Source organism: Mastigoproctus giganteus, chromosome 2 (genome assembly GCF_048544385.1).
Source record: "Mastigoproctus giganteus isolate SK-2022 chromosome 2, ASM4854438v1, whole genome shotgun sequence".
Taxonomy (NCBI): Eukaryota; Metazoa; Arthropoda; class Arachnida; order Uropygi; family Thelyphonidae; genus Mastigoproctus; species Mastigoproctus giganteus.
The window spans coordinates 264,623,490-264,695,578 of NC_143576.1; positions in this window are offsets into that span (position 1 = coordinate 264,623,490).

Genomic DNA, 72,089 nt, shown 5'->3' on the forward strand with positions numbered 1-72,089 from the left:
TTTATTTTTATTTTGTTATCGTTTGGTAGTTCCTTTAACCCTCTTTTGGTGATATTTCACGTCTTTTGGAACTGGTACCTTTCGGGGGGGGGGGGGGGGGGGTACCGCTAAATTATTATATAATTGGCATTATCCTAAAATTTGTATAGTTTTTATTAATCGGATTTAAAACTCGAAATTATACAAGGGTTATCGGGCTAATATTATGTCTATTCTCTTTTTTTTCGTTCGTTTGTTTATTTGGGTTATTTTTATGTTAATTTTCGCTCTACAGTTTTTGCCATACTACTGTCATGTTTTATTTAATTTAAAATATTGGATGTAATTCAGCTTCATATGGAGGAATTGCATGTCGCTGCCTCTAATGAAAGCTTAATTATTTATTTATTTATTCACCTTATTATAATTTAATTAATGTGAATATTTAATAAAATTCAATGATAGTGTATGTATAAAAAATAAATTAGAGAAAAGCTGATGGGCAAACTTTTAAAAGGATTTATTTATTTTTTTTTATATCCGTTCGGGGCAGGCCTACTCGTATCTCTCACGTGCACTACCGGAAGTTTTTGGGACTGCGGGCACTCGTAGGTTTTGTCTCTTGTGCTTCTATGATTGCGGGATTGCTTTCGTCCTGTGTTATTGGTAGGATACTACGTGTACATAGTTGTGCTCCACCTCGACGTGGCGTGGACGGGTACTAGGAAGCAGCCACCTGGTGAGCGCTGCTTCCCTTTAGCAAAGTGGTTAGATTTATAAAGTTCTGTATCATCAGTGTACCACGACAGATTTGAAGTAATATTTAATGAACGCCCTTCATAAAATAGAGCGCATGTATAAGTCTAGCCATTCTGGAGCAGAAAGAGATTGAAGGTGTAATAATACTTCAGTAGTAAAATCCTGCTTTGCAGCTTCACATCGAATCCATTTATGTTATTGATTATCTTTTTAAATGTATTGATGCAGAAGAGAACATTAGGTGGAATGTTAGGATAGGTCACTATTGTACTCCTCGATGACAGTGCTAAAAGCAAATGGTTGATGAGTCGAGTTAATATTATGAGACTATGTGCAACAAACTAGAAGAAATCTTCTGAAAAGTCTTGGTCGACTTTCAGAAGTCAGTTCCGTCGTAGCCGAGTAGTCAGGTACGCAGGTGCATAAGTACACGGGCCTTGTGAGCGGAGTTCAAGCCCGTGGCTGCTGAATACGGTGCTGTTTCTTGTATTGTGTCTATCTTCGTGGACTAATGTTATTAGTGGAATCCCACAGGGTTCGGTGTTGGGTCCACTGTTGTTTTGTATATTCATCAATGATATTGATGAATATTCTTCAATGATATTGATGAAGGTATATCAGGCTTAATGTCGAAGTTTGCAGATGATAAAAGGTTGGCATGGTTGTTAATGGCAGTGTGCTACTGCAACAGGATCTAGAAAATTTGGGCAGATGAGCTGAGAAGCGGAAACTGAAGTTTAGCATTGACAAATGCAAAGTACCGCATATGGGTAGAAGTAAATCCAGAGAAATGTACCAACTGTGTGGTACTACACTTGAGGTGGTAGAAAATGAAAAATACTTGGGAATAATTGTGCAGTCAGATATGAAGTTTTCTGAGCAATGCAGACAGGCTGCCAGGACAGGTAATGGGGTTTTGTCAATGATATATAGGAATTTTGCTAGCAGGGAAAAGGAGGTGATTGTCCCTCTGTATAAGGCAATGGTCAGGCCACGCCTTGAGTACTGCGTACAGGTCTGGAGGCCTCATTTTAGGAAGGATGTAGATTTTCTTGAGCGTGTACAGAGAAGAGCAACAAGATTGGTGAGGGGAATGAAGGGATCCTCTTACCAAGAGAGGCTTAAGTTCTGCAAATTGTAGTGGCTGGAGACTAGACACTTGCGCGGTGATGTGATTGAGGTGTATATGGCCTTGAATGGGTTGAGCAAGCTGAATTCTGATGGGATCCTTCCACTTGTTCAGATTACGAACCTAATGGGGCATAAATTCAAATTAAAGGACAGATGTAGAATAGATGTGCGGAAATTTGCCTTTAGCCAGCGGGTGGTTAATTGCTGGAACAAACTTCCATCTGTCGTTGTGGAAGTTGATAGGTTAAATAAATTTAAGGAGGAACTGGACAGGCATTTGGAGGGAATGGTGTGATTTTTTTTTTTTTTTTTTTTTGGCTGATGCTGCGTAAGCTCCAAATGCCTCCAAAAAAAAAATCACACCATTCCCTCCAAATGCCTGTCCAGGAACTGGACAGGCATTTGGAGAGAATGGTGTGATTTTTTTTTTTTTTTTTTTTTTTGGCTGATGCTGCATAAGCTCGTACACTTGCTTTCTTCCATCACATGCCACTACTGCTCTGACCGTTTGGTCGTCCCTGCGTATGAACAGAAAATTTATTTATTTAAAGGAGAAATGGAATTTTGCATTTCTGTCAGTAGAAATAATGTCAGACGGACTTACAATCGGAATCACGGTTTAGACAAGAAAACTTAAAAGAAAATTTCATACAGCGCCTTCTGTACCTTGAAGCTGTCATCACCTTCCGCACAAATCAATAATCGCTGATGAAATGAACTGCCCAGGGGTCGCTTTAGTCAAATAACTAGTCGCAGAAGTAACAACGGACAAAATAACCGAAGCAATTGCTGACAGCCAGCAATCAAATACAGTGGAATATGCAGCAGTGGGCATGCTGCAGGGAGGAAGCTGTTTCCTTCAGAAGAATACAATGCATTGGACGTAGAAAGGTACCGCAACGGCAAACAAGGAGTTAAATCTAGAGTATTTTGGGAGGAATAAAGTGACTACGTTTCTCTACCAAAATTCTCGACGCGTCGAAATAAATTTCTCACCCTCGAAGAAACTGTACGAGAGATGCTACTGATTGCCAAGGCAACAAGAAGTAATTTTCCTTACAGGAACAACACGCAGGTATAAACATCCTGAGAAACAGCGTTGAATAGGACACGCGGAGGGCAACACTAATTTGAACTTTTAAAGTAATTTTTTGTTAAAATTTAAAGTTTAAGACGGTGCAATAGCATGCTTCTGTAAGAACGAACTCACATAAATCCTCTGCCGCATAGTCCTTGACCAATTCCTCCATTAGTGAGCCCCTGGATAATCTCAGAAAAGCCAATTTGTGCGTAAATAACGTACGTCATGCATCGAAAGAAATATTCGTTTTGTCAGAGAATAAAAATTATAAAAATATTTTTTTTCTTTGATCGGCTAATGCAGCTGTACGATGACTGTCTTTTACCAACCTGTGGAAAACACCCGCGTTCGAGTCCGGTCTGAGCGGAAGGCACTTCTCTGAGGTTTTTCACACCTTAGTGGAATTAATCGCAAGCCAACCGTAGGATGCGCGGAATTCACAAAATACAGCGATGTTTCGTGGCCATGGATTCCTTAGTTCGAAATCAATAAACTGTTGTGGAGTCCCTCAAGGATGCGTCCTAAGTTCTACTCTTTCTAACTTGTATGAAATTCGGCTCTCGGGTTATTGCACATTTTAAAATGTCCATTCGCCATTTTATATTTCTATTCTTTCCTTGCAGCACCAGAGTACGTCTTGCTTTGTCCCAAATCTGAGAAATCATCGAAGTTGCCTAAGTCATTAACTTCCCTTTTATCATGCGATTATTGGCACTGTATTTACTATAATTAGTCTTTGCTCTACTGCCGCCCAGGAACTTGCAATTCCTTGAAAGAACGGTAAATTACACACGTTCCGCTAAAAGGAATTTGTCGTCCCCAAATCAATTCGTGGAGTTAATTGATTTGTGGCTGTAAGTCCACCATGCTTATCTCTCTATCTGTCTCTCTCTCTGAGAGAGGAAGTTATTTACATTTACTGAACAAAGTTCTATAGCTGGAATTTCTTAAGATATCTTAACTTCTGGCTTCATTGCAAGTGGTTATCATACTGTAAATTTTAGGCATAAATTATGATTATCTTTTTAATTCAAAGACTTAACTCTTCAATTGAGAGGAATAGAACACATTGGAGAAGAGGAAATGCTTTGAAACATTTTGAAGGGATTTAAAATAGAATTTAAACTTTTAGGTACAACATGAAATGTGAAACAGAAACTCTGAAATGTCGTAAGTCCCCAAACACCGACTTACGCCGTAATAATAATCACTACCTCTGATAACATCGGTCAGAAAAAGCAACGAAACGTAGGGTTTTAGGATTTAGGCCAATGATACGTTAATTATACCTTAAATTAACTTGAAAAAGCTTTTGGTATACGCAAGGTACAAAAGGCGTGAAGTAACTGATGGGCTTATTGGGTGAATCTGTGTGTTCTGAATTGCGCACTGTCATGCCATTTTGAGGACTTAAGATAATGTACACTCTTCTTGCTCCCTCCTCCCCGAAGGCATGGTTATCATGCCCTCTCCTACATATCTGGGGACAAAATGACTTCGACATAAAGAATTTTGAAAATAAAGGTGTACCACTCTCTAAATTCGGGAACACACTGAAATAACAATATGAATAATTAAAAAATGAATGATTTCATTTTTGAATAATTAAACAAATAAAATTATCATTATATTACAACAGTCCTAACTCCATATAACGTAATATTATTAAATTACACGGTTATGCTTTTTTTTTTTTTTCGGCCAGTATAGGATTTAAACTGCCTGGACAATGGAATGGTCGCAGTAGAACAGACTTTCATTTCAAAACGAGCTGCTACTTTTGAAAAAATATGTCGCAAAAAGCAGGGCCAATCGAACAGTTTGGCCCAAGACGTTGGTGCACCCTCCAAACGTCAAAAACTGTCTTAATTTTTTATATACGGAGAGAGAGCGGACGATCGTAGATTACGTTCCTTCGGCGAGCACAGACAGGTCAGAATAACAGGCCAGAGATATGCCGAAGCAGTAAACAAGAAGGGGAATTATGGTGAAAGAGCCGCTTCGCTGAGATGCAAGAGGATGAACGTAAATCTCCATTACGGTCGAGCAGATCCCTCTTCGAGAAGCCCGTTTAATCACGGGGATGCCGCAGAAGTCAGAGAAAGAAGATGCGATTATTGTTCTGTCCCCGTGTATGCGAGGATGTTTCTAATAACGAAATATTCATTCGGATATTGTACCGGTGCACGAGCAGCTCGGATTAATGCGAAGGGATCGGGTTACGGGAGCGAGCTCCACTTCATCCTTCTCCACACACACACACAAAAGACCACCTTCAGCGAAGAATGCGAAGACGTCTCACTCAACATTACAGCCCGCACGTTGGAGATGGAAACGGTTTTTGAAGGAAAAGTATTGAATTTACTGCGGCTGTTTCACGTTCACTGAAAAGTTCCGCCGCGTTGAATGCAAGTACGTGGTTATCTATGAATTATGAACCCTCAAAATCTCTTCGTAATTCAAGTGAATACCATCGTGTGACCTTCTCTGAGGAGACTTTTTGAAATAGAAACACCGCCCTGGGTTTAAGATCGTCGTGATTCACGATTACTTAATGTCTTCCAGTGACCGTGACCAATTTGCTAACTTCATTCCGAGGATGCCTCTGCGAATGCTTCGTTTTCAATCACGTCTAAAGACTTATGATGCGAGGATCACCCCTAAATCACTTTCTCGGAACTGTTTGCGTGCGACTGTTGTGTTGTGCGGTGGTAGACCCTTTAATCCGCTTTCCCGTTGGCAACCCCGCTCCGCTAATTGCTTTTACCGAGACGCACATCTGTTTCAATGAACTCGCAATGAGGCGCATTTGCGGGAGGCTAATTGGCTTTGGGATCATCATTAGCGGGGCGGGTCCTCCACTATACATGCAAACGGATACACGAGATTACTCCTCATAATATCGGCTGTTGTAAATCAGCTGCTCTAATCCTGATGGTTCATTAATTCTCGTCCTTCCTTAGCGGGCTCAATGGCTCGTAAATGCAAGGTCAAGCACGCGCACACACACACACACACGCAGATGTCCATCGAAGAGATGTACAGTACTCTTCGATGGACACCAGCAAACTTGCGTACTCGAATATGACAACCAAAATGGAAGGGTCACTACAGTTTGTTCGATGACTTTTTAAATACTCTTTGAATGGAAATTAGTTCAGTTTTTCAGCAACAGACGGCGCTACAGATGATATTTCTCTTTCTATCCGACTGTTGACTTACTGGAAATTGTTTATTTTGCAGAACGATTTCGGAAACGTTTATACAGCAGATTAATATTTTTCTAAAGAATGGAAATAAAATTTGAATTTCGTTGAAAAGATTTACAGAAATTTGTTGTTTACCATCTTGAATAACCGCTTCAAATAGCCAACCCCTTTTTGACTCTTCCTTTCAGATATTGAGGGACAATGAATTATTCTAATCTTGTTTATGTTCGACATTTCGGAAAAATCGGTCTTCGGGCATCCAGATGGGATGAACATTTGCATTCCTAACGTTCTATTGAAAGGTCCAAACGCAACGCCAAGTGGTAGTTCCACAAAACAACTCCTCTGACTGTTTGGTCGTCCCGGAGTATAAACAGAAAATTTATTTATTTTATTTATTAATAGGCAACAGTTAGCAGTGCCTCTGTTAGAAACAGATTTTTATCCATTTTAATATTCATTTTCAATAAATATTCTAAGGCCAGTGTTAGCATTATTTGCTTTGTTGATGTTTCTGAGAGCTAACATAAAATAGGTGTACAAGCCTTTGTTGAAAAATAAGAGCGCACGGAAACAGGGTACCTCTCAGAAGCAGTGCGTGTACAGACTGCAGAAATTAAGTAAACAGACTACTGTAATGTGGCACGCTTTCTCCAGAGACGGGTGGAACTTAAGGGCGTGACAATCCGTGAAGCAGGAAGAGCACAAAAGACCGCAAATTATTTAAACGGTTACCGTACAAACCGAATTCGAAATTATGCAAAGTATCTCCTCCTTCCTGTAGGAATATCGTCCGAATTGCGAGAGGATTCAAAAATTAAGTAATGAGGCATTTCTTTGGCGTTTAAGGGAATTTCTGAGTGGCGATTCTGCTAATGAAGCTTGTTTAAGGCAGTTCGCGATCATTGTTTTCAATGAAGAAAGAAAGCTCCACATGCGGAGCTATGGCGTCATCCAGCAATGTTTTTCTCTTTATTTCCGAAGAAGAAAGATGAAAGAAGTCCGCTAATCTCTTCCATCTTTTTTCCTGCTTGAACTCGAGGGTAATTTACAGCCTCTTCCAGGTAATTACAGCCGTGTTTCTTCTGCTTGCATTGTGTTCCGAGAAGGTACCCATTCTTTTGCTCTAAGAAAACATCGATCCCCACAGACATTATTGTCCACACTGCCCCAATTACTCAAACTAAATAGAAAAAAAATATAATAATAAAAGAAAAGAAAAATTAACACTGCGCAACATTTACGCCTGCTGATATTGCTTTTAAGGAGCAACTTTGAGGTTAAACTGCAACAAATATGAATTCAAGAAATTCTGAGAGTGCACAATGGAAGGGGCCGTCGTTTGTCACTTGCATCAACCAAGAGAGGGTTTTAAGCAGACTCGCTGTCAACCGGAGCCAGAGATTCGGATTTCAGGTGGCTCATTAAAGTTCCTTCTTTCCCTGTAACAAGAATGCGAGCGTGACCACTACGAATCTTCCCACAGTGAGACTGAATGCATTGCGATCAAATCCCGAGAGATGCACCAAGTTAATCCCACCTATTTAAGCTGGACGCCGCAATATTTACGTGTTCTTGTCTGTTGCTCGACTGGCACGGTCTCTTCTTACGAACATGTTTACAACTCGTAAGAAGACACTCGGTGTCAGTGTACACTCTTTGACACCTATCGATCTGTCTGGCGACCATGCACGCATAGATCAGACACCGTAAGAAGAATGTTCGTTCAGCCAACTGCGACGTCCTCGTCGTACTTTGACATTCGTAAACAGTAACGAATCTTGTGTGAAATGTTCTCGATTATCGACGGTGGCACAGGGAAAGATGTAGCTTTTCTGTCAGCCTAACAAGAAAAAGAAGCTGAGAAGCAACAGAAATTCAGCTGCCAAATACATCGACTGGAGTTAACGGCTCCAATAAGGCTAGGTGGCGCGTGTGATCGGTTAAAAAAAAATCTTTATTTTTATGGATTATGGTTAGCAATAGACAATTGTCGCCATACGTGGCTAGACAGCCAAGGATTATCGGCCTAATTGGGTCATCGGACATCCCTTTACTATGCGAGATCGTCATGAAGAGGACAAATGCATCTGATATGTATGCCATCGACCAAGGTTTCCTTGGGGGGGGGGGGGAAGATGACTAACTGATGGATACCTCTGCGTACTAATGCAAATCATACAGCCGGTTTGATCAGGCAATTTCCTTCTAAAGCCTTCCAGATACGCAATGGTGAACACAAAATCTACCAAATTTTTAACCATCATAATCAGTTGTGAAGCCAGTCTCCTTGGAAAAAGCAGACCATGTTTCACAGAGACAAGATTAACTTCTAGCAACACAAATCTCCTCCGCCGATTTCTGGTAACTTTACAACCCCACAGATATATTTACTTCCCAATTACTGATCTCATTGGCCACGATGAAATCCACGCAACCGAAAGGATAGGACGAAAATCAGTAACCCTGATTTTTGTCTCATGTTGAGATTTCCCTCATAAAAACCAAAACGAGGTAAATGGATCTGTGGGATTTTGTGGGCTTAACGTGGATTGACGGTACAGATTTTGTTGATGGAAGTTAAGCTTGACTGTGAAACATGGTTGCCTTGCATTTGGGAAGTCAAACAAAATCAATATGTTGACCTGCAGGTTGGGTACGTATCGGGAACAAATGATTTAATTACAAAAGTGATTATATGGTTAAATAATAACAATATATAACATGTATAATCGTTATAGTATTGTAAATGCAGACAATAATTAATGCAATAATCCAATTTACAAAAGTGTAATGCCAGGTGCAATGCTGGAGCTTATTACACAGGTGCAGCATAGAAATAAATAGCCTATACATCTACTGTACATCTACATACATATTATCAGATCCTATAGGTTGGCTTGACGGTAGACGTCTTTTGAGTATTTGTCGCCTGCAATCCTGCCATTGATAAATTTATTCCAAGGCTGTTGAAGCATTGTAGGTATTTCCTGGGCACATATTCTTTAGACTTGTCAGTGTGATACTGAGAGGGAGGTGCCAATTTGATTGTTCAGTCACTCTGGTTTTTCTTCCAGAAATAATTCAGTTAACAGAAGATGTCATTATATCGTCCACACAGCAGTTTCGCAACTCGGGGGGGGGGGGGGGGACATATACTTGGTGAGAACATTGCACCTCCAGGACGTATTTTTGTGAGTTTGTGTTTAAGATGCATCGGAAACCGGTGAGTAGATTACCTGCTCTGCGGTTCATATATCTTAAGATCAAGTAATCCATGGCTAGGAAGCGGTTCTGGTAGCAAATCGATGCTGAGGACTAAAAGGCATACAGTGGTATGCGTGTAAGGCATCTCTCCGTATAGTAGCTTATTAGGGTCAAGTTATGGCAGCCAGTTAGTTCTTGGTGGATTGCCCAGAAGGCAGCATAAATTTTCTTCTCAGTGTACAGCAAGTGCTCCTGAAAGATAAGGTTATCATCCCAGATAAAGCCCAGTTCAGAGTGGGACGAGACTCTTGTATTCGTTTCCCTTTTAGGATGACTTGGATATCATTCCTCGTTCGCCGCTTTGTTATTGCCAGGTGACTTGGAGTGATTATTTTCTAATCCTATCATCTCTAGATAGTCAGCTAGACTATCTAAGAGGGGTAGATGATGATACCCTACAAAAGTCATTACATTTTTATTTCCCATGGAATCTACCAGTTGGCTGATAGATTCCATGGGAAATATAAAGCAGAATCAATTGGTTCAAGTCTGTAGACTAAGGAGTCAGGTACTTTGAAGTAGAACCACAGTATTCCTTCTGTTCTAGTATAATATATTCCAATCTATAGCTGATAACTGCATCAGATGTAGCAATTAATGCTTATAAAACTAATAAAATAACTATAATTAATAATCATTTTGGCGAAGGACTCAACAGCGAATTTTAAACCTGCTATCCGCGTTCATTCTGTCCAATTTTCGATGTGACTAACTCCAATTAAAATATTCTCAGAAGGCAACCCGTGGCGTGATGGCACGGTTTAATGAAGAAATAAGAAATGTCGTCATTTTAATTTAGAAATTGTGCTGGCTGGATTTAAATTTCAAAAAAGTGTTACGGTGACTCTCTAAGAAATTTAATTTAAAATTTTTCAATTGAAAAAAGGTATTGTTTTTAAAAGTAAACGTTAAATCTGTTTGTTCTTCAAATGATTCGTAACAGAAAAACAGATTACACGCAAAATATATGCAATATAAACGCACGTGATTAATGTTGATTAAAACATATCGACATGGGCAACCAACTTCAGGGCTCGCCAATTTATTTGGCGTTTAAATTTGTGATAATATTTAGATAATGCGCAGTAAATTAATTGGAATAGGGGAAAAGTATTACGTTTAATAAGTGCATTTGGAGTGATCATTTAGTTACGCAAGATTAGACTGGTTTTGCTCCCATAAATCTGTGCATTTGCACTGAGAATTAACGTCATAGCATCTCACATGTGTATTAAAATGTCTCCAATTCACAGTTACGATTTTGGATTGGCAACGACCATAATGGGGGTGTGCAATTATTGTAAAAAGTTGCAAATACAGGTGATTCAGGATTCCTGCAACCCAAAATTTTGAACTACTGATATTTGGGTTTCTCAAAGTTTGACTCGGCCTCTGTTATAAATAATACCGAGTACCTTATACGAGTGTATTGTCGGGGGGGTATTTTCAAGACTTAACGTTGCGCAACAAGCAGGCATATTGAAAGCTTAAATATTTCTGTCGATTTTTCTTTATGAAATCCTGCTACCTTTCCATTTCCTTCCAAATTGTTTCAAGGACTGAAGGAGGGAACCGAAAACTTTCTTTCCTACTAAGTAACTGAAACTGTTTCTTTTGTTTGCGTCTTCACTTGAACAGAGACGAAATTGAAACATTTGAAGAAAATTATTATGAAAGCGATCTAAACTCAAAGAAAGCGAAGTCGAACCATTTACGCGGAGTGGAACATTCACTTCGATCCGGGGAAACTGCTCGGGAAATATTTCCAGCGAAAATGCGAGTAAAAAAGTTTTCTGTATAAATAGTTGCCTTGGTGACAAGGGAAATAAAAGTTGCTACGTCAGTGTGTTCGTGTCTGTGTGTGGATATTGCAACGCGAATGATTGATGATGTTCAAACATCGCTTTGGGAATACTGCGCTGTTCAACCCTTCTTCACAACAGGCTATCTCTGCGAGGAAATTTATACTTTAAGTAGCCATGACGGGTGCGAATTACACTCGACGCTTCCCACCGTGCTGCTCGATAGCCGCAGGAGAAATGAACGTTGCTATATAACGCCGAAAAAATTATCCTTCGCCTACCGGCTTCTGTCCATCTGGAACACATTACGCCATTTTAATAGGGGGGAGAACCGGTAACCTCATTCCAGGAAGAAATTGTGAACAACCCGATGATCCATCATTAGGTATTTATCGCAATTCATCGGAACAAAAGACGACTGACTCTCGATGCACCCAGAATTCGACACTTTTGGTACTGTGTGTAATCGACCTACTCGGCATCACATGATGTGACCAAGAATGTAGCACTTCTGTTTGCGAGCAGGAATGCAAGAACCTAATTGGGACTCCTTCCCTCACAAAGAAATACATCACACGTTCGCAAGAATTCCATTTTGTCTCGAGCATGACATCCACATCAGGTTCTTCCTCTGTTAGCGGAACTTGAGCATTTTTTTCCATACGAATCGATGTGCTCCATTTCTTATTATCCCCGTACGTCTCACTTGTCTCTTTCTTCCCGTTGCTTTCAGCATATTCTCATCCATCTTCCTCTTGTGTAGATCCTCGGACCTTCGATGGTTTAGAATTGCATCGAGGCAATTAAGGTCATGAGATATCACTATCCGTGTGTGTAAATTTTGCAATTTCATAGTTCATTTCTGTATTGTGGGACGAAACACCAAAATTACTAAAATTAAAAAAAAAAAAAAAAAAAAAAAAAACATATCGCCAGAGACCGGCTAACTGGGCCACAGAGCCCTAGAAACCAAAAGAATCAAATTTTTGGAGTGCAGCATTTCAGAACATATTTCGTAAAATATCCAAAAAAATAATAATGTATTTCCTGAAAATACAAGCTTAATCTATAAAATATACTGCGATTTTCTTTACCGCATTTTAAATTAAAAATAATTAAATTATAATTAAAAATAAATTATCCTTCCATCATCTTCGATCCGAGGAAAAGACTACCCCCAAATATCACAGTTAAAATTCAAAAGCAAATTATTGAGCATTAAGGGTAATAATGATGTCCCCTTATAAAATTTTGACACAAGTATGGATTTGTGCAGTAGCCCGCAGTGAAGATCCTTGATCTGTGAAGATCCTTACAGAACTCGAAATTTAACAACAGAAAGAATAGAAAAGCGAGTTTAACAATATTGATAGAAAGAGAGAAGTCCAAAATTTCTGTAATATTTCAAACTTGAGCGCAAAAATTCTTAAAAGTGATGAAGCCAGCCAAGTTTGGTTAATGTTATCTACAAATGAAGATGTATTTAATAAGGTTGCGAATCCAGGCTTACAGAAAAGACGAAGCGTTGAATGAATAAATTCCCAGAAAAAAGGGCGATCAGTCTTTAGATTTATCTTAAATTTCATTTCACGTGAATGTAATTAAAAATAATTTCCGCCCTGCAGAAAGAATAATTAATTAGGATTAGGACAAAAAGGCTAAAGAGCTGGCTTACCACGCTAATTAAATGCCGGCAGTGTAAAGATCCATCTGGATGGACATTAGAAAGTGAATCTTCTGAAACCTATTCATTGGTGATAACTTCATCAGCCTTTTTTGGACTCATTTCATTTAAACTTCGCTGTCTGAGAAATAAAATGCTAGTAACATATTTCTTTATTAGGAGGATGCGACTGGTATAAATGAGCAATGCAAATTAGAAATTCGCGAAAATTGGGCACTTTGTTTCCATTCAGTCTTTTGATAATCGGTGGCAAAAGAAATTGCTTCAATATTCCAATTACTGTAAAAGTCGTGAAGTGATTAGAGCTGCATTGATAAGAAAACTGCTGCACCCGTCTTAAAAATGCTAGAATTGTCTCTGATAATCATTCTGATAACCTTGTAAGAGTTTATAAGGTCATTTAAATATTTTAGAAACAAACAAAACAGAAACAAGCCGCTCTTTTTCTCGTGAGAAATGCAAGTTTAGCGTCGCAGTAATAAATGCTGTACTACCCCTCAAATACGATGCTGCTGCTGTCACAGTGAAACTACTTTCTGCGCATCTTGGGGTGAACGCTGCTGTCCAATCGATTCACGACAAATGGATAACCCTGTAATTTCGTTCAGGCAGTTTTGCTTATAAATCAACAAAATTAAATTTAAATCCATTTTATGGCTTAACTCTGTATCTAATGCTAGATCGGCTACTTGCCTAATAGCTTTCAGACTTGTATGTAATATGCAGAGCTCTTTGTTATAATTTAAGAAAAGGGAGGCAGTTATGAGGGTAACAAATGACACAATGGATGACATTTGGAAAGCAAAGAAAGTGGTAAAATTCTAGTAACATATTTCTTTATCAGGGGGATAATGTGACTGGTAAAAATGAGCAATGCAAATTAGAAATTCGCGAAATACTTGCTAAGTGGAAAGAAAGGTGGAATGAGAATGCGACAGATGAAGTGATTACACTTCATATTGGATGTGACTTGTACTTTTAACAAGAGGAAGAGTATGTGGTTTTCCCTTACATGGAAGCTTCTTATTTAATAACAGGATATGGTTCTTTTAGGGAGAAATTTATACCAATTAGGGTTGAAAGCAAATTATCACACTTATTATTCCGCAAGTGAGTCATGGAGTCGTGTCTTATAAGGCTGTCCAATTTATGAAGAATATAGAACAGAATTAAAGAATGAGGTTCCAACAGTGTGCAGATAACACTTGTAGAACTTTCCATTTGCTGCAAGGGTTCTCAAGGGATTCTATTTTGCTCGGGCTCAGGCAACCTGGGCATGGGATTGCTCACATGCACCGGTATAGTAGTTCCGGTGGGTGCGGGATTATTTGTGTTCAGACATAAGTAGAGAAACTGCCCGCCCGCCTCCTCGTCGTTAAGGATGAGCACCAGACAGCAATTTCCCAGGTGTTGGCCGCTCCGTGGTGAAAAAGAGGCCTGAAACAACACACGCACATTGCATTACACAACACGCATTTCAGGCAATTTACATAGTTCCGGCTAGGGATTCTCACATGGGACATCCACATGAACTATGTGCCAGGCATTAGCTAGTATAGTCTCTGAAATCGACGAATGTCACGGGTACCCATGCTCACTGCGCCTTGTATGGGCACGTCAGCGCCAACACTGGACCACGGACACCTGGAAATCTGTCACCTGGTCTGATGAATCCTGTTTCCAAATCTGGTAGGCTTATCCGCATTTGGAAAAAGCAAAATGGGGACGTGGCATATGAATGCACTGTTGGTGTTCGGTAGGCTGGAGTAGCTGCTATTTTTCTGGCATACCCTGGGACCTCTGATCACCATTAATCAAGAGCTACCTTTCTATCATTGCCGACCAAATCTGTTCTTTCATGATGACAGTGTATCCAGAAATTTTTTGCGTCCATCAAGAAGCCCGCGACTGCTAAATATGATTAAAATTTGCATTGACGATTTATTGTAAACACCAGTGACCTGGTGGTGCCGGAATATAAACAAGAACATTTAATACAACGTGCCATGCAGCAAGACCAGACAGGTTGCTACCTGGTTTCAGGAACGTGACAATGAATTTTCCGTCCTCCCATGGGAATTCAACTGATCCAATCCAATTGAGTGTGTTTAGGACGTATTGTAAAAAGATATTCGGTGCTATGGTCATTCACCTTACAATGTGCGGGCATTACTGGACACATTGTGCATCGCATGGATAGCACTATCACAGGGCACCCACCAGCACTTTGTGGAGCCCAAGCCAAGGTGTGAACTGGCAAGTTGGCCCCACGATTATATACAGACAAGTGTGAACTGAGGGTGTAGTCATATTTTCCACTATAAACTGAATTGCATTTTTTTGAATCCTAACCTAAAAAGGAGATTCCTCTTTGAAAATAATACAAAAGTTAAAGCAGTATACATTTATTTCATTCTTTATATCTTCTATGAAAGGTGACAGTGCCATCTTTGAGAAGAAAAAATTGACCATTTGCATTTCTGTTTTTATTGCTGTGATGGTAGCAGCGGGGAATCAGATCGACCGGGATCGCAAAATCAATAATTTCAGAAATGGGGAAAAGAAAATGTTTATCAAATGAAAAGCTAATTCCAAAATGTTTATTGTGGTTGTCTGCGCTGGTACAGTGGTATCGTCACCGTCCTCCCCACACCGAGTGGAAACGGCCCGGATTCGAATCCCGTCGATGACACGAGAAACTTTAATGGGCTTTTTTCACTCCGTGGCTGAGTTAGTCGGTCTCAGGCGTAGACAGAAAGGTTTCCCTCAGAATCTACACGCGCTTCTTGATTAGACCGGGGTTCGAGCCCGTGACCACTAAATACGGAGGATGCGGAAATGTCAGGGAATGACCACCGCATATCACCGGAGCAATATGGCCTTAGTTGCTAATGCTCCTAACAACCAAATAACAACAACAACTCAGAATCTGAGGTTTTTCGTCCAGCAAAACAGACAAATCGACCAAAGAACACACGCAATTAACAGACATAATACACAGCACTGCAGATGAATTTAATTATTTGTGGCCTAAATATAAATGTAATAGTTTGGTGTGTTTTTTTTGTTTATTGTGCTTCGTTCTGTCGAGTTGTCATTAGCGTAATTATATCCAATTAATTGTCCATTATCGTCATACGTCAGTACATCTTAAGAACTTACTAACCTCATTAAAATTCCATAAATTACAAATACTCTTACCCGGCTATGCAGAAGGAAACAAAATTTGTCGTCAATCTTTACTTCTTAAAATTCTTTAACATTCTTCTTTCGCATAGCATCGTGGGGCTGTTCTTAAGAAAGCTTCGACGTCGAAGATACTTTATCGACTGATCGATTGCGGATTGAAGTGAGCTCCCTTGGACAAAATGCGCGGCTCATATGGATGGTCGGAAGATCTCGGTGATATCTAGTCAAGTGACTTTGCAACAGGCAAAAGAGAGAGAGAGAGAGAAAGAAGATGAATTGATTATACTGACTGGGAACAGAGGCTTCAGTTTCGCAGTTATACATTTATTTAATTTAAACACGCACAAATGAATATAACCGATTTATACGCCTTTCACGTTGTGTAGTCAAATATAAAAACGCATAAAACAAATCTGAAAAGGAATGACACGTACAGGTTCCGATTAAAAGCATATCCGCTGGAAAGAATGTAAAATCAATCCTTTTACCTTATCAGAATTCTCCATTTGTGCTAATAACTGCTTTTCCTTTTAAAAGAAGACACGTTTATCAAAATTTAATTAATAAGTTGTCCAACGTACTACTTGGAAGCAGAAACCGTAGTAAAATTCTGTCTGCTTAGTGTAAAGAATCTTTTTTCTCTTAATTTGCTTTTCAATTTATTCATCCAAACAGTTTTCAACCCTTCTACAGCAGTTTGCTAGTAGATTGGGGATGCGTATTCTGAATTGGGTAAAACGCGAAATGTGGGCTAAATTTTGAACGTTGGTGAGTTCTGGAAATTTGGTCACATCTGTAATTTTTCAGTTAATAATGTTCAGCCCCTCCTCTCGTTTATCACGAATAACTTCATGAATTCTCGCTGGTAGGGATCCTACTAGATCCCCTTCTGGAACATCAGCAAATTAAACCACTCCTTTAGCGGTGTGTCCTTTAGACATGCCAAATGCTATCACTCCTTTCTGCCACTTATAAACATCTTTTCTGTGCCCATTTTCGTGGTGAAAATCCTTGCTTCTTAAGCCGTAGCTGGTATACCTGTGAAGAGAAAAAAAGGGTTACCTTTTTTTTCAGTTTTAGTGCTGTAAGCAAATGCAGAAGATGCGTGTCTTCAAGCTGATTTACACCCAAAATACCACAAGCGACTTATTTTTTGTATGGTGGCTGTATTGTGCTGTATATATTATGCTGTTGTGTGTGTATTATGTGTTGGGTTGTTCTGACAACTTGACTATCCAGAGCCGCAATCAATGGAAAGCTGCTTCTGAGTACTGTACTCATCCGCACTACGGGAAGTTGGACCATTCTAGTAGATGCTTGTATCTCATCTCAATATAGAGACTGTCTCACCGTATATATTCCCTGGGGGGGTCCATTCCAAACAAAAAAAAATCCTGACATTTTACACAAAGACATTATTTGTGTTAATAAATAATCGTACTTTGTAAACCAATCATTTGCAATAGAAAAAAAAAATATATATATATATATCGAACTCTTTTTAAAAGAAAAGAGAAAACTGCTCCCATATACGTTCACTCCAGCGAACAAATAACTCAAATAGCAATATGGATAAAATTCAAGGAAATAGTCTATCTTCCAGTATTATGCAGTGTATCCACCAGAAGCGCCGATCTTGGAATAGACATTAGCGTTCGCTAGAATCTTAGGATTACCTACTCAGCATCACGGGTAACCAGCTCTATTCTTAATCCATATTGCTCTAAATCCACTCAAAAGAAGTGACGCACGAATTTCACAAAAGTTGTTTTTTCTTCATGTAACACTGAGCTCGTGTGTGTGTGCCAACTACAGTAATCATAACTCCTAAGAATGGAACCCGAGAGAAAAATTGAAATAATTGATTGGCATGATATATCTGGTAAATCTTTTTTTATTAGGTTTTTCTAAGATATTTCTGAACAACATCCGAAAACACAGATCAACACTGAAAGAACATAATTAGTGGGGTTCCTAGGCAACACAACGCTGTTACCCCTCACTAGCAGACGAACCCACCGCTTGTCAGGTATATAGGTAGATTGCATCACTGCATTCACGTAGATGGTAATTCGATGTCAGTATGGATAAACATCGTGAGTTAACCGACTTGAAAAAGAGATGATAATGGGTGCCCGACGTATGGGTCAGTCTATTGCGGAGGCGGTACAGAAATGCACTGTCCCCGTTCGACGGTATCAAGAAAGTATTGGGAATTCGCCATTTCCAGAATAACATCTCATTTTGGGCAGAGAGAGGTGGCTGATGAGCGTGACCGTCGACGTCTGTCTCGCATTGTTTCAGCCAACCAGATAGCGACAGTGGCACAAATCACCGTCGACTTCAAAAAGGAGATGCCAGAGACATCTCCAACAAGATCAACAGGCGATCATTAGCCGCAATAGGTTATGGGAGCCGCTGACCCACCCGAGTCCCATTGCTAATACCACGAATCACGACTGGACGCCTCAACTGGGCCAAAGAACATCGACACTGGACCTTGGATGTTTGAAGACTGGTCTTCTGGTCCGATGAGTCCCGTATCTAACAGAAACCGCACGAAGCAAGAAACTATTCAGGCAGGTGGACGGTTGGTAATGGTCAGGAACGTGTTGAACTGGCACACGTTCGGACTTCTGGCACGTCTAGACGTATCTCTGAACGGTCTACGTTACGTGTCCATCCTTGCACACCAACTGTTTGATCATCGTGCACCCACAGGGCAATGGACTCTTCCAACAGGACAATGCGCCTCCCCACAGAGCCGTGTTAACTAGAACATGGTTCGAAGAGCATTCCGCAGATTTTACCAACATGGAATTGCTTCCCCATTCACCGGACATGAACCCCGTGGAGCATTTTTGGGATGCTGTGGAAAGGTCCGTTGGTGCTTTACATCCTCCACCTAGAATGCAACGGAATTATGGAGAGCCGTGCAGCAAGCATCTGGTCCTTGAGGATGTCAAGGACATTCTCTCAAATATGCCAGACAAGCTGCACTAGCTACCTGGGAGTCTAAAACGCTGATGGAACTGATATTCGGGTAACATTCAAGTCAAGTAGACACAATTTCGGTGACGTCCGGACGGTCTGTGACAGCCAAATCCTCTGCTTGCACCTTCACGATGGTGGGACTGTTAGTAATCCTGGGTATAACCTCCATGCACAAGCACACTGTGGGTGACCACCCAGGTGTGAACCAACGTAAGCAGGGAGCGAAGTATGGATCACACCACATAGAGGAATGCCGCCCCTCTGTGTTACCAGGCGATACTAGGTGGCAGATGACTCTCATCAACCGGTGCAATACCACCACTTCGCTTATTGGAAGCTTGAAGTGGTGGAACCCATGTTTAGTCTCCAGAGATAAGTTCCGATCAACTCTTCCATCATGCAGTACGACTGATGACTTTTGAGGTAAAGATGAACATCATGGCGAGATCCAATATTCCTTTCATTTCGAGGGTACAGCTCTAAAACGGTGTTCGCAGGTCGGCCGCTAGTTAGTAAACCGGACCGAACCTATTGTTAATTCTCTAGGAGGCTTCCGGATCAGCTAGTGTATAATCTTGCTACCTCTACTCTGTTAGATAGTGACTGGTGGGAGTCAAAGTAGAGTATATGCGCGGGAGGGGGGGCATTGTCGAGGCTACGTTATGTGAAGGATCTGGGTATATTCTTACCATGTGTACGCCATATCCAAAAATTTCATTACTTCATACAGCATGTCCCACCTACTTTTTCTTACTATTGAATACACCATGAATTGTCAAAATAATAGAGCAAGCTTATGTGCGAAAAGATCTAAATCTCCCAGACACTTCCTAGTTCATTTCACAAATATACGTGGTCTCAATTCTAATTTCAACGATGTCCATTTCCACTTGGAGTCTGCCAAACCCCATGTATTATGATTATTATTAATATCATTTTATTTCCACATCAGTGGACATCCTTGGAACAGCCTGGTTCGGCTAGAAGGGTGAACATTATGCAAAGTTTGAAGGACTCTGCAAGGCTTTAGGGAGAAAATTTCTATCAGCATGGCCCACACTTGAAGGTAGAAGGAATTTGTTTTGTAGAGACGGGATACACTTAAACAAAGGTGGTGCAAAAGTTTTGCCAGTATTATTGAGGATACCTTAAAGGTTCAGGGAAACTGCTAGTTAGGGGGATGTGGGTAATATTAACACGCGTTTATCCGATAATATTGGTCAAAGTAACTTTTGCACATACCTTAAGAGTTCTTATCTGTTACCCCAACTGGACGTATTATCTAGATGTTCTGGGGGCAGAAACGTTTCACGTGAGCGGGTAGCTAATATCAGGGAAGAGAGCCTAAAAAACTTCAAGGGTTGTGTTAGGGTTGTTAAATATACAAGAACAGTAAATCTTAATTGTTTATACAGTAACGTTAGAAGTGTCGTCAATAAAATAAGCGAATTCGAACTGCTGGTTAAAACAAGTAACGCGGACATAATAGGGCTTACAGAGACGTGGTGCCACCTGGAAATTGGGGATGATGAGTTTCAGTACGGCTTGTATAATGTATTTAGGAAGGATAGGTTAGATAGAAGGGGTGGTGGGGTAATGCTTCTAATCAGAAGCAGCCTGAGTGCGACGATAGCTTTCCCGGATTCAGACATTTCACATGCTAGTATAGAGTCTGTATGGTGTGAGATAGTTGGAAACAAAGGTACAATGCGAGTAGGAGTAATCTACAGACCAGGTAATTGTGAAGATTATGACGAAGGTCTCTACATGCAAATGGAATGGGCAAGTAAGCGTCAATGCCTTATTATGGGTGATTTCAATTTGCCTCTAATTGATTGGAGTAAATGGGAAGGAAACTCGACAAGGGGAACAAAATTTTTAAATCAACTAGATGACTGTTATTTGTATCAACATGTCAGGGAAAGTACTAGAGAAAAGAATATCCTAGACCTCATCATCACACATGAATCAGATGACATAACAGGGCTGACAGTAGAGGAACCAGTAGCAGGAAGTGATCACGGAGTGCTACGCTCGATGATGAAGAGAAAGAGGGGTAGCAGAAGTAAAAGGAAAAGGAATGGGTTTTAATTTCAGAAAAGGAAATTACGATGCCTTAAGGTACTACGTGTCCTCTATTAACTGGGTAGATATCGCGCAGAGAATGAATACAATTGAACTGTGGTACGCTTTTAAAACATTAATCACAGATGTCTTGAATGCGGATATACCATTAAAAAAATACTCCACGAGAAGGGTTCCAAGTTGGATGAATAGTGAAGTTGCCACATTACTTGAGCAGAAAAAGGTGGCATGGAAAGGTTACAGAACAACAAAAAGTACTGAAGCCTATAACAGCTACAAGGTGATGTGTAATAGAGCCACAGAAAAGGTTCGACAGGCAAAGGCAGTTTATGAGAAATCACTAGCAAACAGAGCAAAGAGGGGGGATAAAGAATTCTTCACATATATAAATGCCAAGAAGAGCAGGACAAACCAGATCGGACCTTTATGTAAGGGAAAGGGGATAGTAATAAATACACCAGCTGCCGTTGCAGATGAACTCAACAGTTATTTTGCATCGATATTTACAAATGAAAAGCCTTTTTTGGCAATGGGAAATTGTGGGAGCGAAGTTGAAAAATATGTAATTAATGATATTGAAATTTCGCAAGATTATTTAATGAAAAAACTTTCGAGCCTACAGACAAGTAAGGCTCCTGGAGTTGATGGAATATACCCTATAATCTTAAAGGAGGCGGCAAGTGAGTGCATTGAACCATTGAGGCTAATTATGCGAGCATCACTAGACTCTGGGGAGATTCCCTTGGATTGGAAAAGTGCAAATGTATCTCCCATACATAAGGGTGGCTCTAAGAGTGAAGTTGGAAATTATCGACCTGTCAGTCTGACTTCAGTAGTAGGGAAAATCATGGAGGCAATGATCAAGGGGGGGAATTCAGGATCATTTGGATCGAATTGAAATTCTCAAGGATATTCAGCATGGTTTTGTAAAGGGAAAATCATGTTTAACAAATCTGGTTCGCTATTTTGAAAGGGTCACTCCCGAGCTTGATTTAGGGAACAATTTCGACATTGTTTATTTAGATTTTAGCAAAGCCTTTGACTCAGTTCCACATGAGTGGTTGCTTTATAAGCTGAAACAGGTTGAAATCAATAGGAAAATCCTTCGATGGATAGCAGGATGGGTTCAGGGCAGGAGGCAGAGGGTTGTGATAAATCACCCGAATTTCTGGGGATAACCACAAACACATCATCCACGTAGCGACACCAAAAGGTAATGGGATCTGGTACATTCGTAAATGCACGACCCTCTAATTCCTCCATCGCGATGTTTGCCGGACTGAACTAATCGGGGAACCCATGGCTGTGCCGTGTACCTAATGGTAAATGGAGTCGTTAAACATAATTGCACCACCTGTTAAGCACAGTCTGAGGGCGGTGGAGATATCGTCTAGTGTTAGTTCGGTTCTGCTGCCAAGGGTTTGGTCGTTATCCAAGAGTTGCTTTGCACATGTGATGGCAAGCTCTACTGGGATGGAGGTGAAAAGTGACACTACCTCAAATGATGCCATGATTTGATCTTGCGAGATGGTTAGGGTTTGGATCCGTTCTATAAATTCATTACTGTTGGAGATGGTGTTGATGGTCTTGCATACTAGGAGAGAAAGGAGCCCCAAAACAAACTTCGCTAATTCATAACTCGGTGAGCCACAACAGGAGACAATGGGTCTTAACGGTATACCTTTTTTTTTGAACCTTCGGTAGTCCGTAGAGTTGTGGAATCTCGCAGCTGGAAGCACGGAGGCGATTGTGTGTGGATTCTGTTATTTTCTTCTGTTTAAACCAACTGTTGATGAGGATGTTCACTTTCGATTTTCATCGTTCCAAGGCTTTGATGGGAGGAACGGTTAAGGGTTGGTAAACAGAAGTTTTCTGCAAGAGCAGCAAGGCTTTTGTCTCGTAATCTGTGCGATTAATTACGACTGTAAGACGTCCTTTATCTGCCGGTAGGATGTCTTGTTTCAATGTCTTAAGGGCAGAAATTTGTTTGCGGTTGAGATTGGAAGAAGCAGAGCGAGCATGGTGCAAAATTACTGCAGTTTTTAGGCGAATTGTGTTTGCCACTTCTTCAGAGAAACGTGTTAGACACGCCTAAGGTAATATCAGTGATTGGTGGGTTTCTTGGGAGAACAGTGTGGATGGAAAACCTGTGAACGCTTTCTTGAACTAGTGGACTCGATACCTCGCTGCGTCACTGCCCTTATCCGGGATAAAGGTGGGCCTACCCGTTACTAGGTCGGTATCCTATGATTTCTGTCCACTTAGTGTAGTTCACTCATTAGATGCTGAAGTCAACAGCATTCGTTTTCTTTTAATAAAAATTTCATTATCAAAGATGTGAAAAGCATTCAAGTTCTGAGGAGTTTAAATGAACTCTGATTCTCATCCGGGGATAATTTCTCTAATAGAGCCAATAAATTCAGATTTGATTTTCTCATACCATAAATATTCACACAAAACATAAAACCAACTTATGATTTCCCCATATATACAAAGAGGCGTTGTACTTAGCCCTAGTTTAAATTATTTTTGTTAAGAGGGCACTGCCCAGTAGAAATAAAGGAAGTAAACATACTTAAACAAAACCCATAAATTATGTTTTTTATCCAATATAAATGAAACTTCAGGAATAAATACTTTAGTAACTGTACCGGCTTCAGATGTGCTCCATCGAATCTGTCAGACATTTACTAATTCATTGCAGCATCGATTTTTTTCTTTTTAAACGTCACATGTAACATCAATCTGAAAACAAATGAAATCTGTTGGGATCGTCTTGCGTATTCGATTAACAAAGTCCCCGGAAAACATGAATATCAGAAGCAATATTCTCGCCTTTACTTGAAGGGCAGCCGTTGATACGGTCCTACAAGCCCATAAAAGAACTATAGCATCGTTCTTTGAATAGACTAGTTTTCGCTCGAATTTATGATTACTGTCCTATGGAACCACGCTCCAGCAGCACAGGTAACCACTGTACATACAGAATGGTAATAAATCCTTAATGATTTCTGCACAGTACCATTTCAAATCTTGAAATTCGCCCGGGTAAACGTTTTACTCTTTTCATATAAATGAGATAAATGTGCATTAAAGTTAGGTTGATAATCCACCATAACTGCAAGGTATCTAGTTTCTTTATGTACAGGAAGTTGTTGACCATTTATTCCCACCTGGGGAACTCTATTGAAGTCAAGCTTCATTTTCAAGACTATGATTTTAGTCTTTGTGGCACTAATAGTGGGCTTGTTTTGAATAATTCTTTTTCAAAGAAGATCAAAAGGATGGAATTCGATGGCGACCCAGCATAATACTTACAGAATTTGAAAAGAGCTCTCACACAAAGGGAGGCTTTCATCGGGAAAGGAGTCTTGCAATACGTGTCAGAATACATCACGTTCAGCAAATAACAATAATTCAGGCATTGAGCAAACATCTATAAAGATGCAAGCTAGTAGTTGTCTTGAGGCATCAGTCTATCATACATGGTGTTCAGATTAAAAGTAAACTCAAAAGTGATCAAAGGTAAATAGACTTTATTATCCGAATAACTAACAAATAAGTTTATAAACAATGCTGGAAGTATCCTCCGTTGTAAGCAGTACAAAGAGTTTCCGTCAATACACTCCCGGCTTAATTTCAATGTTCGCATTGAGCTGCTGAATTTGTCGGGTTGCTTTCAGCTTTAATAATTTCTATAAAAAGAGGTCTGAGATGCTAAATCTGGAGGCCCAAGTCATGGTGATATGATTAAAATCCCAAGAAGACTCTTGGAGCATTTGAGTGGTTCAGAGCGTAGTGTGGCCGGTTGCCCAAACCAGATTTCATTTTCCTCTGTCAATGCAATAAACTGCATTATGATGCCTCGGTGGCAATTCATCAAGATAAACAACATACCAATCCGATTATATATTAAAGTAAACCCCTAGGCCTCCACGTACATGCAAACCTCACCTTTCATCCTCACCTGCAGTACCTTGCCGTTAAAATAAGAAAACACGCAGCCAAGATCAGACGAATAAGCTGGGCTGACTGGGGTCTGAAGCACAAGGCCTTCTCTCTAATTTACAAAGCGGTTCGTACCGATTGTCTGTTTTGGTGCCTCCATATGGTGCACTAGAGCGCAAAAGACGTAAACTCGATTCAGTTCAGCGATTTATGCTACTGCCTGTTACCAGGGCGTGCCACATAGTCATCCCCCGTGTGCTCCAAGTCATCGCAGGGTTCATACCCCTCTACCTGGAAGTAGTGAAAAGAGGCCTCTACCAGCGCCTCAAGAAAGGCATTCCCAACCAACTACTAGATCTACATCTGAACTTCACAAATGACCATAAGCAATAAAAAAGGCTTATCGCCAGCCATCTACAGCGTGTATGGCAGGAGTCCTGTAATGCAACAAATAAAGGAGAAGTAACTAATAAGTTCTTCCCCACAATCGTCCTTACCTACCCAACCCTCCTCCTTGGTATTCACCTGGACTGCAGGCAACCTTTCTGCTTACTGGGCACGGCCCATTCTAGCAAAGTTTAACAGCGCTCGGTATAGAGAACAATCCTTACTGCCACTGTGGAGATGAGAAGTCCTGGGCCCACGTCATGTACAAGTGTCCCTGATATGATGATCACTGCCTACGATTCTTCACCGAGATAGAATCCAACCTCCGCCAACAGGAGCACATCCTCATAAACAATGAAACATCTTATGCAGCCGTTACACGATTTGCACAGGCAGTTGTTACCACCAGACGGGTTCATCACACCCATGACATGCCTGACCGGAACGTTCCACCACCATTGCAAACCCCAATAGGGGTAAGAATAAATGCTAGCACTCACAAAGTGCAGGAAACTATAGCAACCGAGGTATCATGCAAACACACTCTGGGGTCGGATTATGCTGGCACCCTCTTGTGGGTGCGGGATCTACGCTGCTGGCACTCTGCTGACTGCAGGAAAACCCTACAGAGCGCCAGACCAACGGCGCTCACATCGGGGTACCTGCCCCCGTGACTGTAATTCCCTATACTCTCTCCCCACTTCGCCTTCCAGTGGTCGCGAACATGATTTCAACTAGGTCTCAGGATTCCCTGTATGCTACAAAAGCCAGAGACTCTGTAGATACATTAGACCAATCTCAATAATCCCAATATCTTGGATCATATACAGATCAGGTTTTTAAATTCCATTCACATTTGTTTGAGGTTATTTCTGAGTTGGTAGATTGGCCAAGACGGTTACCACGGACATTCAAACAACTTGGACTGCAATGGAGCAATTATTGACCAAAGTTATCATGGAGAATGAGCGGATAAAGGCCGAAGGAAAGGCTTGAGGAAAGAGAATACCAGCTTAGCAAAATACAAGGAACTCTAGGTGGACCTTCAGTGTCTTTGCCAACTACCTTGGCTGCTCCTAATTTGTCATATGCACAAGCGGCAAAAATCTACACTCCATCACATGTTGCTACGCCAAGGACTGGATCAGCGAAGCCTGTGCCAGAGCAACACATTATACTTATTAAGGGTCAGGCAGTGTCTTTTCTACCAGCGAAGAGGTTAGCCAGGAGATTAAAACCAAATTGGCGTCGGACATCAAGGATGTAAAAATCAAATACATAAGAAAGATTCGATCTAATGGGATACTTATAGTCTGCGCGTATCGTCATCGTCCTCCGCACACCGAGTGGAAAAGGCCTGGGTTCGAATCCCGTCGATGACGCGAGGAACTTTAATGGGCTTTTTTCACTCCGTGACTGAGTTAGTTGGTCTCAGGCGTAGATAGCAAGGTTTTATTCCCCAGTAACTGGGGTTTTTTCGTCCAGCAAAACAGGCAAATCGACCATAGAACATACGCAATTTACAGACACAAATACGGGTTAATGTATTTAATTACGGGCAACCCTAAAATAATAATTTGATTTTTTTTTAATGGGATACTTATTGAGACTGCTACTTCGCAGGATCTTGATAAGATAAGAAAGTGTTCAAAATTGCAAGATTGTGGTCTCAAATCTGAGACACCCAAGAAACTAGGTCCAACAATTGTTATGTATGACATACACAAGGAGGTTAAAATTGAAGATATATGAGATGATTTATTTCACAAAAAACTAAAGGATTATCGATTTACCTCAGAGGAGGTACAGACGCAAGTAAAACATAGGTTTTCAACACGTCCTAAACCAAATAGGTCAACGGTAAATTGTATATTCGAGGTTTCCAGTGATATTAGGAAAGCTTTGCTTTTAACTCATAGAGTTTACATAGCGTGGACATCGCACACGGTTAAGGACTATACTGTAGTGCCACGTTGCTTTAAATGCCTTGGCTACGGCCATTCAGTTAGGACGTGTACTCAAGAAGCTCAGACGTGTGGTCACTGCGGTCGTTCAGGTCATAATATTGCAGATTGCCAGAATAAAGACAAACCCCAGAATGTCCGAACTGTAAGCGGAGAAAAAGAACTATGCTCATTCATACAAAGATGCTAAATGCCAAGAATATTTAAAGGCGCTGGAAATTATCAGTTCTAAAACTAGTTATGAATAATACGCCTCCAATCAGTTCCAACACAAGCAGTACAAATTTAAAACAATTAAAATTTCTCCAACTTAACTGTCAACGTGCGATTGCAGTTATGAATGACCTCACCACCACAACTGTTCTTGATCACGCTATTCATATCATGGCCTTACAAGAACCTTACTCCTATAAGGGATTAGTAAAAGGTTTACTTATGCGATTTAGAGTCTTACAATCTGACCCAGACATTACTGATACTGGTGGAAATGCAAGAAGGAGAATTTGGGCAGCTATTGTCATTGCTGACCCTAATTTAACTGTTACTCGGATTTCAAGTCTTTGCTCACGCAGTCTGTGCCTGCATTGAAGGCTGGTTCGAGAAGTTTTATCTTATCTCGAATTATTGTCAATGTGCCCAACATAATGATTCTATTCAACCATTTGTGAACTATATTGATTCCGCCGTGAGAGCTTTACAGAATCAACCGATATTCCTGTTAATGGATGCTAATGACCATCCAGCATTGTGGAATATTCAACAAACAAATGAAAAAGGGGAAATTTTGGAGGAAGTAATCATGTCACATCGCCTAAAAATTCTTAACACACATGGACATCTACCGACTTTTGTTACCACACGTGGACAATCATTTATAGATGTCTCCTTGGCAACACTATCTTTGGCCCAAAGGATCTCGGATTGGCAGGTTAAAACTGATTGGGTAACAAGTGACCATAACGTTATCAAGTTTACTATGAGAGATGTCGTTTCTCGTTCTAGATCGGATCCTTTTGATGTTCCTCGTTTTCACACTAGGTCTGCAAAGTGGCAAGTCTTTGACAAGGTAATAAAAGAAACGTTTACTCCTGAGCAGATGGGTATTATGGAATCTCTTCCTTTGGATAATCAAGTTGAATTTATACAGAACGCTATTATACAGGCTTGTGAAGCCTCAATGAAATTTAGAAAGCGCAAACCATATCACGTTCCTTGGTGGTCTTCTACATTAACTGATTTAAAACAGCTTACTAGAAGGACTAGACGTGAATTCCAGAGGACGAAAATCCATCGCGTACGGTACTTGAATTGACGGTTTTACAAAGTAGATACAAACAAGCAAGACGAAATTATCATAATGAGATTCGCAAACAAAAAAGGATGTCTTGGGCGAGTTTAATTAGCACCCAGGGAAATAGTGATACCTGGGGACTTATTTATTATTATTATTAGCCATATGGTGCAAGGAAGCCTGAGGCTTATGCTGCACCGGCCAAAAAAAATTCCCTATTACCCTTAAAGAGAGAGAGAGAGAGAGAGAGAGAGAGAGAGAGAGAGAGAGAGAGAGAGAGAGAGAGAGAAGTAGAAAGGAATCACGAAGAAAGAGAAGAATTATGATATCCAGATCAGGACCCTGGGTGTGCCAAGTCCATACTCACCAGATGTGAGCTTGTGACCAAAAAGATTCCACCAGGAGAGATTTTCACGTCTGTCACAACTGCAGAAGGTCAAAGTACCCTATCTTGGTCTTCTACAACAGATAGAATATTAGATGTAATTATACATCAAGACACTAATATGTCACCGGAACAAATTGACATCGTACATTTAAATTCTAATTACGCAGGATTGACTGAAGAATCTCCATTCTCTCTGGAAGAGGTCGAATGCGCAATAAAATCCATATGCTCAGGTAAATCCCTGGGTATGATAAAATTGAAGAAGATGTTATCAAAAAAGTCTGGAAAATTGTACCAGCTTCAATATTAATTTTGTTTAATTCATGCCTACGAAGTGGTGAATTTCCTTGAGTGTGGAAAAGAGCTTTTCTCAAAATCTTGCTTAAGAATCCTAAAAAATCGGCTGAGGATCCATCATCATATAGGCCTATAACCCTTCTCCCAGTTCTGGGAAAGGCGCTAGAGAAGGTTTTTGCCAGTAGATTAATTGTAGCGTATGCCAACAAAGGACTTGCTTCTGGAGACCAGTATGGGTTCACCAAAGGGTGAGGGACAGAAGATGCATTAGTTAGACTATTAGCTTTTCAGGCTGAAACAGATTCCAAGTATTTGTTCGGCCTCTTTGTGGACTTCAATGGGGCCTTTGACACCCTTTGGTGACACAGTGCCCTGTCGAGGTTCCGGGAGGCGGAATGTGTCCATAAATATATATAAGCTTTTAAAGAGCTATTTTTCTGATCGTACCATTTCTGTCAAATCTGGACTGGACGAGGTTTCTCGCAGAATTACGAGAGGATGTCAACAGGGGTCAATTCTTGCTCCCTTCTGCTGGAATCTGGTTTTTGATTCCTGGTTGGTTAAGAGTTTTCCAGCTATTCATATGATCACATACGCTGACGATCTTACAATATTAATTCAGGGTAATTCTAGGAAAAGCCTTGAAGAATCAGCAAATGCTATGTTGTTGGAACTCTCCTACTGGGCTTCAACATATAAATTGCAGATTTCTATTGCAAAAACGTCTCAGATGTTGCTTAAGGGAAAGCTTGACCATGAAAGACCTCCAGTTATTAAATATAGCGCAAAAGCCTTTAAGTACTTACCGAAGACTAAATATTTAGACATTTATATTGATGATGCTCTCAGTTTTCTGAGACACATATGTTAAAGAAAGGCTAAATTGTTCTGAACCGAATTAAACAGATAACAAGACAAGATTGGGGTCTTAGAGGTCAACCTTACGACTTCACTATAATTGTGTGTTTTTATCGATAATTTCTTATAAAGTTGCTGCATGAGGCTTTAGAGCCAATAAAGTTGCTATAGAAAAACAACTGTTACAAGCACAGAGGGCTGCCCTCCTGACCATGCCAAGAGCTTGTCGAACTACCTCCACCATGGCTCTTCAGGTTTTGCTTGGGAAACTACCTGTCCATTTTGAAGTTCAGTACTGCTACCTTAAGTATCACCTTATGAAGAAAATCATAACGGGATATCCTTACGGGATATGCGTTTTCGTAAGTGGAGGCTCCTAGAACGTCGGTTCAGCTTCGCCTCATATCTCTGTGAAGAACAGGTATCACTGCAACTGGCCCAGATATGTGGGTGATGTAGGCTTGTATGTATGACGTGTGTGTTCTGTTGTTGTGTCTGGCCGCTTGGCTACCCAGAAGCATCAATCACCTGGACATATGATTCTGGGTATTCGTCCACACCACAGGAAGGTGGGCCAGTCCCAGTGGACTGTGTCATTCGAGACTCTGGCCAGCTGATGTTGCCAATAGGTGGGCCAGATTTCTATAGGGACCCACTCCAGAGTGGAAAAAATAATATATATATAAAAATATATAAATATATATATATATCTATACCGGTATTAAATAAAATATTTTAAAAAAATGGTATAAAATAAAACAATGTGACAGCTACACGAATACGAAAAGAAAAGAGATAATAAATAAAAATAATAATTAAATTTTGAAAAATATAATAATAATAAATAACTAAATTAAAACAATAAAAAACACAGTGTGACAGCAACACTGAAGAACGCTAAGAGAAAAGAAGAGAAAAAAAAAAAAAAAAAAAACGGGAGGGAGCCTAGCTTCCCGGCTGCGCACGAGTGAGTCTCTTGACGTTGAGAGATAAGGAGAGGGACGAGGCGACCTTGGCATCCGTCGCATTGGAGGGCGGTATTTGCAAACGTGGACAGAGTTTACCCATGTGTGCTAGTGTGGAAAGGTTTTGGTGCTGGCATCCTTTCTGACACGCAAGTGTAGTCACCAAGTCAGATGTGGCTGCAGTGGGGATTCTCCCGTTGGGTCTGAGTAGTCACTTTAGGTTTCGAGGTTGATTGGTAGTGAATAAACGGCCTGATTCTCGTTCCGACAGGCCAAATGGTGACGTTTCCTGTCAGGTCTACTTGATGTTGGCTACAGTCAATTTTAAATGCAGCACATTGTTCACTTCTAGTTTGTAGTTTGTCTACAGCCGGCAGTAGATTCTGCTCTTCATATAGGACGTTTGACTAGTCCGGGGGTTGTGTATGGTGCCAATCGAGATACGAAAAGGCTGGTTGTACTCTTTCTGGTGGTTTATTGGGTTCCAAAATCTCGCAGCTGGGAGTTTATTACTGTGCCATACTTTACAGCTTTTCTCTGAGTGCGTGTTTCTTGCCTTGTATCGCTGCTTACTGAAGCAGCTTCAGATTTGGCAGTGCTGCTGTTGCGCTCATCAACCGTCTCTGATTGAATTATGTAAACTGAGCGCTCCTGGGCATCGACGTGGCCTGATGAGGTTGTCGATATATTTTCCAGACTGCGATTGGTTTGGATGACTCTCAGGGGTTGAAGTAGGGAGAGACCTGTGCGATTTTATCACACTGCATATTTCACTTATAGTGTGTTTTTGCCACTCTAGTTCTTCTTGGTCGCCAGGAGATCGGCGTATGACTTATCCCAGGGGACTCTGAAAATCGAGCATCATGCGTATTTGTTAAGAGCTGTGCAGCCATGTTGGGGCGATGCTGTTGAGTCAGCAGACTTGTACATGGTGCTTTCCTAGCTTCCAAGTGTGTGAGAGTTGCCTTGCAGGCTGGAGTTGATTTGGTGAATTGTTACGCAAGTTGTTATTCTCTCTGGGGGAGCTTCCATCATTTCGTCGATTTTGCTGTTAATAATTTGCTCTAGGTGTGACTTTAAGTATTGAACGGTTATAGCTAGTTCGGTTTGACACCCTTCGGACCTCTTCGCAGGTACGCTAAGACCGATTTCAGATCTTTGCATAATATAAGCTGTCTGAAGGGTTTTTATTAATATTGTTGTTATCATTAGCCATTTGGTGCAAGGAAGCCTGAAGTTTTTGCTGCCCCAGCCAAAAAAAATTCCCGAGTTACCCAGAGAGAGAAAGAGAGAGAGAGAGAGAGAGAGAGAGAGAGAGAGAGGAATAACCAAGAAAGAGAATGATGATATCCAGCTCAGGATCCTGGGTTTGCCGAGCCTATACTAACCAAATGTGAGCCCCCAGGGAGGGTTTGCTGAAGATGCGTTCGATACTTGCATCCGGTGCGGACAAGTTCAGATGACCTGGTGTTGGTCTGTAGGAGGCTTAGTTATGTGACGTTTTTTCCGTTGAGGAGTTTTCAGTCTTGTAGGTATCACTGTCCATATTTTGTTGCAGGCTGGCATTGTGTTGAATTTTACTGAGTGGGGACGCAGCTTCTGTAAGTTCTGCTTCGCTGGGATTTATCTTCTTAGAGCTTTGAGCTGTGCCTGGTGAGTTCTGCTTGTTGTTGGAGGATTTCGGGTTGTCTTTGTTCCCTGATGAACGTGACTTCCTGCAGCACGATCCCTGGAACTTCAGCCTGGCTGCCATGGAGAATTTCTTCCAGCTGTATGGGGATAGATAGGTCCGAACATCCGGGACAGATGGCGTTGTCATAGCTAGTACAGACGATGACTTCACCAGTCAAATGATAGCTTAGGGCACACTTCTGTGTTGAGTTGGGAGGTTTCCTTTTGTGCTCATGGTTGAGGGGAATGCAGTGGGGAAATTCAATAGACAGGGGTTTGTGTAGTCGTCATGGATGACTTGCTGTGAGTTGGCTTTAGGCTAGAGATTGCGAAATTTTTGTGCAGTGGAATACAGCGCTTCAATTTAATGCTGTGATCGGGTTGTAAGTTTTCAGGTTTTTTGTCCAGCGAAACAGAAAAATCGACCATAGAACACATGCAATTAATAGATATAAGACACACAGCACGGCAGATGAATTTAATTATTCGGGTGGTCTAAAAATGATAGTTTGGTTTTTTTTAAGCTTTTCAGCGCTCTGGGTTATGGCTAGTGGATAAAGGATGCTGTAGAATTTCGTACTCGTTTTGCTGAATTTGAATATGGAAAATAGTAATAAAAATTTACTTGATTCAGGTAACAGGACGAAAGCTTCTTCAGTGGATCATTCGCTCGATAATGATGTGTACTTTATCCACAGGTTGAACTTAAAACCACTTTAATTAGCATTAGATCGCGGAGCACAAACAACACTGATTGTGTTGTGTTTATGATATATCATCAGAAACAATCCTCGTGGCGCAACTTCGTCCAGACAGAGGGAACGAAATTCCCTGAGGTATCATACATAAGATCGTCAGGCACAAACTGAGTAATCCAGATATAATTAACTCCATTACCATGCAAGGGACACTTGAAATCGCCACCTGGCTTGACGCCATGTCCAACATTGTTGACCACCTCTACCCTAAATGATCCTCAATTTCAGATAATTGAAGACAACAATCGCCACGCACCCACTGAACAGGAAGAAGACTTCTCCAACATAGATGTTGCTGAAGCCATCAACAAAATCAAGCCAGGTAAGGCTTCAAGCATCGACGTAATTGAGAGTGAGGTGGTGCAGCGGGTCTGGTCAACTACCCCAGAACTTCTTTTGGATCTGTTCAATTCCTGCCTTCGTGAGGGTTGTTTCCCAGACATCTGGAAGCATGTGAACCTCAAACTCATTTCTAAAGTGGCCATCTCCTCAAACGAAACTGCTTCTTACCGTCTTAGCACTTCTTCCGAATCTGGGAAAGGTTCAGGAACAGCTTCTTCTTTCCAGCCTTTCAACCAGGAACCAGGAAAAAGGACTCTCTTCTCCAAATCAGTTTGGATTCAGGCCTTGGCTCTCTACAACAGATGCTCTATTACAGCTTAGCAAGATAAGGGAATAATCTTAATACAAGTATGTCTTAGCAATTTTCATCGATTTCAAGGCAGATTTCGACTCGGTCAGTTGTCCTAGTATTATTAGACGGGTAAGACAAGCGGAGAGCCCACCAGAGATCTACAACAGTCTCATCAATTTTTTCACTGAGAGGAAAATCACTATCGAAACCCTCTTCCATAACATAAACCAGGTCCACATATAGAGGCTGTCCTCTAGTTTGAAGGTTCAAGGCTGTCCTAAAGGCTATCCTCTAGTTGCAAGGTTTCATTTTGGGCTTGGCTGTATAGAATATGGTGTTGCATGAATGGCTTTGGAACACCTTCCAGCTAACCCCCATGTTCGCGTACGCGAACAATCTAACCATACTCCTCGTGGGTCCCACCCTGGCAACCCTTGAGTTGCTGGCAAACCGCATCCGGTCTGCTCTTGCACATTGGACATAACTACATAAGATGACTATCTCCACCACCAAAACGAAGATACTCATGATCAAGGGAACTCTGGACATAATTTGACCTCCAGTTATTAGTATTAAGGGTGCATCCCTCAAATCCTGAGTCACAAAAAATATCTCGGAGTCATATTGGACAATAAATGAATATTTTTCCTACACTTGGACTACATCAAAGCTAAAGTAAAGAAGTACGTTGAGATGCTCGCTAGGGCTACCCGTAAAGACTGGGAACTCAAAGGGAGGTCTCGTATATGCATGAACTTCCCTCAATCTCATGTATGCTGCTGTTTTTCTCCCGATAACAAGTTATGGTGCTCCCCCTCTTGTTTCGCAGGGTAGACAGAATAATATTTGCAAAGTTAACCAAATCCAGCGGCTCTTCTAATTACGTATGACCAGGGCTTGCAAACCACCATCCACTCCAGCTCTCCAGGTGATCTCCGGCAACCGCCTAGATCTCTACATTGCTTTCTGTGACCTCCTACAAGCAGCGAAGTCTAGCATTCAAACTAACTTTCTCAGTATATCTACTCTTGCAGAGGACAATCACTTTTTGGATAATGGTCAAAATTTATCAATTTATGGCAGACCCGCTGGTCGTCTAGTTGCAAAGGCGAAGCCATCAGAAAGTTCATTCTTGGCATTATCCACTTAAACAAACATACCGTGACCTGGTTTACTGCAAACCTGGAAACTAATTTTATGTTAACCGGTCAGGGCTCCATTAAAGTCCTTCTCAAACAGCTTGGCCTTGCTGAAGATGAAATCTGCCTGTGTGGTGAAAGGGAATACTGGACTGTAAGAATATTGAAAATCTTACAAAAAATTCTGATTTTTTTTATTTGGAAAATTAGTTCTTTTTGTTTAGATTCTTGCCATTAATGAGAAATAGGAATAAAATCTGCAGTTTTGAAATCAAATTTATTCTGGTAGGGGCTGAAAATATTAAAAAATTTCCCATTTGTAAAATTTCCTACATAACACTGGCAGAACCAAATTAGTTGTCCTGGGAATGATAGCGAAACGAAAACAGAACAATTTGCCTTACTTTCGCTAAAACAAGGAACACTGCGGAAGGCACAGCGGGTAGCTTACTACGACAAACTAGTGAAGGTTATTCCGTGACACTTTAGTACAGCCAAATTACCGCAGACAGGAAATCGGTTCGTAAACACACGCACAAGTTCCCAAAAACAGATGCTATAGTCACGGATGTCGTTTCCTTGTGGTTTTAAATTGCCTTAGAGACGAAGTGTTATATGTGTAGGGTAATGCGTTGTTTTGGAAGTATCCGGCTACTTCAAAGGAACACACCGGATGGCCACAGATCCAACAGGTGGAGAATAGAGAGTATTGTTCACGTGCTACGGGGCAGGCTGATGACCGAAGCTTTTCAACGAATTAAAGGAAAAATAATAAATAAAGAAAGAGGTGATTGGAAGAAACCCACTGTGGGGAGGCGTGGAAAATTCAGGGGTAAGAGATTGTTTTTGGTCGGGAGAGTTGTAGTAGAAGTGCGGAGGAGTTGAAGAAGGAAGAGCGGGTCAGTGTGAGTAAGTTGGGCAGTTAGATGAGTGTTGGGAAGACGAGAGGGAAGCAAGTTAAGATGTAGCAGTTAGTCAGTCCGTCAGCCAGTAGCCGACTCAGTTTTGTTTCAGTAAGGAGACTTCAGAGTGTTCAGAGTTTTTTCGAGTTCACTAAAGCACCGTAGGCAACCATAATAATGGAGAAAGCTAAACGCCACTAAGTTAGCTTATTGTAGGATAAACAAAATGCCTGATGTCCGGAGGTAATGGAGCTGAAGCAGATGGAATCCGGAGCCGATCAGAAAGGAGAACAAACGTGCTGATCAGATGAGTGAATCATTCTTTAGGAGCAAGGGCACTCGAAACCCAAGTAGCAAACCCGGAAACCCCAGCCGAACTCTCCAAAGATTGAAAGATGAGTTCTAGATGAAGATGATCTGATGGTCACTGCGAGAAGGACAAAGGACATGCCGCAAAACCCATAGATAACAAAGTAAGTGGTTAGTCACATAATTGTTCTCATACACACTACGAACTGTAGGGACCCCGAAATTAAATAGTAGGACTTTAGAAAGATACTGTACATGAGAATTACTCAGTAGCAAGGATAAGTTAAAATTAGGAAACGTGCTGAAGGAACATTAGCCAGGACAAGCTAATAGCTAACATTTAGAAATTTTGGATGGGAAATAGAAGACAGTGATACCTTTTAATAATCTTTATGATAGATAAATTGAATGTAGTATTGACTTATGTAAGAGTTAATAGAAAGAGGATTGTTATTTTGTTAATTAACGGTTTTAATTGATGCATGATCAATACCTGAAGCGAATTATAGAAAGGGATCGATTTTGTTATTGATGTTTTAAAGGATGTAGGATTGAATGTATACTGGAGGGAATGAAACTTAGTATTGTAATTGATGGTTTCAACCAATGCTAGATTAAAATAGATGTGTATAATAAGATGAGACCAAATCAGGATGGTCTTAGGTTTATATTCAATTGTTATATTTTTTTAATTATGATCATGTAACTATACCTAATAAACTTGTTTTTTTTGTATAACATTTGTGTGTGTGTAATTGTTGTACTGGACACAAGCCTAACTAATGGGAATCAAACATATAAGAGTTTCTCCCCTATGAACTTAGAATTTTCTGAGAAGTAAAGTCAGATGCGCAAGTGGGGAGATATTATAAAAGGGAATTGTTTAAAAGGGGAAATAATAAATATAACCAAAAATATATAAAAAAACATTTTCTTAAATTATCACCCCCCACAGGACACACATCCTGTAAGACTGCACAGTTTACCTTGACCTCAGACGGCTGCTCCATCTCAAGACCAGTCTTTCAGCCCTTAATCCACGTCATTCTCTAACTGGAAGCAAGGAAGCATTCAATGCCTTCCTACAATTTTGCACCGCTCTTTTCAAGCGTAGAAGAAATCTTCTGGCCGCTGCCCCCACTCCTGTGGTCCCACCAGCTCCAGAATAGAACATCTTTGCCTGAACCCTGTTCTCTTCTCTAAGGCAGTGAACGTCAACTTCATGCTAACCATTCGGCTTTGAGATGCTTGGAACCTACATGCCGTATGATGGGTCAGGCCAAATGGCGCACCTCTTTGCATGGTACTGTAACCCTGCAAGCTTTCTCCTCTTTCCCTGGCTTTGGGTGGGTTTCCCAGACGAGGGGTATGCAATCTTTCGCTACCTCTTACTTATCTTCCCGTCTACGAATGGCGTTTGAAAAGTTTGTGGCTTGAACATGAAAGGTTTATTACTCAGGCGGTGCATGGTGATTTAGAATTAGAGTGAATACACTTTTGCGACCGGTGCTGCAATGTGTTCATTACAGCTGCGAAGAAAGTTTTCTTTTGGGCCTTCAGAAATGCATCAACTGCAGCAATGATGTCACTATTAGTGGAAAAATGGATGTCAGCCAGGTATTATTTTATAAATTAAGGAAATAGGTGAAAGTCTAATGGTGCTATATTTGCTGAACATTGGGTATGGTCCAAGACTTCCAAGCTGCACTGATGCAGTGTAGCCATGGCAATGAGAGACTTGTGGGCAAGCTCTTTGTTCTTGTGGAAGACAAGGACAAAGTTTGTTGAGTTTTCCTCGGTATTTCTATTTTAATGTTTTCAGGCAAGCGCCTCACAAGGTCTGCATAATGTCTAGCCTTTTCTGAAAGTACTTCACTAGAAACCCTCTATCAGCCTCCAGAAATCCGATACCATTATCTTGCCAACAGAAGGAATCGACTTGGTTTTCTTTGGAGGGGAAGTAGCGCTGTGTTTCCAGTGTTTGAACTGCTCCTTTGTCTTTGATTAAAAACAATGGATCCACATCTCATCATTGTCATACGCACCTTGCTAAGAAATTTATTGGATCTGTTTGAAAAGGATGCAATTATTCACTTGACAACTCTTGTGCGTTTCTGATCTGCTGGGAACAATTTTGGGACCCATCGTGCTGATGCCTCTTTCATAGCGAGAACGTCTGTTATTTATTATGTGGTGTGTACGTTCAGATGAGATGCCGAAGAAGCTGGCAATGTACCGTACTGTTGCTCGTCGATCACTCATCAGCAGATCATGCTCACTCTCATCAATTTCTGGAGTGACGGACGTTGCAGGTCTTCCGCAGAGTGGGTCATCTTTCATTCTCTCCCTGCCTCTTTTAAATTATGCTGGCCGCTTCTTGACCGTGGAACAGGAAGGGGACATCCTCCACCTCTGTTGTAATCATATCCTCATGAATTGTATTTGGCGTTTGCTTTTTTTTTCTCAATTATTTTCTCATTCACACAACTCTCTTGACTTCAGAAACTGCAAGTAGAAAAAGAGGGATTGAGACTGCATGAAACTTGTTTGGTTACTGTTTGAAGTGTTATACAGTAAGTACAGAACTTTTTAACACTCTACAGCTATCCTTTCAAACCCCCCTCGTAATTACTGTCCGTCAGTCGTTTAGAAACTAAGCAGTTTTCCTTATTTCCGTTATTTTCGTATTTCTTCGAAAAAAAAAAGGAAGGACCATTTTTTCACAGAAGCAAACTAATGGAAAATGAAATCTGTTCGCTTACCAAGAAGAGAACGCCCGCATCGAATGTGGTTAGCAGATATTTCCGAGTTCTTTTTTTCCTTTTTTAACTGTGGGAGGAAGTCTTTAAAGTCGACTCAACGTTAAGTTCAGATTAATCTTCGTGCAGCGAAAGAGATTCCTTTAAGGAAAGCCCCGCTTCTTCATCTCCCGGAAACATTCTTTGCTAATCTCGAAGTAATGTCTCGGCTTTTTACCGTCCCGCAGATAATTACGGGGTGGGGTGGGGGGATTTTGTACATTCGGCACTTCAAAGCAAGCCATTTCGGCTCTCATCTCGGACCAGCGTGAAGCCTAACCATTTATCGTTTCAAAGTCACTCGAGGGTCGGGCATCTCGCGAAGTGAACCGCCTTCATTTTCGAACCGCTTTTCGGCGGACGACAGCGGTCGTTCGTTGGGATGCGTCAAATTGGTGGCGGACACTCTATTGCGTGCGACACGAGAACCGCTGCACGAGGAAATCAATCGGCGATTATTAAACGACCACGACGGTGTGCGTTCCGAGAGAGGGGGCTGATGAAGCTAATTAATCGGCCGGTCGAAACACGCGCTGCTCGAAAGAACTCGTCCGCCCTCCTCCCGACAGGTGAATTGTCGGGTGACATTAAGAGTTGCCATGGTGACGCACCGAAACGAAGTTTACTCCGAATGTTCCAAACGCTACTGCGTCTCGTTGTTTTAGTCACGTGGCTTGTCACACCGTAATGTAATGTCACTCGGTCAGCTGGAATCTCATCACGGCCTCCCCCCCGTTCTGATCTCCTTACGGGATCTGGCGACAGGAGGGAAGATGACACGCCTCGCAGTGTCTCGGGTGACAGCCGTCGGATGGAGCAGCATCAGTCACAGTTAATTAACCTCGATGGTGGCAAAAAAAAAAAAAAATTGTATTGGCATTGCCTTCTCATCGCGCGGTTCACTTTTTAATCGAAAATTATACGACATCAAAAGATAATTTGGGTTTCATAATCTAATTAGATTTCAGGACAGCTTTTGACACTGCTGCACAAATTGAAACTGTGTTGTGCATTAGGGAAAGTTACTGCTGTGTATAAAGTAGAGGTTGAGTGGTAGAAGACAAAGAATGATTATCAACGGGCATTGTTCATCGCGGACAATTGGTATTAACGGAGTTCAGTGCTGGGTTCATCGTTGCTCTCTATATTTATTAATCATATTTATATTGATGAAGGTATATTAGGCTTAAATGGTTGATAAGGTTGGCAGGGTAGTTAATGACGGTAATCGGGTACGCTACCACAGGAAGATCTCGAGAGATTAGGCAGATGGGCTGAGAACAGTAAACATCAATTTAATAATGCTTAACTCGGATAAATGCAATGCTGGTGCATAATAGTAGCAGTAATCCCAGAATAACATACCACTGAGTAGCGCGACATCAGTGTGGTGGACAATGAAAAAGGCTCAGGTTAATTGTGAAGTCCGACAGACAATGCAGACGGGCTCTTTGGGCAGCTGATGTTTTCTCAATGACATTTAGAAATTTTGACAGTTGGGATAAGGAAGCGATTATCACATTGTACAAAGACAATGTTCACGCCGTTCTTGAGTGTTACATACAGGACTGGAGGCCACATCTTATGAAGGCTGTGAATCTGTTGGAGTAGGTAAAGATAAGGGCAACAAGATTATCCAAGGAGCAAAAGGGTATTCCTATCGAGAGGGACTTCACTTCTTTAAGTTGCAGAACATGAAAACGAAGCAGCTGCGGCAAGATCTTATCGATGTGTTTAAGGCCTTAAATGGATCGAGTAAACTAAATGCTGTTGTTGTCATTCTGCCTCTCATTCAGAAGGATGATAACACACATGAGGATAGGGGTCATAAATTCGTATTAAAGAAATACTATTGAAGGATAGATGGGCAAACTTTTGCATTTAGTCAGAGAGTGATTGGCCATCGTGGATAGCACATTTTAATTGACCTTGAAGCTTCTACAGAAGGAAACATCTCCCTGTTTCCAAATTTTATTTCTCGTCGGCAATAACTTTGGCTTTCCTCATTCAAAGGTAGAACTACTTACAAGTGTTTTCCATCTGTATCCGTTCTCGGGAAAGCTACCTTGCAGTGGTACAATCCAAGCTCACACACTATCCTCTTTCGGCATGGTTCAGTTAATACGAAGCTATTTTATTTCAACCTTTCCATGACACAGTTTTGTATAAAGCACCAAATCTGTGAGGTTTTAGTACTTCAGAGTTCTGCCCAGATTGATTTTCAAGAAAGAACTTCTTGAAAATCAATGGTTTGGACTTCGGAATTAACTGTGACATTTTTTTTTTTTTTTTTTTGAGTAAATCTATAAACTGTTAAATATGTGTCTATGTTTTTGTAATAAATATTCAACGTCTCAGTTTGCATCCCTTTGGCCGGAGAAGGTGTTGGACTCATAGAACACCTTTTGAGTGTACGCGGACTCCATAGTGCAGGATCCAGGATTGCTAGTTGATTGAAGACTTAGAAACTACAAAGGAGGTAGGAAGAAACCTTGGTTGAGTGTTTTTCGATAGAGGCGTGATGGAAGTACAGGCATGGATTCAGGAAGCACTCGATATTTCTACTTCCTACAGGTGGAAACCTGGTTAGGCAAGTCTTAACATTATATTGAACTGAATTGAATCGGGACTTTGGGTATGCTTAGCATGCAGACATGTACAGAATATTGTGTAACGCGGTTCCAGAACTTTAGTTCAACTCCGCCGTGGTACACAATAATGACACAGAACTGTGCAAAAGGGTAGAAAGGCGTGTAATGTTGTGGTTGAGCAGTGAAAGTGTTGTTGCTGCGTTGCTCAGTTGTTTTTGTCCACTTAGAACCTGCCCAGTGTCCGTCTGCGCCATGCAGGAGCCCACCTTAACAATCGTGATAATCCCATTATATAAGGCTTATGTTAGACCACACTTGGAATACTGTGTTCAAGTATGGAGACCGCACCTAAAGAAAGACATCGAGCTTCTTGAAAGGGTGCAAAGAAGGGTAACTCGCCTGGTGAGATCGGCAAAAGGGCGTCCTTATGAAGAAAGACTTCGAATATGTGGGTTGCAGAGTTTGGAAACTAGACACCTTAGAGGAGATTTGATTGAGGTGTTTAAGGCCCTGAGAGGCATCAGTAAAATGAATGAGGACAAAATTTTGAAGATTATAAATGATGCTAGAACTAGGGGACATAAATTCTAGTTACGGGGGGAAATGTTTAGATTGGACTGCAGGAAGTTTTATTTTAGCCAGCGAGTTATAAATTACTGGAATAGGTTGCCTTCATGGGTGGTAGAGGCCGACAGTTTGGGGAAATTCAAAGGTCATCTGGATAGTACTTTCGGGTAAGGGAAGCGCATAGGATGATAGGATTAATTTCCTTTTTATTTATTGTTTATTTCATTTTATTATTTTTATTTATTTGTTAATTATTATTATTTATTTATTTATTTATTTAATTTTTGTTTTTATCATTGTTTTGTTCGGATATGTTTTTTTTTTTTTTTTTTTTTTTTGGCTGGTGCAGCATAAGCCATAGGCTTTCTTGCACCATACGGCCGTTACTAATACTAATACTAATACTAATCTCGTATAGGGACCCTGAAACGGACAATATCCCACACCCACTGGAGGCAGTGCAATACCAGTGGGTGCAACCACCTCGTAGTTGAGACAGTCCACGTCTCAACTTCCAGCACAAAAAAAATAATAATAAATAAATAAATAATAAAAAGAAAACATAAGATAAATAAAAAAGAAAGGAGGGAGGTCAAGACAGAATTACAGTGAATCAGGTTAGAGAACTGAAATATAGAGTCAATGTCATGTCGTGTGATTACAAAATATCAAATCAATAACTATAATAATAAAATTAACGGACAAATCTCAAAAGTTTGTTGACAATAGTTTAGAAGTGTGTTTTACAAGTCACAATAATCGTCGAAACATTACAAAAGTATTTTTAGCGAAAGCTACAATTTCATTTGTAGTTTATGAAGATTGTAGGTCATTGGTTGGCAAAAGTGGTATTTCTGTAATGAGAAGACCTGAAGGTCTTTCAGTGTTTCAAAGTTATTTTTAGAGGACACAATTTCATTTGATCAGGTAAGACAGGACAACTGCTTGTAAATAACAGACGATTCGTAAGCTAGACAGTAGAATAATATAAGGGGAACGTCCGTAGGAGTGCCATGCAGGAGCCTGGAGGTACACCAGATTACGCACAAGTAACACAAAGAATCGCATCTCTAAAATCCACAAACCATTGTCTCAGAATTCAAGAAAGAACTTCTTGATTTCTCACATAATGGTTTGTGGGGTAGAAGTACGGAATACAAGGAATGCAACGTAAAAATACGCAGCTGGAGAAACTTTTTGAATGATCCTCGTAGCTGAGGGAATGGTGTTTACCTTTTATGAAGTAAAAGGTAAATACTGTTCATACGCTGTTCCCTGTAAATGGGTATGTACACGTTGTATGAATGGATTGAAACAATACAAAAGTTCACACATCTTCGTGTGGATGAAAAGTACCTACACAGTCCTTATAAGAGAGCACTTTAACGAAACTGCAATGTATCGACGATAGCATGATGTCGCGAGTTTGCACGATTCCACTCTTGCCCCTCAGAGAAAGCAAAACAACTGCTGACTAGATTTCCTCTTCCACGCCCTTGCAACAAGATCCACTGCGAGTGTCCATTCATCATTCTGCAAATAAAAACGACTGGGACAGAGCCGCTAATTAAAAACGTTTATTAATTTGGAGGAGAGATAATTACCTACGTGACATTGGACACGAGCTTCCCCTCGTGTCCATTCATTTCTTTCACGCGGCACAATTTCTTGCGCACAATGGCCTCGCTGCCGCTGACAGCAACAGTTTAAATAGATTAACGATCTCCGTCCATCCTCTGCCGTTATTAAAGTTGCCACCCTTTTTATGCGCGTAAATCGTCGAGTTCGTGTTAATGTATCCTCGCAACGAGCATTGATCACTTGAGTGTCAACAAGGGATTAAGATCGCGGCGTTCTTCAACCTCTGATTTCACATCGCGCCAACGACAGTAAATTGCACGTCACCCCACACTCGGGGATCGATTTCGTCCTCCACATAAAGAAAAATGCGGCTTCCTTCCGATAAATGCACGCATCCGCGCAAATGTTGCACCCAGAAGAGAACCTAAAAGGTGGTCGCCTTGAAGGATGATTTGTTACTTTGTACTCTCTCTCTCTCTCTCTCTGTTCCTCTCCTCCGCACACAAATATTACCGTTAAAGATAGAGTGAACGAAAGAACGATTGCAGAAGTCATCTGTCATGCATGATATAATCAGTGCGCATGAAAGCATGTCTTCACCGTGTGTTTTCCATTTTCCTTAAATATTTTGCTTTTGCTTTTGTAAGCTGTTACACAACTATTTTTTCCCTCACCGTTACCCCATGGTACCAGTGGGTCCGTGGTCTCCCACTAGGGCCCACTGGCCAAACAACAGAAGCAATTCTCAGTCGAATTTCGATAAACATTTTTACTTGTAAGTGTAAGTCTTCATCGGTGACAAAGAAAGCCGTCCTTTACCTTGAACAAAGTGACCCTGACTCCTGACCGAGTCAGCGGGGTTATACGGGCATTTACTGTAAGATTAATGCTTTCCTGCATTTTAAGAAATTTTAAATGGGATCGATTGCCAGCTGGCACACAGAAGAATTTCTCAAAGTTATCATTATGGTTTCCTTTTCTTTCACTCCTTCTCAAGTCTCTGCAAGCAGGAATACCGAATTATCTGAGGAATAGAAGAAACTGCGTTATCATCCAAAAAATTACCCAAATCCTTTTTTCCCCAGACTGGGTCTCACAGCATTGTCCCCCGATCTGTTCTCCGCAATATCTTCATTAAAGACCTTACGAAATACAGTTGACAACAATGAAGTTCAGACTGTGGGGGGTGGAATAAAAAGATGATAATTGTTTATTTGTTTATTTAGTATATTTATTTTATTGTTCTTATTTTTATTTCGTTTTGTTCCCTATTATATGTTTGTCCACTTTATGCTTATTTCCGCTACTTACGCATCTGACTTTACTTCCTAGGAGAATTCCAGATTCAAGGGAACTTCTCAATTAAGACTCGCAAAGAAAATCAAAAATTCTTGGAAATGTCAACTTTGCAAACAAGCAGAAAATGACTCGAGGAATGTCGATGACACTTCACCTAATTTACAAACTGATCCGGAGTGCGTATCCCGCCGTGATTTTATTCAGCTAAGGGATTCTGTCAACGAAATTCAGATCGCAATCTCTCAACTTTCTGCTGAGTTTACACAGTTAAAAGACTCAGGGCAACAGAAAACCGACATCACAGGTGCTAAACCTGATGAACTTCTAGAACTGACGATACCTGAACCCGGTGTGTCATGTTCAGGAACCACGGACGCGGTTGTTGAGGGTACCGAGCGGTTGATCTCCAGAATTAATCAGCTTGAAAATGAATTATTAAACTTCAGGACACCCTCATCAGAAGCAATAGCGAAAATAGATCATGGAAATGAAATCTCAAAAGCACAACTGGCAGAGCTACAAGACTACATCACAGTGCTACACAAAGAAAACAAGGAGATGAAATTTATACTCCTTGATATCTATAATAAGATCGAACTGAGTGAGCTAGCAGATCCGAGCAAACTCACTAACCTTCTGAACTCAGACGATCTTCGTAGATTAGATAAAAATTACCCAAAGGCCATTACAGTCTGCCCCGAATGTAGCAAAAATTCGATCCCCAGTCCTCCATCAGAAGCTCCAGGCAGGAACAAATCTGAAAAACGGCCAAACACTGGACATCGTCGAGCGCCATCTCCTCGCCCCAGCCAGCCTCTAAAAACAGATGGGAAAGGGCAAAAACCACCTACAAAAGCCCATCACTCACGTACGCTCAAGAAGAACCTGAAAAGGGCAACTGATGTTAATCACCACTCTACGAAACAGAGGTTTCCACAATTACAGAAGCAGGCTCCACCAACGGTCAATGGCACCGCATGTATAAACTCTCTTACTTGCAATAACGAATTCTCTACCTCTATACCAATGAGGCAAAAGTCATTATTTCCACCTTCACACCCAACTTCTCGCAATGCCTGTCCTATCATGCCTCACTCGCACTTCTCATCTTCACAAGGCCTGGGACTCAGTGTCGGAGCGAATTCAATATTCGAACCAGCGGATTCTTCCACATTACAATTTCCACTCCCAGCTCACCCCACTGTAAATCCATCCTACCCTATGCAACCAGAGGAAAGAACAAGTACGAACTTCAGAGTGAGCCAACGAACAAGTACGGCTTCACGTGAATGGCTTCGAATTGGCACATCTACCAACTCCAAACTGCAGCCTTTCCACACACCTCCCAGACGGCAGAAGTCCAGATCCTCTAGTGGACTTTTCATATCTCGCTTAGCCCCAAATACCACAGCAAATCATGTTTCTCAGGCTCTACGTGATCAACTAAACCTTCGACTAAAGGTGCAGCAACGTCACACCAGGAACCCCCGCTTCGCATCGTTCAGGGTTGAATGCGCACAGGACCTGTTCAATTTAATTGGAACCGAATCTATCTGGCCTATTGGCACCATTATCCGACCCTTCTATAATAGGAGAACCAGTCACCTTCCCCAACCTCCACCTCTGCACCAAAACCAAGTCTGCACCATCACCACCGACAGCAGACTGGACTCATTCCCGGACAACTTCCAAAGATCTCAACAGTCCTCCTTTCATACCACTGCTCTGCCAAGCCCCACGGTTAAAGCACCACCGGCCATGATAAGAGTATCCTGAGTTCCCTATGTGATGTACCCCATAAAATACCAGTCCATATTTCGTTAGGAAGTCGTGGCGCTCGCTTGCGAACACGCCAAATCAGAACACCTCCAATCAGGACGGAAGTTCGTCGAACACCTGTCATCAGGGTGTACTTCCAAAATATCAGGTCCATCAGGAACAAACTAGACTCAGCAGAACAGATCTTCCTCTCCCAGGTCGCTGACGTGGTCTGCCTCGCAGAAACGTGGCTTCAACCTAATCAAGACACACTCTTCTGCTCAGCTATTGCTGGTTACCACATGCTGTCTGCCTCCAGGGAGCAATCTAGAGGCGGTGGAGTAGCCATACTGTACAACACCTCCCTATTCTCATATGAGAATTCGACCTCAACTATAATAGGAGAACCAATAGTAGGAGAATACTACTATAATAGGAGAACCTATAATAGGAGAATCAAGCTTTCGAAGCGATCATAGTCTCGCTACGCTTCCACTCCAGCCACTTTGATATCGCATCTGTGTATATTCCCCCAGGGCCTACAATTGAAATTATTGAAGATCTATGGAACTGGCTCTTAAACCATCTTCGTCCGTCTGCACAACGCCTTGTTTGTGGTGATTTTAACCTGCCTCCAAACCGACATCACCTCTTTATCAGGCTCTGCGAGTTCTTCAAATCTATCAACATCACAAGGTTCAATGAGAACCCCACCAGGGGATTGAACCTACTGGATCTCGCTTTTGCTTCAACACCATGCACAGCTGAGGATGATCCCATCGCATTCTTCCTGTCCGATCACCAGCCCATAGTTTTGACATGGTCATTGCAGGTGCCAAACTTCAACATCCCTGACAACAAAATAGTCAAATAAGTTTCAGCACCTAAACCCATACCAACCATAATTCAGCCTGCGGTTGACGGAGTCCCGATCCCCTGCGTTGAAAAGCAAAGAGATCTGGGTGTAATCTTCGACAGAAAATTACGATTCCATCACCATATAGAAGAACTCTGTGCTAAATTCAACAAGAAACGGTGGGTTGCCAAGCAGCACTTGCTACACATTCACAACAGAAACCTGATAAAAATGTATATCAGGATGATGATTTTTGGAAGTGTACTGTATGGAGTAGAGTTGTGGGGCTCAGCTGCAGACACCACAATTAAACCATTAAAAGCCGCTGAATACTGGCTCCTGAAGTGGGCAACCTGGAAGTGTCATCTCCCACCACAGCAGCGCACATCACCGATGGCCAAAGCGCTGAATTTAACCAGGTTTTCAGCATTAATGCACCAGAGAAGACTCATCTTCACCGTAAAAATGATTGCCGGGAGAGTCTCAGCACCCAACGTTTGGGACACCGTGTGCTGGCGGATTCCCCAACCAGGTCTCCGCTCCACTCCCAAGCTTCTTGCTCTTCCTTCGAGACTACATTTGAAAGATCGGTTCCTCCCTTATCAGAAGCTCCACCTGGTTCAATCCCTGGATGCTGACTTATTTAAAATCATAGATGATAAAAAGTATAGACGGATCATCCTAGATCTGCACGTGGTCTCCAGAACTACCAACTGATCTCAGATCGTTATGGCCGGGCAAGAGACTCTCAGAAAACTGGACTTGTGGAAAAGCTTTTGTTATCACAATTTGTTATTTTTGTTATTTTGTATTAGTTTTCCTTTCAAGTCAATGTTATCTGCTATGAGTACTTTTTTTTTTTTTTTTTTATTATATAATTTGCTTATAATTAATCTTTACAATTCCTTTATTATATCTGCCGTTTGTTAACCCCTGGCATGGTGCCGTGAAGGGTATTGTGTGGTCGTGGTACCTGCGTGTACCGGTGAACTGTACAATAAAGATCTTATTTATAAATACCTTAATCCCCAACTCTGTGTAGAAGCAGCATCCTGCATTCCTTGGGATGTCCTCCTTGACTGTGACCTCAGCCTCGCAGTGACACTCTTGTCTAACTGGATTAAATCCGTCACCGACTATGCTGCCACCAAACGAGTAACAGTAACTCCCCGTTCCAGATCGTGGTGGACCGCTGACCTCAACAACAGCTTCAAAATTAAACAAGTCTTACATAAGAAATGGAAGCAAACGAATGGCAGTCAAGACAGAATCGCCTTTTCCCGCGCCAGGGCCCACGTTAATCGAAAGAAAGCTGCTGCAATCCAAGTAAATCTTAACCGCACTCTGAGGAAAGGAAAGCCATTCTATGCTGCCCCACATGGTGGATTCAATCACATGCTTGATCCTCAAGAATGGCTCAAATACATCGCCAGGTTTTCAAATATAACCACAGTCCCATCTACAGTTGTCCAGCCCGACTATGAAAACCCTTCAGATGTCCTAGTGACTATCCAGATCACGCAACAGGAGCTCATACGTGCCATCAATTCCCTTCCCACAACAGCCACTGTTGGGGAGGATGGAATTCCGCAATTTATGATCAAATGCTTAAGCACATTCATCATAGACCCTCTTCTCTCGATCAACAACAGATGCCTCGCGGAGCATTATTTCCCACCCCAGTGGAATAAGTACAGAGTGTACCCCATCCCTAAAAACCAATTTGCCACAAACGTCAGCCGGTTCAGACCCATATCAGTTGCCTCTTGTCTGTTAAAAACTCTTGAAAAGGCTTTGCTCCCCACAATCACTCAACAAATCCTCCAGACGAAACCACCTGAAATCCACTATGCCATCGCAGGAAAATCATCAATCACTAACTTGGCAGCCACCACTGAACGCATTCGAACAAAGAGCTGAGCTAGCAACCACGTATCTAGACATAAGCGCAGCCTTTGATGCCGTGTCAATCCCGGCTTTGCTCCTCCTACTTAAGGAGAAATTTCACATTCGAGGTGATATGCTGTGCTTTTTGGAATCTCTGCTCTGTCTCAGAATACTTATTCTCCATTGGGAACAACACACCCATCCTGTGACATTACTGCTGGAGTACCGCTGGGAAATGTCCTATCTGGTGTCCTGTTCACGGCTATCATTGTGCCCATTCTTGCCTCCAAGAACGATCTCTTATGCTATGCCGATGACCTTAAACTGCTGACTCAAATTAACCCTGGCCACAATCCCGTTCAGCTCAGCAACAAGATCAATTCCCAACTTAAGGATCTAGAATTGTACCTGGCAAACTTCAATCTAAAAATCAACCCAGTGAAGTCTGCCCAGGTTATATTCTCCCTTAAATCCATGCCGACAGTACTCAACGTTTCACTCGCAGGGGTACGAATACCAAATGTACCCTCGCACACAGACCTTGGCGTTTTGTTTACCAAAAGTTGTCCTTTCTCAACCAGATCAACAAAATCAGTACCAAATTCTCTCATCTACGGTGGATTTAAAAGCAGCAGCTGCTATACGTCCAACATCCTGTCACTGTTAAAAGGTTCATCACCTCCACCGTCTACCCCGCCATTCTCTATGGTGCAGAAATATGGGCCTCTGCTGCACCTACAAACTTCAACCGGGTGTACACCGCTGAATACTGGTTACTGAAATGGGCCAATAACAAGCTTCGGCTACCTCCCGCTACCACAACCACCATGATGGCACAAGCACTCGACATCCCGAGGTTGAAGTTCCTGATCGTGGAAAAGAGGCTGGTCTTCACGGCCAAACTCATCACAGGCCAGATATCATCTCCAAATATTTGGAACGCTTGCTCTTGGAGGATTCCACAGCCAAGCCTGAGGTCGGTACCAGCACTCGTGGCTCACCACAACGGCTTGCATTCACTGAGAGATTTCTCCCCAAGAAGATGCTCCCCGCCCTCAACCGTGTGGACGCCGACATCGACAGCATAATAAGAAAGAAGAAGGACAGACACAACTTTATCAAAGCCCTTGAACCCTCATGTATTGTACAGTTGTATTTAGTTCTGTATTTGTGTCTAGCTCTGTGTTTTTATGCTGTATTTGTATTTCTTTTGCATTTGTGATCGGTATTTTGTAGCCTTTTTGCATGTGTTTCCTGCATTTTGTAGCCATTTGTATTTGTACGCCGTACTTATCTTATTTATATGTGAACCCCTGGCGCTTGTCGCCGTGATGGGATATTGTGCTCTAACTCTACTTCACAATAAAGATTTATTTATTATTTATAATTCCCTTTCAGAAAGGCTGAGTGTTCAGGAATAACAACTCACAAATTAACAAACAACAAAGTTTATTTACATATATATATATACAACATAATATACAATTGAATAAAAAACATGTAATATGCATACAAGGTTAAGTCAAGGATACCTTGCGTATATTATTCTTATATTAACAATCAATATGCTATTTTCATCATTATACTCTGTGTTCTCTCCATTCTGTTACAATACACTGAAGACCAATCTTAACTTTCCTAAAGTCTCTATTTGTTATTAGTCTTTCAGTTAGATCAACAATTCTCCATCAATACAAACACTATATTCAATTATCCATCCTTAGAACATTCAGATATTCTAATATAAACTTTATTATCCTAATATATTTTAATCATTTGAACAACAATTTAATCTATTACTTATCTTCCGTTTCTTTTGCATTTTACAATAACCTTTTTTGAATTAATTAACTCAGTTAGTATATATATAATTTACTTAAGAGATAATTTATTTATCCATTTACTTCTAGTGCTATCCTTTTTTCATTAATTAATCACTATACTGTTTCACTTACAGTACTTACTATTATCCTTTTTCTTTCCTTTGCTTTCCGGGATGGTTCCAAGCTTTCCTGGATCTCAGGGTATCTTCTGGGGATCTCTTTCATCAGCTACACCTGAATTTGCTACAGATGATTTTTTTGGAACTCTTTGCTGCACTGGGACTGGCGTTCTTTCTCCACCTTATTAAAACTTATCACAAGGAAAACTCATAGGGCATCTCACACTAACTCCTACTCCTCTCCACTTTATTAAAACTTATCACAAGGAAAAACTCATAGGGTGCTACCCTCGTTTTACCGCTCCACCTATTAAGAACTCTTTCAAGAAGAAAACTTCACAGAGCGCTGTGAAGTTTGCTCCACCTTATACAAACTTCTTATTAAAATAAGAAATATTTCACAGCGCTCATTAGCATGCGGGTCACTACCTTCGCCTTCCTCCATGACGGTTAGACTCGCAAAAACGGCCACTGCCCTTGCCTTCCAATGACGGACAGGCTTATTCTCCTTACACTTTCTAACATGCCTAAAAACTCAACTGTTACTATCACATATTTTCTACCACAACAGAACCCTCAACTGTCCATGTTTTACTATTTCATTTTACCTATCTCGACGAAAATCTCGACTGCTGTGTCCACTGACTATTTCATTTTCCCTAGCACCAACAAAACTCAACTTAGAATCCTACTAACCCATTTTCATAGAACCCACATAAACTCAACTGTGGTTTCTCTCCTGTCTAACTCATCTTCCCAAAACACTCCCCAATTCTCAACTGTGTGTCCCCTAACTCATTTCCATAAACACCCACATGAATCTCAACTCGGGGTATCACTCTCATTTCCATAAACACACACATAAAACTCAACTCTGTGTCTCTTATCTCTCCCCGTTCACTCACTTTTTGTTCAACTCAAATTCTGTACCGCCTACATATGTCAAAAATTCGCCCTAGTTTTTAGTTTAACCAATCTTACTCATTTTATCAACTTCCACTCTCTTCTTATTCGCCCATTTTATTTTCTCAAGCTGATTTCTTGTTGCTCGATCTAACTTCTTATTTTAAGAAATTTGTAAAATTTCTCAGGCTGTCAGTACCTTTGAAGTCAGCCGCTAATAGTTATATGTAGCAGACTAATTTCCACGATCTATAAAACTTGCCATCACTGTCGGCCAGAGCCAGACTTCCATCTAATTCCCAGCATTGTTCCGTATTTTACTGTCCAGGTGTAACCGATTAAAGAAATGTCCCGACAGCACATGGTCCACCGCGCTATTGTTTACCAGAGTTGACACCTTTTACTCATAACAGTTGCAACCAGTTTCCATTGTTTTGGATGCTCCTGTGCGCTGGGAACCGAAGTACACCCCTTCCTTGCCATTAGCCTTTCTCAAGCTTAATGCTGACCTTCATAAACGTTGTCTAATTTAATCCTTGCCAGTGATCTTAGTAATATTCTTAACTTGTAATGTTCCGCTCCCCCATATTGCTTTATTATAAGTTTTACTTTAAATAAATCTCCCTCTTCCACAAAATATTATATTTGTAAGATTTTACATCTTACAAGACATTAATCTGCATGGATGAAGTGGAAATGTTCAGATCTGCGAACAACATCTGAAATATTAGTTGCCTTCAGCTGGCAATTAATTCTTTTGTTTGCAGTATAACTAACAGTGGGCTCACATCAAGCTCAAGTAAATGCTGCTCTTTCAATTACTTTTCCTAAGAGCAAAGACGTACGCTCAGAAGGTAGCAGGGAGATGTTCCATCAGATCCCAAAGAGAAATGTCAAACCCACCAAAAGAGTCATTCACTCCCATCGCCTGCTACCCGTTAAGCTCACAAAAACCTGCACAGAAGGATCGATCAGCTCCCACTCCCATATCGGTACCTCCTAGTGCTCCACCACTTCCAAAACAAAGTGGTAAAATAATGGCAAAAAAAAAAAAAAAGAAAAAAAAAAAAAAACTGTGAAGCCACCTGAAATACAAGAAATAACGAGAGTAAAAGTTAAAGAGGTAAAGGACGAATATGTCCTGGAATCCTTTGCGGAAGAAGAAGATGAAATGGATACAGGGCTACGCCTATTCTTCCCAAAGAGTGGTAAATCGAGGAACTGAGAAACCAAAGCCGTTAATCATCCGGAATCTACCGAACGGATTCGACAAACCTTAAGAATGCCTACTTTTCAATTCTTTAAATGGAATTTCCGGGGATTCCATCGAAATAGTGATGACATACATCATGGCCTTCTGTGTAAGCATGAGCCAACTTGCCTTTCCTTGCAGGAAACGTATTTAAAGGCAAATGAGGGCCATTACTTGCGTAACTGTACAATTTTCATAAAGACAGAGCTGGGTATGAACCTGCCGCGGAGTAGTCTCCATTCTTGTGGGTAACTTACCCCTTTTCAAGCTACGCCACTTGCCGCCACATTAGAGGGTGTAGCCTGTAGCAATTCGTTTTACAGTAGGGTTCCTTCTAACTGTTTGTTTCATATATTTGCACAGGGGAACGATATCCCCCAGGTCGACCTTGATGAGGTATGTTTGGGTTCTAGCGGCACCTGAGATTTCTCCCATCTCCGCCTGTGTTCGTTGTATCGGGCAAGCCAGAGACTTGAAAAGTGTGTGGGATTTGTACTGTGTAATATGTTGTGCCCCTTGTTCTTCCGGCCTGTTAGCCGCCAGGCCCCAGATGGCACCCGACCTCACCATACCTTGCCAACGGGGAGGCCGGCCAGGTTGTACCAGTATTTTGTAAAGTACTCTGGATGGTCGTGCCACCTACTTTCCTGAGATTTCAGTGGCTAAGTCGACCTTGATGACCTTATTTATCAATCGCTACCCCATTTCTATTATTAGGTGATTTCCGTGGAGATAGCTTTCGTGGGTAGCACATTTGGTAGGATCGCCGTCCTCTCACACCTGGTGGAAAAGACCTCAGTTCGAGCCCTGTCGATAACGGGAGGAAATTTTATGGGACCTTTTTCATGAAGTGGCTGAGTTAGTCGGTCTAAGGCGAAGGGAAGACTCGGTTTTTCGTCCAACAAACAGAAAATCAACCTCGGAACACACGCAAATTACAGACAACATACACGGAGCAATATCGCCGTAGTTGCTGATGCTCCTCAAACGCTACCACAACAGCAATACTATAACTTCCAGACGGCATCACTAAACTCGTCTGGGATAAAGTCTGGAAAGCGAAGGGCAGATACGCATGGTGCACACTACATTTATACTAGAACATAATGGATGTGCAATTGCAGATCCAACTGTAATTTAGATCACTCCAAAGGAGATATTTGCCAAATTGTTGGCCGAAACAACTTTCCTTCCCCACCCGACGTTCCTGGCCATGAAACAAAAAGCTTAAAAGAAGTCTTTGAGTTGTCATCAGATAACTGTAAGGCATTCAATCAACTATCTACAGAACGGAAGAACAGCATTATCTCTGTTCAAGGCGAGTGCTGTTGGACCAGATTATATCCATTATGAGATGATTAAGCGTCTTTCATCTGAATCTATGGATCGGCTGCTCTGTCTATACAACAGGATATATTTTGAAGTTCAGTTTCTAGCCTCCTGGCATAGAGTAGCTTTATATTCCTAGTTACGATACTTAGTTTAAAGTTTAACTTAGATAGAGATTTTGTACGTTTTACTTAGTATCGGTGGGTAAGGGTATCAAATATACGTGTTACAAGTTGCAGGTCCGCTGAACGAGAAGTTTTTTTAACCATATTTAGCCGCTTTATTGACCATTTTTTACATCAGTTATTTTCTATAAGCAGCTTATAGACCTAGTCAGGATCGTTAGTTTATTCTGAATTGAGACAGCGAGATTTGAAAGTTAATTAATACTTAAGTGTCCGTAGATTTACCGTTCGTAACTTTCCGCCTTCGTCATACGATACAACGTTCTATCCCGAACTAGTTAGCGTTAGCTTAGTGTAGTATATAATATAATATTGTCAGTTGATTGGTAGAATCTATTAAACTTGTTGAACTTCGTTGTCGATTAAATTGTACTTTTTAACTAAATATACATAACGACTTAGATTACAAACGTAACATAATTAATTAATACAAAACTTGATACGGAAGTTATATAAACGGAACTCGTAGATAATACTCGATACAGAAAAAAATATATAAATTTATAGTTATAACTGCGTTGAGATACAAGTTTAGGGTTATAATTTTGAAATGAAATTGAAATTAAATCGAAATCATGACTCAGACCAAAGCAGCAAAGCAAAAGGCTCAAGCTTATGGGACTGCCGTGGCTCAGGGGAGAACTGAGGGGAAGCAGTTGCCCTCTGAATCACAGCCTTTTAAAATGCACCGCTTGCTTGATGTTTGTGGAGCAATCGGGTACAGGACATGATACTGCCATGGGGGATGTCTTTGAGTGTGCACAAAGTAAAGAGTGTAAGCAAATCAGGCGACAACTCAGCGTTGTTATGGGCCTATATGAGAGCTTGAAGGACAAGGTGGATGCCCTCGAAGGATCTAAATTGAGGGCCCATCAAGCTCTCAGCTACCCACCTCAACGCCAGAGCTTGCACTTGGTCATCACTCAACACAGCGGCAACCCCCAAGGCAGAATGCGCTGGTCCCACGGGAACTACTAGTTGTTGATGACTCTGTTGTCAGGGAAACGGGGAACATATTTTTGTAAAAAGGATAGATGGAACAGGACCAGAGTATGTCTGCCAGGGGCAAAGGTTCATGACGTTGTAGAGCAGATATCATCTTTAAAGGGCACAAAAGACGACATTGTTGTACATGTTGGCACTAATGATATTAAGAGTAGGAGACCGGTGGAATTACTTAACGAGTACAGGTTATTGTGGAAAAAAAGCTGTGAATTAGGGTTGAATTTGAAAGTGTCTGCAATTCTACCCAGCCCGATAGGCGGGAGTATATGATAAGAGCCCTGTTGATCAATTCGGCCCTGGAAACACTGTGCAAGGCTCAAGCGATAGAATTTTTTTCAGCCTGGTCTGTACTTGTTAACAGGAGAGACTGCTTCTACAGGGATGGGATACACTTAAATAGAAAGGGTGCAAGAATATTTGCTGATGCTATGGAGGCAATGTTAGGTGGGTCGGAAAACTGTTAGCTTCGGGGAGACAAAGACAAATAGATTAACAGTAGCCACTGGCAGAGGTGAACGATTCTTGCACTGCTTCTATTGGAACGAGCCGCAGCCTGGAAATTAAGATGCAGGATATTTCAGAGACTGCTGGGAATCATTGGGGTACAAATAAACACATAGGTTGTGTTAGGGTAGCAAAGAATAGGGACAGGTGCATGTATACTTGCGTATATGCCAATTTACTCATAATTGGATCTGCAATTGCAGATCCAATTATGAGTAAATAAATTTGATGAATTTGAGGTATTGCTCAAAACATCAAAGGCAGATATTGCTAGGATATCAGAGACGTGGTGTCACACAGATATAAGGAATGCAGAACTGCAATTTGGGGAGTACAACATCTACAGAAAGGATAGACAGGATAGGAAGGGAGGAGGGGTTATGCTGTTAGTTAATAAACACATAAAATGCAAGGAAGTGAAGCCAGTCGACATCGCTGGACAGTGCAGTGTCGAGTCAGTTTGGTGTGACACAAGCATTGGGAGATCAAAATTGAGAGTAGGAGTGTGCTATAGGCCTAATGACTCTGTACAGGAATTATATGTGTATCTAATAACAAACTGTATAGGAAAATAGAGTGGGCCAGTAAATCAGAGAGTCTTATAATGGGGGATTTTAATTTCACAGATATTGACTGGAATTTGGAAGCTGGTCACTCACACACTAGCAAGCCATTTGTGGATTTATTGGATGATTGTTTTCTACATCAGCATGTTCGGGAGGCAACTAGAGGGAGTAATACTCTTGATTTGATTATCAGTAGTGATTCTTCATGCATTAAGAATCTGTAGATAAAGGAACCACTAGGTGGCAGTGATCAGAGTGTGCTGAAGGGGGATTTACTCAAAGAGGTAACTACCATCAGGGGTAAAGGGAAGGGTTTTTGCTTTCGTAAAGGGAACTACGATGGACTGAGACAGTATTTAAATCCTATACGGTGGGACCAACTGATGATGTTACCAACAGCAAATTCAAAATGGGAAGCATTCAAAGAAACATTCACGTGAGCAGGTAGCTAATATCAGGGAAGAGAGCCTAAATAACTTCAAGGGTTGTGTTAGGGTTGTTAAATATACAAGAACAGTAAATCTTAATTGTTTATACAGTAACGTTAGAAGTGTCGTCAATAAAATAAGCGAATTCGAACTGCTGGTTAAAACAAGTAACGCGGACATAATAGGGCTTACAGAGACGTGGTGCCACCTGGAAATTGGGGATGATGAGTTTCAGTACGGCTTGTATAATGTATTTAGGAAGGATAGAGTAGATAGAAGGGGTGGTGGGGTAATGCTTCTTATCAGAAGCAGCCTGAGTGCGACGATAGCTTTCCCAGATTCAGACATTTCACATGCTAGTATAGAGTCTGTATGGTGTGAGATAGTTGGAAACAAAGGTATAATGCGAGTAGGCGTAATCTACAGACCAGGTGATTGTGAAGATTATGACAAAAGCCTCTACATGCAAATGGAATGGGCAAGTAAGCGTCAATGCCTTATTATGGGTGATTTCAATTTGCCTCTAATTGATTGGAGTAAATGGGAAGGAAACTCGACATGCGGAACAAAATTTTTAAATCAACTAGATGACTGTTATTTGTATCAACATGTCAGGGAAAGTACTAGAGAAAAGAATATCCTAGACCTCATCATCACACATGAATCAGATGACATAACAGGGCTGACAGTAGAGGAACCAGTAGCAGGAAGTGATCACGGAGTTCTACGGTGGATGATGACGAGAGAGGTAGCAGAAGTAAAAGGCAAAGGAATGGGTTTTAATTTCAGAAAAGGAAATTACGATGCCATAAGGTACTACATGGCCTCTATTAACTGGGTAGATATCGCGCAGAGAATGAATACAATTGAACTGTGGTACGCTTTTAAAACTAATCACAGATGCCTTGAATGCGTATATACCATTAAAAAAATACTTCACGAGGAGGGTTCCAAGTTGGATGAATAGTGAAGTTGCCACATTACTTGAGCAGAAAAAGGTGGCATGGAAACGTTACAGAGCAATAAAAAGTACTGAAGCCTATAACAGCTACAAGGTGATGTGTAATAAAGCCACAGAAAAGGTTCGACAGGCAAAGGCAGTTTATGAGAAATCACTAGCAAACAGAGCAAAGAGGGGGGATAAGGAATTCTTCACATATATAAATGCCAAGAAGAGCAGGACAAACCAGATCGGACCTTTACGTAAGGGAAAGGGGATAGTAATAAATACACCAGCTGCCGTTGCAGATGAACTCAACAGTTATTTTGCATCGATATTTACAAATGAAAAGCCTTTTGTGGCAATGGGAAATTGTGGGAGCAAAGTTAAAAAATATGTAATTAATGATATTGAAATTTCGCAAGATTATTTAATGAAAAAACTTTCAAGCCTACAGACTAGTAAGGCTCCTGGAGTTGATGGAATATACCCTATAATCTTGAGAGAGGCGGCAAGCGAGTGCATTGAACCACTGAGGCTGGTTATGCGAGCATCACTAGACTCTGGGGAGATTCCCTTGGATTGGAAAAGTGCAAATGTATCTCCCATACATAAGGGTGGCTCTAAAAGTGAAGTGGGAAATTATCGACCTGTCAGTCTGACTTCAGTAGTAGGGAAAATCATGGAGGCATTGATCAAGGGTGGAATTCAGGATCATTTGGATCGAATTGAAATTCTCAAGGATACTCAGCATGGTTTTGTAAAGGGAAAATCATGTTTAACAAATCTGGTTCGCTATTTCGAAAGGGTCACTCACGAGCTGGATTTAGGGAATAATTTCGACATTGTTTATTTAGATTTCAGCAAAGCTTTTGACTCAGTCCCACATGAGCGGTTGCTTTATAAGCTGGAACAGGTCGGAATCACTGCGAAAATCCTTAGATGGATAGAAGGATGGCTTCAGGGCAGGAGGCAGAGGGTTGTGATAAATGGCTATTCCTCAGATTGGGTTGATGTAGGAAGTGGGGTTCCCCAAGGATCAGTATTAGGACCACTGTTGTTTTTAATTTTCATAAACGACATTGATGAGGGGATAGAGGGCGTGATGTCTAAATTTGCAGATGATGTTAAAATTGGTAGAGTAGTTAATGATCACTGTCAAGCTGAGCTTCTTCAGAGAGACCTAGATAGACTTCAAGAATGGTCAGAAAAATGGCAGCTGTGCTTTAATCCAACAAAGTGTAAGGTATTACACCTGGGAAACAGTAATCCCAAAATAACTTATTCACTTGGTGGAGTTCAACTAAACCCAGTACTGGAGGAAAGGGACTTGGGTGTTACGATACGGTCAGACATGAAATTCTCTGAGCATTGTAAACAGGTTGCAAGGAAGGCCCATGGTGTCCTATCGATGATCTATCGAACTTTTGCAAGTAGAGATAGGGACGTGATAATCCCATTATATAAGGCCTATGTTAGACCACACTTGGAATACTGTGTTCAAGTATGGAGACCGCACCTAAAGAAAGACATCGAGCTTCTTGAAAGGGTGCAAAGAAGGGTAACTCGCCTGGTGAGATCGGCAAAAGGGCGTCCTTATGAAGAAAGACTTCGAATATGTGGGTTGCAGAGTTTGGAAACTAGACACCTTAGAGGAGATTTGATTGAGGTGTTTAAGGCTCTGAGAGGCATCAGTAAACTGAATGAGGACAAAATTTTCAAGATTATAAATGATGCTAGAACTAGGGGACATAAATTCAAGTTACGCGGGGAAATGTTTAGATTGGACTGCAGGAAGTTTTATTTTAGCCAGCGAGTTATAAATTACTGGAATAAGTTGCCTTCATGGGTGGTAGAGGCCGACAGTTTGGGGAAATTCAAAGGTCATCTGGATAGTACTTTCGGGTAAGGGAAGCGCATAGGATGATAGGATTAATTTCCTTTTTATTTAATTTTTAATTTCATTTTATTATTTTTATTTATTTATTAATTATTATTATTTATTTATTTAATTTTTGTTTTTATCATTGTTTTGTTCGGATTTTTTTTTTTTTTTTTTTTTTGGCTGGTGCAGCATAAGCCATAGGCTTTCTTGCACCATACGGCCGTTACTAATACTAAAATACTAATACTAACTTATCTTGGAAGCTACTACGCTTTACAATCCAACTAAGAAATATTGTTCAGGGTTTAGGTCTAAGTGGATGTCAGATGAACTAATGAGACATATGGCAGAGAAGAAAAATGCATGGGATACATATAAATTAACATGTCACACAGAAGCCTGTGATAGATATAAGTCGATCTGTAACCAATTCACAAGGGAGATTAAGCAAGCAAAGGCAGATTATGAGAAATTCTTGGCAAAGGATGCAAAGAAAAAACAACAAAGAGTTCTTTACTTATGTAAACTCCAGAAGGAAAGGGATGAATGAGATTGGTCCACTTGATATTGATGGTTCAACTGTTGATGATCCTGCTCAGGGGGGCTAACAAACTAAACGAGTATTTTGCATCTACATTTACACATGAGGAGTTATTCAGGAAGGAGAATGCCAGAGGTGAAATAAACTCTGGCAGTGAGCAAGTTGATTTTGTAATAACAGAGGAAAGAGAAGGAGAAATTGTGGATAAACATAAAAAAGGCACCAGGGGTGGATGGGATATATCCAGTTATATTAAAGGAGGCAGAAAAGGAAGTAAGCAAATCCTTAGCCATAATTATGACAGCTTCTTTGAACTCAAGGGAGGTACCACAGACTGGAGTTGTGCAAATGTGACCCCAATTCACAAAGGAGGATCCAACGCTGACACAAGTAATTATAGACCTGTGAGTTTAACTTCTGTTCCAGGGACTTTAATGGAGGCAATGGTTAAAGGAACACTGCAGGATCATCTAGACAAGACTTCAGTTATAGCTCGGACACAGCATGGTTTTCTTAAGGGAAAGTCTTGCCTGACCGATTTGATTGGATACTATGATGCAGTCACAAAAGAACTGAATCAGGGAATAACTTTGATATTAGTATTAGTATTAGTAATGGTCGCATGGTGCAAGAAGGCTTATGCTCTGCACCATCCAAAAAAAAAAAAAAAAAAAAAAAAAAAACCGAATAAAACAATGATAAAAGAAATAATAATAATTAATAAAAGAAGAGGAAGTTAAGCCTATCATTCCTTTGCGCTTCCCTCACCCGAAAGTACTATCCAGGTGACCTTTGAATTTCCCCAAACTGTCGGCCTCTACCACCCATGAAGGCAACCTATTCCAGTAATTTATAACTCGCTGGCTAAAATGAAACTTCCTGCAGTCCAATCTAAACATTTCCCCCCCCCGTAACTTGAATTTATGTCCCCTAGTTCGAGCATCATTTATAATCTTGAAAATTTCGTTTTCATTCCTTTTACTGATGCCTCTCAGAGCCTTAAACATCTCAATCAAATCTCCTCTAAGCTGCCTAGTTTCCAAATTCTGCAACCCACATATTCGAAGTCTTTCTTCATAAGGATGCCTTTTGCCGATCTCACCAGGCGAGTCACCCGTATTTGCACCCTTTCAAGAAGCTCGATGTCTTTCTTTAGGTGCGGCCTCCATACTTGAACACAGTATTCGAAGTGTGGTCTAACATAAGCCTTATATAATGGGATTATCACGTCCCTATCTCTGCAAAAGTTCGATAGATCATTGAAAGGACACCGTGGGCCTTCCTTGCAACCTGTTTACAATGCTCAGAGAATTTCATGTCTGACCGTATCGTAACACCCAAGTCCCTTTCCTCCAGTACTGGGTTTAGTTGAACTCCACCAAGTGAATAAGTTATTTCGGGATTACTGTTTCCCAGGTGTAATACCTTACTCTTTGTTGGGTTAAAGCATAGCTGCCATTTTTCTGACCATTCCTGAAGTCTATCTAAGTCTCTGTGAAGAAGCTCAGCTTGACAATGATCATTAACTACTCTACCAATTTTAACATCATCTGCAAATTTAGATATCACGCCATCTATCCCTTCATCAATGTCGTTTATGAAAATTAAAAACAACAGTGATCCTAATTTTGATCCTTGGGGAACCGCACTTCTTACAACAACCCAATCTGAGGAATAGCCATTTATCACAACCCTCTGCCTCCTGTCCTGAAGCCATACTTCTATCCATCTAAGGATTTTCCCAGTGATTCCAACCTGTTCCAGCTTATAAAGCAACCGCTCATGTGGGACTGAGTCAAAAGCTTTGCTGAAATCTAAATAAAAAATGCCGAAATTATTCCCTAAATCCAGCTCGTGATTTTTTTTTTTTTTTGGTAGTTGTTGGCCTATCGGCTTCTGTAGCTACGGTGCACCTCCCAAGGTTTCTGAAGAACTTTGATCCAAGCCCTAGGCGGGATTCGAACCCGCGACCTTCGGGTTGCCAGGCAGGCACTTTACCCACCTGGCTAGCCCGGTCGGCCCAGCTCCTGAGTGACCCTTTCAAAATAGCGATCCAGATCTCTTAAACATGATTTTGCCTTTACAAAACAATACTGAGTATCCTTGAGAATTTCAATTCGATCCAAATGATCCTGAATATCACACTTGATCATTACCTCCATGATTTTCCTTACTACCGAAGTCAGACTGCCAGGTAGATAATTTCCCACTTCACTCTTAGAGCCACCTTTATGTATGGCAGATACATTGGCACTTTTTCAATTCAAGGGAATCTCCCAAGAGTCTAGTGATGCTCGCATAATTAGCCTCAATGGTTCAATGCATGCACTTTCCACCTCCCTTAAGATTATGGGGTATATTCCAGGCTCGAAAGTTTTTTATTAAATAATCTTGCGAAATTTTAGTATCATTAATTCAATATCATTAATTACATATTTTTCAACTTCGCTCCCACAATTTCCCAATTCCCCAAAAGGCTTTTCATTTGTAAATATCGATGCAAAATAACTGTTGAGTTCATCTGCAACGGCAGCTGGTGTATTTATTACTATCCCCTTTCCCTTACGTAAAGGTTCGATCTGGTTTGTCCTGCTCTTCTTGGCATTTATATATGTGAAGAATTCCTTATCCTCTCCCCCCTCTTTGCTCTTTTTGCTAGTGATTTCTCATAAACTGCCTTTGCCTGTCGAACCTTTTCTGTGGCTCTATTGCCCATCACCTTGTAGCTGTTATAGGCTTCAGTACTTTTTATTGCTCTGTAACGTTTCCATGCCACCTTTTTCTGCTCAAGTAATGTGGCAACTTCACTATTCATCCAACTTGGAACCCTTCTCCTGGAGTACTTTTTTTAATGGTATATAAATAAATAAATAAATAAATATACCCATTCAAGGCAACTGTGATTAATGTTTTAAAAGCGTACCACAGTTCAAATGAATTCATTTTCTGCGCGATATCTACCCAGTTAATAGAGGCCGTGTAGTACCTCAAGGCATCGTAATTTCCTTTTCTGAAATTAAAACCCATTCCTTTGCCTTTTACTTCTGCTACCTCTCTTTCTCGTCATCATCCACCGTAGAACTCCGTGATCACTTCCTGCTACTGGTTCCTCTACTGTCAGCCCTGTTATGTCATCTGATTCATGGGTGATGATGAGGTCTAGGATATTCTTTTCTCTAGTACTTTCCCTGACATGTTCATACAAATAACAGTCATCTAGTTGATTTAAAAATTTTGTTCCCCATGTCAAGTTTCCTTCCCATTTACTCCAATCAATTAGAGGCAAATTGAAATCACCCATAATAAGGCATTGACGCTTACTTGCCCATTCCATTTGCATGTAGAGGCTTTTGTCATAATCTTCACAATCACCTGGTCTGTAGATTACGTCCTATTATGTCCGCGTTACTTGTTTTAACCAGCAGTTCGAATTCACTCATTTTATTGACGACACTTCTAACATTATAAACAATTAAGACTTACTGTTTTTGTACATTTAACAACCCTTGAAGTTTTTTAGGCTCTCTTCCCTGGCATTAGCTACCAGCTCATGTGAAACGTTTCTGCCCCCAGAACATCTAGATAATACGTCCAGTTGGGGTAACAGATAAGAACTCTTAAGGTATGTGCAAGAGTTACTTTGACCAATATTATCAGATAAACGCGTGTCAGTATAACCCACATCCCCCCAACTAGCAGTTTCCCTGAACCTTTAAGGTATCCTCAATAATACTGGCAAAGACGTTTGCACCACCTTTGTTTAAGTGCATCCCGTCTCTACAAAACAAATTCCTTCTACCTACAAGTGTGGGCCATGCTGATAGAAATTTCGCCCCTAAAGCCTTGCAGAGTCCTTCAAGTCTTGAGTTAATTCACCAGGCTTTTAACAAATAATCCCTACTATCTTGTCTGGACAGAATTGCGGACACCTAGACATTGTGGCCTGGCTCGCGACAATTGCTCAGCATGGTCCTGTATTTTTCCAACAAACCGTCAGATCGTGTACGTTTAATATCATTAGTCCCCAAATTAATAATAATAATATTCTCTTTACCCCCCTAAAAATCTGACAATCTGTTGGTGATATCATTAATAGTTGCTCCCGGCAGACATACCCTGGTGCTACACCACCTATCCTTATTACGAAAGATATTCCCCGTTTCCCTGACAATGGAGTCTCCTAATAAAACAATGCCCTTTTTAACCATAGTAGTTTTCACTTTGTTTTTCTGTTTTGAGGCCCGAATCGGGTGTGCATCACCTGGTAGACTGCTGGAGTCTTGAGTCCCTGACGAGCTTCCAGATGCATTCTTCTCGAGGGCAAGCACCCGTTTTTTCAGTGACTCAAGTTGTTCCATCAGTGCACCGAATTGTAATTCAATATTGGTGCACTCCTTACATCGATCACAAAGAAAAGAATCCCCAGGTGAGCTATGATTAGTCACCAGGTCGACCTTGGATAACATTCCACAGGTTCCGCAACACGCATTAAATCATGACTCACCCGTAAATCGCCATTGGTTATTTCCTTGTGAGTCTCGATACCCTGTGACATGTTTGAGGCAGATCTCGTAACTACCATTATAAAATTAGCTAAATATCAATGAAAATTAACTTTAAAAAATTATACCTTTAATATTATAAAAATCAAACTGTTACAGGAAAACCTGTAACAAAATAATCCAACAATATCTAAATAAATCTAATATTTAAAAGCACTAATCAACAGTAATCCAATCCACTTAACCGAGGAGCCCTGACGAAACGCGTCTACTCACCTGGAATGCCAAAACTCGAATATGAGTGTTGGCATTCGGGGTTATTATATCCAAATATTATTATATATTTGGTTCTTAGAAAGGCTTTTGATACTGTTGCACATGGAAGATTGCTGCACAAATTGGAGCAGTGCGGCATTGGAGGCAAATTGCTGCTATGGATAAAGGGATGGTTGAGGGGGAGAAGATAGAGAGTGGTAATCAATGGCCACAGCTCATCGTCGACTAACGTTATTAGTGGAGTCCCTCAGGGTTCAGCGTTGGGTCCATTATTGTTTTCTGTATTTATAAATAATATTGATGATGGTATATCAAGCTTAATGTCCAAGTTTGCAGACGATACCAAGGTTGGCAGGGTTGTTAAGGACACTACTGATACTATGCTGCTGCAACAGGATCTGGAAAGGTTGAGCAGATGGGCTGAGAGGTGGCAAATGAAGTTTAAAATTGACAAATGTAAAATACTACATATAGGAAACAGCAACCCCAGAGCAACGTGTGAACTCTGTGGCACTACACTGACAGTGGTAGAGAATGAAAAGGACATGGTGGTAATTGTGCAGGCAGATATGAAGTTCTCTGAGCAGTGCAGACGGGCCGCAAGAGTAGCTCATGGTGTCTTGTCAATGATATACAGGAATTTTTCTAGCAAGGATAAGGAGGTGATTATTCCCTTGTATAAGGCAATGGTGAGGCCACACCTTGAGTACTGTATACAGGTCTGGAGACCTCATTTCAAGAAGGATGTAGAGCTGCTGGAACGAGTACAGAGAAGGGCAACAAGATTAGTGAATGGAACAAAGGGGTGCTCTTACGAAGAAAGGCTTAAGTTTTGCAAATTAGTGTTTGGAAACTAGACACCGGCGAGGTGATCTGATAGAGGTGTATAAAGCCTTGAATGGTTTCAGCATGCTCAATGCTGATGGGATTCTTCCTCTTGCTCAGAATAATCACCTGAGAGGGCATAAATTCAAATTGAGGAAAGACAGATGTAGGATAGACGTGCGGAAATTTGCCTTTAGCCAGCGGGTAGTTCGTTGGTGGAACAGACTTCCATCCCTTGTTGTGGAAGTTGATAGCCTAAATAAATTTAAAGCTCAGCTGGACAGGTATTTCGAACGAACGGAGGGGTGAAATGGGGATGGGTTTTTTTTTTTTTTGGCTGATGCTGCATAAGCTTGCTTTCTTGCATCAATGCCTCTACTAATGCTAATGCTAAGGATCCTAAAATTCCAAACAACTGCCGTCCCATCTTTCCTTTCCAGGAGCTTGCACAAGCTTCTGGAAAGGATGGTCAATGCACGCTCCATGTGGTAATTAGAACAAAATGACCTCCATTTCCACAGTGCAATGTGGTTTTCAAAGGATCAGGGCGCCTCCATAGCCAGGTGGGAAGGATCAGCAGTGCGTAGCGCACGTTTCTTGATTTAGACCGGGGTTTGAGCCCGTCACCACCAAATACGGAGGATGCGGAAAGGTCAGGGAATGACCACCGCATATCCCCGGAGCAATATGGCCTTAGTTGCTAATGCTCCTAAAAACAAAATAACAAACAAACAAAGGATCAGGTCAAACAACTAATAAGGCTGGAAACATCTATTCCAGATGCTTTCCTCAAATGCGAGCAACAGGTGTCAATTTTTTCTTTGATATGGAAAAAGCGTATGACGGCTTGGAAAATTGGAATTTTAAAAGATATCTATAATCTTTGTCTTAAAAGTCATCTAACCCATTTTATTAAAACCTTTTTATTAAGCCGCTCGTTCCAAGTTCGTGTAGGGCTGATTCTTTCTCTCCCTTTTTACCACGAGGAGAGTCTCCCAAGGGTCAATTCTAAGTGTTACGCTTTTCGCTATCAAAGTTAATTCTATTACTGAACAACTTCCTCCAACCATAAACAGTGCTCTCTTTGACTTTTCCTGTTTATACTTTGGGAAGACCACCAGATCAGTGTAGTTTACAATAATTCCTCAATACAAACGTTAATCGTATTTAGCAGTGACGGGGTTGAACCTCGGTCCACTCAGAGCAATCGGCGTGCCATAAGGGGGAGTCCTGTCTAGAATTCTTTTCACAGCCCTAATTAACCCTCTAGTACACAAAAAACCAGATATGTCATCATATGCGGATGACTTGAAGCTCTTAACAAAAATAAAATCAACCGATGAGGCAATAGACACAACAGCAACCATCATCAAGACTTTATCAGAAATAAAGCAGTACCTCATGAGATTTGACCTGCAAAGTTAATCCTGAAAAATCCGCCATCATGGTCTTCTCACTGAAATCCACACCAACCATAATTCTGCGATAAACCTGGGATAAACAGCATGCGATAAACAGTCTTGACCCCCTGCGTCGAAAAACAGAACGATCTGGGTGTGACCTTTGATCGAAAATTAAGATTCCATCATCATCACATTGAAGAACTCTGTGCTAAATTCAACAATTCAACAGGAAATGGTGGATTGCCAAGCAGCACTTGCTACATATTCTTTACACAAATCTGATAAGAACGTATAGGTATAGGTATAGGTATGTTGAGGGTCTGACGGCTCCGGAAATTTCTCCCGTCTCCGCGTATGTTCTATGTATCGAGTGACAGTACCCTGTCAAAAATAATGTATGGGTCATGTGGTATGTAGTTTGTTGTGCCCATTGTTCATCCGGCCTGTTGGCCGCCGGGCCCCCAGTGGGACTGAATTTAACCAGATTCGAAGACTTAATGAACGAAAGAAGACTAATCTTCACCATCAAAATGACCGCTGGAAGAATCTCAGCTCTCAACATTTGGGACACTGTGTGCTGATTAATCGCTCACCCAGCACTCCGCTCCACTCCCAAGCTTCTTGCTCTTCCGTCGAGGTTACATTTTAAAGACCGGTTGCTCCCTTATCATAAGGTCCATCTATCTCAGTCCTTGGACGCCGACCTGTGCAAAATCGTTGATGACAAAAAGAACAGACGGCGCATCCTGGATCTGCACGTGTGTTCCTCAACCATCAACTGATGTGAGATCGCTGCGGCTCGGCAAGAATTTCAGGGAAACTTGAATTCAAGAAAACTGTCATGTGTTAATTTAATTTGTTTTATTATTTTCAACTGATGTATTATTGTATTTTATTTTTAACTAAATTCAATCTGCAGTATTCTTTTTATTTATCCTATTATTTATTTATTACATTTCCGGCGAGATGATATCTCTGCCGCTTGTAACCCCTGGCTTACTGCCGTGAAGGGTTTGTAAAGGTAAGGTATCTGCGTGTAACTAGGAACTTTACAATAAAGATCATATTTATTTATTTTAATTCAGTTATGGATACGAACGTGTTTTACATTTTACCACTTTTAGTTACCATCTGACTGAGACCTCTCAGTCAGTTATAATCTGACAATGAGCATGTGTTTGCTGTTTTCAACTATTTAAAATCAATAAAGATTTTTTAACCGTATTTAAAATTTACCTTTTATTTTTATGTCATTACTGCTAAATTTTATACCTTTTTATGCTTTTGCTGTTGTATATTTGGAGATAGTGATGGAATTCGTTAGGTCACTGAAAACCTCTCTTATATGACTTGGTTTTGGTGCATTATAACCTTAGTTGATAATTCGCCAATAATAAGAAAAAAACAGAAAAATTGTGTGCCGAGCAGGCGCGGTAGATGGCTTTATGCGAAACATAAAGCCATCTACTGCGCGTGTTCGGCACACGCACTTTAAGCATTTCGAGTATCCTTCGCCTTTATTTTCGAAAATTAATTTTTTTATTGTGTTTTTATAATGCAGTTCGACGAAATTCAAACGAATGGCGTTTGAAATTTGCAAATCTGCTCACTAGAACTCGAGGTATCGTACCGGTCACGAAAATATGCGTCACGCGCTCTCATCACACTACCGCCGAATTGAGTGCTTGACACAGACTAGTGGTGGGAGCGTAGGAAGCACCTCTGGCGGCGGCCACCGATTAGATAATCACTTCAGTGACGCATGTTTTCGTGACCAATCAGATTTACTGGGTCGAAATTTTTGTAGTTTCCCGCAAGGGTTTTTTTTAATGATTTGAACAACTTCCGTTTTCACTGAACTGAAATTAGATTTTACTGAAAATCGCAGCATTCATTAGGATTTCTCACAAACACCTTCCAGCCAGAACCTTGAATTTTGAGAGCCGTTCTAATTTCAATTCCTCGTGATGCTGCTTTTCAGCTTCACCCGCATGATATTGGCTGGCTCTTTATAAATATTTTCTTTTAAATAGTGTGTACATACTTCCTCGTAAATATATTCTCAGCACTCTATTTTCTCATATTTTGCGAAGCTGTGTGTTCTGACTTATGCGTCTTTTGCCATCTGTCCATTCAATGCTATGACCTGGTAACAAAGGTAAGTAAAGGTAAGGCAGCAGTGAATTGGTTCGCTTTAACTGCAATCAAATGAAATATAAGATAAAGGTGATCGTCGTAAACTCACCTCAATCGTAAGGGCTTGCTATTCGGAGAAAGAATTAAATGTTTATCTCTGTCTTCAACTTGCACGGAGCTAACAAACTCAGATGACAAAAGGGCCGATAACGGAGTAGCTTCCCATGGAATTTACAGATATTCCCAAGACCGAAAAGTACAAATTACATTCCTAGAAACATTCACACATTATTGCACAGATGAATAAAGGTGGTCTACATGGAAGTACAGCTGTCATGCAGCATGGCACTATGCTCCATTTTTACAATAATATCAAATAGTTCCAATAAGGAACTTCGGGGAACAACATGTTGTCAGTCGCTATTGGCACATTCCTGGAAGAGTCTCGCGTCGTGATTGGGACCTTAAAAGATGCACCCTGCCACTGTTATATAAGACAGTTTTTGTTCCCGTAACCAACAGCATTATGCGTCAGGTAACTGGTACCATAGGGCCGCTATTGTCACCGGAAAAAAAACATTAGACACAATCCAGAGATCGATTCTCCTCGCAATTACACGCGCCTGCTCCACGGTTAGTACAGATGCACTGCAGCTCCTTTCAGAAACCCTTCCACTGGACCTGGAAGTAGTTAGGAGTTGGACTGTTAAATCACCTTTCTAAGGGTACCTCAAAGAAGATCCTGAACCTCCACGAATTCAAGTAGTAACCGTATAGCGGAGGAGAAACGCATTCTGGCTCCCACCTGTGGCAGGCGCACTGGTCCACATCAACCTAGGGAGGAATCACGCACAAATTTGTTCTTAATATTGACGGGATGCACCCAAACCTCCCCTTTCGTTCTCACCAGGACTTTATACTGCATAGCTAATAACAAGCCATGGACCTATCACGGGCAAGCTCACATCTTTTGGAATCTTGGATAACCCCACATGCGCTTTTGGAGGCCTGGGGACTTTGTCACGTCACATCAACTTTATGACTGCCCGCTATGTGAGGACCTCAAATGTATCCTGATTACTGCCATAACCTACTCGTCTAAGAACCAAGAATCACACCTCCTGCCTGGTTTCCAACGAAAAACGCGTTGCCTTCTCGCAGTTTGCGCCAAACCTCTTCAGCAGAAGACGAACGCTGACACAACCTAACAGCAGACAAGTACCTCCCAGAGTTCTATTACCTTTTGACCAAGCTGATGAAAATGCCAATAACACCAATTTTGGACAAACAATTTAAACTCCTTACCTTTCCAACGGACAGATGCAAATAGGATGCAATATCTATCTGACCTTCATAAAACGAATAAAGCACTGATAGATATCCAACCACAGTCTGGGCATACCTACAGAACGTGAATAACACACTCCGATTTGAATATA